Consider the following 72,089-nt stretch of genomic DNA (forward strand, 5'->3'; position numbering starts at 1 on the left):
GACTAGACTCATGCTTATGCAATTTGATGTTACATGTCTTAAAGAGAGTACTACTCACATCCTAAATGAAACCGGTCATGAATGTCACCAGTTTATAAAGCTCTAACCTCAGAATGTAATGTAGCTTGCCGACATAATGAATCAAGTCTATTCGTTCAGATAAGAAAGAAACAAAAACTCGTAGATTATGCACATAATCACGCCAACTAAATATCAAGAATATGCCAGGCTCAAGTAAGGGTTCAAAGTAGCGTCAATGTTCAAACATTCCGACTCAATTTAAACATGAAATTTTTGAAAATTTTTGAATTTTATGATTTTTATTTTTTTGAGTTAATTAAACAACAATGCATGCGGAAATAATAAACGTGGAAGCAAAATGCAAGAAAACATGCAGACACAGATATGGATGCATACCTCCCCAAACCAAACCGTACAATGCCCTCATTGTACCAAAAATAGGGAAAGAAATGCAACTAAAAGGAAAAGGAGAAGTGGAGTCGGAAAACTTACGAAACGTCATAAGGAGGGACCTCCCCAAACCGACCATGAACATGGGAGGTCAAAGAAAGTTAAGCAGTAGCTCCATAGACGTAAAACAGGAGCTGGGAGTCAAAACTACTCGATCGAGCACTTGGAACATCTCGATCGAGTGATCTGGCGCATGGAAGGACTCGATCGAGTAGAAAACCACTCGATCGAGTAGGCGTGGTTTTGATTCTGGTCGATCGAGGACAATATCACTCGATCGAGTGAAAGCTACCTCAAAAAGTGCTCGATCGAGCACAATATCATTCGATCGAGTACTTTGACCTGCAAGACACACATTTAAAGCAAGGAAAATACATGGGAAGAGCATAAAATAGCGTCTAAAGTTCAACGTAAAGCCAAAGAAAAATAAATAGTTCAACAAAAGTACAATAAAACAGTCCGGGCTGCCTCCCGGAGAGCGCTGGGTTAAGAGGTCCCGCACGACCTTTCTGGCATCAATTAACTGGCGCGTCAAGCTCGTCAAAGCGCAAGACTTCAACGCGATTGTCTGCTTCAGTCGCCTCGTGGTAATGCTTCACATATTGGCCATTCACCTTGAACCTGTGACCCTCGGAGTCTTCGAGCTCTACGGATCCAAATTTGGTAACAGCTGTCACCGTATAAGGACCACTCCACCTGGACTTCAGCTTGCCAGGAAATAATCTCAATCGGGCATTGAACAGCAGCACCTTTTGCCCAACATGAAACTCACGAGGTAAGATTCTCTTGTCATGCCATCTCTTCGTCTTTTCTTTGTAAATGCGCGAGCTGTCATAGGCATTAAGCCTAAACTCTTCCAATTCATCTAGCTGCAAAAGACGATTCTGACCACACAACTTAGGATCATAGTTAAGTTCACGAATTGCCCACCAAGCCTTACATTCCAATTCAACAGGTAAGTGACACGATTTCCCATAAACTAACCTATAAGGTGATGCACCAATTGGTGTCTTAAAGGCAGTTCTGTAAGCCCATAATGTGTCATCTAGCTTAAGACTCCAGTCTTTCCGTGATTTAGAAACTACCTTAGACAAGATCTCTTTCAACTCGCGATTAGAGACCTCTACCTGACCACTAGTTTGGGGATGATACCCCAAACCACACCGGTGTTGGACACCAACTCTAGACAGTATGGAAGTTAGTTTCTTTTCTTTAAAATGCATCCCCCCATCACTAATGACGACCCTAGGGACACCAAAACGGGGGAATATGATCTTTTTAAACATCTTTATCACGGTCTTAGCATCACAATAAGGTGAAGCAATTGCCTCAACCCATTTTGACACATAGTCCACAGCTACTAAGATGTACCTGTTACCTTTACTGGATGGGAACGGTCCATGGAAATCAATGCCCCAGACATTGAAAACCTCAACCTCTAGGATGCCGTTTTGTGGCATCTCATGTCTCTTTGAAATGTTCCCTGATCGTTGGCACGCATCACAAGCTGAAACAAAGGACTTAGCGTCAGCAAACAAAGAAGGCCAATAAAAACCAGACTGAAGTATCTTAGCCACGGTGCGCGATGGACCGTGGTGACCACCATATGAAGAGGAGTGGCAGCCCTCCAGGACTATTTTGGTCTCCCACTGCGGAATACACCGTCTGTAGAGACCGTCTGCACATTCCTTAAACAAGTAAGGATCATCCCAGAAGTACTGCTTAGCGTTATACAGAAAACGCTTCTTTTGCTGATAAGAAAGGTCAGGCGGCAGCTTGCCACTGACAACGAAGTTAGCTATATCTGCATACCAAGGTTCTTGGTTAACAATAGACGATATAACAGCAATTAAAGTATCGTCAGGAAAAGAATCATCAATGGGTAGAGAATCTTCCCCTTCTTGTCGCATCAGTCGCGACAAGTGATCAGCTACAACGTTCTCAGCTCCTTTCTTGTCCTTAATCTGCAAATCAAACTCCTGAAGGAGGAGTATCCATCTCAGTAGCCGTGGTTTGGCCTCCTTCTTAGCAAGGAGATGCCTCAAAGCTGCATGGTTAGTAAAAACAGTGACTTCTGACCCAACTAAATAAGTACGAAACTTCTCTAAGGCATAAACTACGGCTAACAGCTCCTTCTCAGTGGTAGTGTACTTCACTTGAGCCTCATCCAGAGTTCGGCTCGCATAGTAGATAGCATTCAAAGCTTTGTCCTTCCTTTGGCCTAGCACCGCTCCTAGTGCATAGTCACTCGCGTCACACATAATCTCAAACGGCAAGTCCCAGTTGGGAGGCTGTATGATCGGCGTAGAGACTAAAGCCTGCTTTAACCTGTTAAAAGCAGAAAGACAAGCGTCAGTAAACACAAAAGGGGCATCTTTAAGTAGCAACTGTGTAAGTGGTTTAGCAATTTTGGAGAAATCCTTGATAAACCGGCGATAAAAGCCGGCGTGACCAAGGAAGCTCCTCACCCCCTTAACATTAACAGGAGGTGGTAGTTGATGAATCACTTCCACCTTTGCTTTATCAACTTCTATTCCCCTATCAGAAACTAAGTGTCCTAAGACAACTCCCTCGTTGACCATAAAGTGGCACTTCTCCCAGTTCAGCACAAGATTAACCTCAATACAAATAACGCAACACTTTCTCAAGGTTAGACAGACAGTTAGAAAAATCACTTCCATATACACTGAAATCGTCCATAAAAACTTCCATGATAGACTCAATATACTCTGAAAATATCCCCATCATACACCTTTGGAAGGTGGCAGGGGCATTGCACAAACCAAAAGGCATTCTGCGATACGCAAAAACGCCCTTAGGACAGGTAAATGTAGTCTTAGCCTCGATCGTTCGGGTGGATAGGGATCCGAAAGAACCCGAATACCAGTCTAAATAACAGAAAAATTTATGAGAAGCTAACCTTTCTACCATTTGATCAATAAAAGGAAGGGGAAAGTGATCTTTCTTAGTGGCGGCATTCAATGTCTCGTAATCTATGCACATCCGCCAACCAGCATTTTACTCGAGTAGGTATTAATTCATTCTTCTCATTCTTAACTACAGTTGTCCCTCCTTTCTTCGGGACTACCTGTACTGGACTCACCCATTTAGAATTACCGACAGAATAAATAATACCCGCATCCAGCAGCCTTCATTACCTCGGCCATCACGACATCCTCGCATCTTCCGGGTTCACCGGCGCCGACCCTGTCTGCAAGGTTTGTGATCCTCCTCCAGCTCTATCCTGTGCATGCAAATATCGGGACTAATCCCCGTGATATCGTCCAGTGAATAGCCCATTGCTTTCCTGTTTTTCTTAAGTACAGCTAACAAAGAGGTCAGCTGATCATCACTAAGCTTGGTACTAACAATGACTGGATATTGCTCTGTATCATCTAAGAAAACATATTTAAGATGAGAAGGGAGAGGCTTACGCTCCGGTACCTTTACCTCAATGGAGCAAAGAGTGCTAATCATTTGTTCCACTTGCTCTCCCTCGTGCTCATCTAAATCATCAACAAGCAAATCCAACACAGCGTCATCGTCGTCTGGGCTATCTGCACACTCATCAAAAAGCATAAGAGCTTCTAGTGGGTCCTTCATAAAAGAACCCGACCAGAAGTCATAAACAGACTCGTCAATAATATCAACCGAATAGCAGGTGTCCTCTATCATTGGGCGAGCTAAAGTACTAGGCAGACTGAATGTGATAGCGTCATCCCCTACTGCAAGAGTCAAACGGCCTTGTCTGACATCAATAACGGCCCCAGCTGTACAAAGGAATGGTCTTCCTAAAATAATTTGGGTCCGGGTGTCCTCAGCTATATCCAAAACAATGAAATCTACTGGGATGTAAAGCTTGCCTATTTTCACGGGCACGTCTTCTAAGACACCTAAGGGCCTCCTAACAGATCTATCGGCCATCTGTAGGGTAATGTTAGTCACTTTAAAATGACTCATCTTCAGTTTCTTGCAGACAGGAAGGGGCATGACGCTAACACTGGCACCTAAATCGCAAAGGGCCTTATCAATAACCATGTTGCCTATAACACAAGTAATAGAAAAGCTGCCCGGGTCTTTTATTTTGGGCGGACTCTTATTCAAAAGTAAGTTACTGGACTCTTCCATGAGTGAAATCTTCTCAAATTCACTCAAATTTCTCTTACGCGTCAAAATGTCTTTCATAAACTTGGCGTAAGTGGGTACCTGAGTAACAAGTTTGGAAAAAGGGACAGTTACCTGGAGGTTCTTCACGACGTCCACAAACTTACCGTACTGTTGTTCGATCTTTGCGTCCTTCAGACGACTTGGGAAGGGCACCCTGGTAGCGATGAGTGGCCCCGCAACTTTTTCTTTACCCTTATCAATGCGTGACGTCTCCACAGCAGGGGAAGATGACACGGTGGCGGTATTAGATAGTAAATTAGGATCCCCGCCACTTAAAGTACTGGATCGAGTGCTTTTATCAATCGATCGACCAATTGCTTCCTCTGTTTCACTCGATCGACCATGTTTGTCACTCGATCGAGTGATTTCTTCAGCATAGTTACTCGATCGAGTAAGATTGTCACTCGATCGACCAACATTGACTTCTGCACCTCTCGATCGACTACTATTTTTACTCGATCGAGTGATAGGGTGAGTTAGACTGCTCGATCGAGTAGAAAAGTCACTCGATCGAGTGTTTACAAAGACACGCAAAGCAAGTATTTCCTCCAAAAACTCGTCTAAATCATCATCCGAGTTATCGTCAGCTATCAAAACCTCGTCTTCTTCATGAGTAAGGTCATTTTGAAAATTCATTGCACTGACTGGATCGCATATTGGAAGAAGCTTGGCTTGGTCTATCGCGAGTGTTAACTGCGCGACTTGTTCTTTCAATTCCGATATAACCGTTTCAGATTGCCGTGACATACTCATCATAATGGATTTTAATTCGGCAATTTCTTCACTTGCAGAAGGAAGGTTCGGTAGTGGAGTCGGCGTGGAGGGGGTAGAGACATTCTTTATTTCTTCATATAGCTGAGAGAAAGGAACTCCCTGCTTGTATTTCTGATAAGCTAGAACGCGCTCTATACTTTCCATGCACAAGATAGGATCGTGTCCCTCTATGCCACATCTACCACATGGCTCTGTATGCTCTGTAATCGTAGGCATCTTGGCAAGTAAACTTTCAAAGCAACAACTAACCTGCATAACTAATCAAAACTTTGCAGAAATGAGATCAGCCTCAAGGAGTAAATTCCTTGAGATAAGAGACAAACTTAATTAAAGCAACAAAATTGCGCCACCTCCCCGGCAACGGCGCCAAAATTTGACACGGCTGTCGCGTACCTGTCAAAAATACTAACTGGCTCTAACTAATATAGCTAGGGAAGTCGGGTCGAATCCACAGAGAGGTAGGAAATTGTCAGCTAAATCTAAGTTCGTCAGGGTAACCAAATGGGGGGTTTTAATTGTGATTGTCTAAATTAACAGGAATAAGGGAAAGAGAATAAAAGGAAGGAAATAAACAGATAGAGAAGAACAGCTAAGACAAACGGCTCACCATAATCATCCGGTCAAGTAATCTAGGTCTCAAGTCAATGCAAATACGGTCCAAGGGGTAGCGAACGTCACCTTTCGGTCCTTAATTCACCCTAAAGTGTAAACAGCTTAACTTTCGCCCTCACTCCAATACTCTATTGTTCGCCACTAGTCTACCTTTTCCAACCTTTCGGTCCAGGTCAAGGATCACTAAGAATTAAAGGTCTAATTGTGTCGACTCAATTAGGCAGTTACAATTAATTGTAGCATTTAACCAACAAAGACAGTACCGGCATTAACCTAATAAATCGATTACTCTCCCTTCATATTACGGATCCCCTATAGTCTTAGCATGAGAAAATTAGCTACTCATAACCAATGAATTAACGATAATGACAAATTGATAATTAAAGCTAGACATGGTGATGAAACTAATAAGGATTCAAATAAAACAACTATGATAGCAATTAAAGAGAAGAAGGGATTGAAGCAATAAATAAAATTAGGAATAAAAGTAGAATAATAATACCAATCGTGTTCCAAATCCGAGTAGCAAAGAGTAAAAGAAGGGCAAAATCCAAAGAACAGTAGCAAGAACTAGAGTAAAACCAACGTGTGAAGTGAAGAGAGAGAGGTAACGTAGTTCACTCCCTCAATCTTATACTAAAAATCCATCCTAAAATCTAATCTATGGACTAATTACAAAGGCCCATAAGATAATTAGGCGGAAATTAGCTAAAGCACAAGAAACCACTCGATCGAGCAGAAATAATCTACTCGTTCGAGCAAAATATCACCAAACCACTCGATCGAGTGGAAACAAATCACTCGATCGAGCAGTTCCTGTAAAAACTCCTCGATGTACTCCTTAAACTGCTCGATCGACCAATCTTGAGTATATAGAGCATTCGATCGAGTAGAAAACCACTCGATCGAGCTATATAGGCACGTTAAACTTGAAATGCTTCCCGAATCCAGCTCACGCGTCTTCCAAGTGTTAGATTTCCAAGCTCCAGCTCCTTATTCTCCATGATTGCGTACAATTGGGACAAATTAGGCTCGATTTAGCTCCTCTTCGGTTAATTCCTGCAAAATACATAAAACGAACCAAAGTAGAATATTCGGGGGTATTTGTAGCCAGATGCTACATAAAAAGTACAAAAATGCGTGTAAAAATGAGGTATAAACCTTATATAAAAGACACGCATCAGTGTCCATGCACGAAGTTATGGTTATGGCCACTGCCTGATCTTAAAATGTCTATCTAAAAGCATACGAGGTACCAGTTAACCTATTCTGAACCGCAAACTTCACTTGGGAAGAGGTGGCTCAATTATTGCTAATGCTATTATTGTGGATGGGCGATAGTTATGAGTAATTATTAGTTAATGTAGGAGACTCATGAGCAATCCTTCTAAGAATGTCAGCTTCGACCCTAGAGAAAAGTGATGATGTTCTTTGTAGCTCTGCCTCTTCTGAAAGCGTAACTTCCAGCCTCTAAAATTAAAGCAAGAATGCCTTCTTATCATTTCAGTATTTCTTGGGTCTAATGATATGCATCTATATAGACATTCTCATCGAGATTTTTGTAACAATCTCAGGAAAGCTATCAAGACATCGGGCCCTATTACTGCTATGAAAAGTCTCCCTCAACAGATTATCCCGGCCCAAGTTTTGTTGTTTCCCTCTTTTTTTATTTCTTTCTGAAATGTCACAACTTCTCCGTTTTTTTAGGTTGCCTCCTTACCATTCACATATTCATATATATGGACCTTAGAATTAATTAATTAATTAATTGCGTTATAATGGGTTAAGCTGTTTCAATGGGATTTGTGAATAAATATGGCTTATTTTGGAGCTCTTTAGGCTGGAATCTTTATAATTGGAGAGGTGAGTGGATTGGGTAGGCCACTGCTTGTGAAAGTTTAGTGATTGAGGGTAGTTTATGATGGACAATTGATTGGAGATATCCCAGGGCCCAGCCTCTTTTTGGAATACCTTTGTAATGGAAGGAGGGATTGATGTTTAGGACGTTATTTTACTTTTAGGTTTAACACAAATTCTTATTTAATTATGGTGAATAATTGCTTGCATTCTATATTATTCTGCCGTTATGTTGGACCTGACAATGTTCGGAATGTCATATTGGGTTATTCTTCAAGAAGTTTTCAGTTTTGGTCTAACACGAAATGTCAATGTATCATATCGCGTCAAACACGCTAGCAAAATGAAGTAGGTAAGTAACATAGATTGTAATAGTCTGAAAACCGCGGTACTTAAATTGATCCGTCTATTTCCTGAAGTTTCTATGCAGGTTTACAATGCCACTAAAATAATGAGAACGTTGCCAAGATTTTGGACAGTCCAACATTGCAGAATGAGAAAAAAGACAGTTGAAAGTTGTCGTTGGAGAGTGTTGAAAGGATATAATATCAGGTTCTTTACTACATTAATTAGGATGTCACTAAAAGATTTGCAAGTATGTCTATTAGCGACAAAATTGAACGATTCTTTACTAAGTACTATTAAGATTAGTTAGAATAAAGTCCATTTTTATACTTGACAATTTTTCAGTACTCCGTGCTATTTAACAATATTGGGGTATCAATGTATCATGTACAGACAAAATGAGGAAGCAAGACAATTATTATGGGATTGCGATATTTTATGAGGAAGTATTTGCGCCTAATCATCTACAGAAATCTAATTACTATAGTTCTAATTATTTTACACTAGACATCGTGTTTTCATGCATTTTCTCAGTTTTGTAATGACTACTATGCTCGGTCCACCATTTCTCATACATGATGGACCGTGGGCCTTCCTGTTGCTATAATTCCAACTTATTTCAGCTTAGCATTTCGCCAAATTGGGGCACCGCGCCCGATAGGGCGCGGTGCAACAACTAGTTATTACAAAAACTTAAACTAGGGGGGGGGGTTTCCTTAACACACAAGGTTTCTTCAAGGAGTCACTGGAGTAGTACGTTGGGGATGCCATATCTTTCCTTTTTTTCACCATTTGAGCCTTAGGAGAGTACCTGCAACAAGACACACTTACGCCACGAAGACGTAGAAATTTATGGGCGAGAGATCTACTTTTGGAGAAAGTAGATAAAATGTGTCTGGAGATTCGTCCCTTTGGCTATGATTCTTCTTAGAAATGGCCATTCTCGGGTACTTGCAAAGCATAGGTGTATAAAGGGCACATGATGGTTTCTCGAACGATTAAATCTTACACTTATTAGGACGAGCTGAAAAAAATGAAAGGTTGATGGTCATTAGAATCCTTCTCCACCGGAGAGCAAATAAAAGTAGCCTTATCATGCACCAGAGAGACATAGACGCTTGAATCATTATCAACACCCCTAATGTTATCATGAGGGGTATGAGTACCCGAAGGAGAAAAATTGTCATAAATTGAAGATGCACTTGAAGTCACGGCCTCAGTAGAGGATGCGTTCAAACTTCCGCTAGGAAAGGCAGATTTCACATTTATAATATCAGAAGCAGTTATGTCTTTCATTGCCCCCATCATCTTAGATTTCCACTTTTTAGGTCTTCTCATCCTCTTCTTCTTCTTCTTCTTCTTCTTACATCGTTCTCTTATATTGTCTCTCTCCTCAGTAACCTCGCTCTTAAGGATCCGAATTGTTAAGGTTGACAAATCACATTTACGGTAAAAGCTCACCTGTTTACCATCCAGCAACTTTTTATAAGATTGTGCGGGGATCCTTAGACGGGAATTACCACCTCCCTTTTTGGAGAACTCAAGAACTGACTTCTTAGCACAAATATTTTGAGCCTCCGTCACCTCCATATTTACATTCTCATTTTCCTTAATACTCGCATCACTATGATCATCCATCATCTCCGTGATCACGCTTTCACTATCTTTTATACCCACGTCCGATGCCAAGATATGGACAGGCTTCTTATTGTTCCCGTCCATGCCATCTTCAGTAGCAACCTCCAACACTCTTTTACCATTTTCCTTGATGATGAGGTGACCTTTTACCACATCTAATTCTCTTAACACATCCTTATTACTAGGTTCAACAGCTAAGGCCTTAACCAAATCCAATTCACCTAACTGAAACCTTTTCAACTTCATTTAAGCAACTGCCCTTCGAAAAAGTGCCTTAACATTACGAGGAAATGTGTCCAAAATCATGGAGCACATACCCGCAGCAGCTCTGTATTCCTCGAGTTTCAAGGCACAGGCAACCATATTAGAAAATTAAGGAAATAGCAAGGTCAGATAATGATTGGGTATCTTCATCTCCAATATTTCCCAAGCTCAAACTAAGCAGTTTACAAGCTTCATCATAACACGCTACGGCTATATCAAAGTCATTTTTCCTAAAAAAACCATTTCCCTTATCTTTAAGCTCCCTCACCTCATCTAAGGCTAACCCATCACTAACATGGGCACAAGCAAAAGCTTCAAGAAATTTATGGTGACCGGTAGAAAAAGATATAATTATAATACTAAGGAAGCGGATACAAGTACACCTCAAACCCGATTTTAAACATAAATCAGTGAAAAGAGAACAATAGTCTCTCACCACTTACCCCAAACCCCAGCACAAATCACAATTTAAAAACAGTACCACGACCAACTAATCACAAGACGAAGATAGCCAAACTCAGAAAACGAGAGCAAACCCCCAACACTGAACAAACACCCGGGACAACCAGATTTCAATTGAAAAAATTAACCCAGAAAACAAAGCGGACAAACGAATTAACCACACAAAAGAAAATCGATCGGAGAAGATGGTGATAAACTCAGCCACGGATTTACCAACCACAACAAGAAACGATCGACCAAAAGCGCGAAAAAACAAAATCAAACCTGAACCTTTAAGAAATAAATCGGATCAAAGACGGAAAAGCTCACCGGATAACGATGAGAAACAAGAATCGAAAGAGTTAGAGGTTTAAAGGAGCCTCACTGGCGACCTAAAAGGCGACCGGAATAGTCACCGGCGAGGTTGTGATTGATTTTCAGGGTTCTTTTTAATTTTGGGGTTTTTTTGCCTTTTTCTCTCTCTACCCCTTGTTCGTTACCGTCGTGTACCTCAAGTATTTTCATTTTACTTTTATTATACATTAAATTTGGTTCTAAAAAAAGACTGATTTTTTTCATATTCTTATTGCGGTTTTGATTTCATTTGGTGCACCCACAAAAATAACCCATTGTTGTAAGTCGCGGAGTTGAGATGATAACCATTAACCAATGACGACTTTCTGTTAATAATGTTCCATTACCAACTAAGATTGTCCTCTATAGTTTGATACATGATAACCATTGTATATTATTTCTTTATTTATATATTGTGAATTTTATATTTGACCTTTTTAAATTTTCTCTGTATGCATGTTATCAGAATTTTAGACCAAATAAATGGTAAATAATTTGCTAAACACTTGTATTTTTTTATCGCAATTGATTAACCAGTATTCAATATAGTTGTCAGTTAAACTCTCTTCTCCTTCACTAAACACGACTATATGTCATTTGGACAATAAGTTGCGTAATTATTGGAGGAAATCTCACGAAATATGAAAAGTAGCTAAATGAGTTAGCAATGGAGAATTTTTTATGGTAATATCACTAATATGTATGAGTAGAAACATTTAATGTTTATTACATACAATAGACCATCTTGCCAATGAGAAAAATGACTATTTTGCCTGAATAGCCACATAGCCTGAACTCAAACATATTCTCAACTATATATAGAGCATTTCATTCATTCGAGATTATTTATAGGGGGTGGAATAAGTAAGAAATTGAATCGACTAAATGACTCATAAATAAAGAATTTAAGAAAATAATGTATTAGAAGGGACACCTTTGATAACCGCTTCATTTGAGAGAAATGCGAAAGGAATGGCACTCGAAAAGCCATGTTGTGGTCAATTAATGTTGATAAACAACTCTATTTTTGCCAATTAATGGGATTTTACAATCCCTACATTTAAAGTGACAACCAAAACGAGGCCTTATATATGTTATTTTGGCAATAACTTTGATCGTTTTCATTTTTTCCCCCTTTGGAGACTCTCGATGTAAATATCTTGGGATATTTTGGGATATCTTGATGTAAATTAGGGTCCTTGTGCTTTAATGATTAGCTATGTTTGATGTGAATATCGCACGTCACTATGTGATTTCATATTGGTAATGAGCCGAGTTTGTATTTTTTGGCACAATGCTTTTATAAAGATTTTCAAGTTGTTTAATAAAAAACCAAATATTGGTTTACGTTTTATTTCCTTCTTTAGGTCTCTCTTAAGGCGGTTATATCGATTTTAAATGTAAAACAGCCAAAATACTACCACATCTAGGTGGATGGGATAAAAAATTGTCATTCCTTACTTTTCATTCATCCTTCTGTATGATAAGTTTTATTGTTTAAGAATTTGTGTATTTTCTTTATCTTGTGTTCTAATTATGATGTTGGGGCTGGTTTTGTGAATTTGAAGGTTAATGTTGCACATTTAATGGGATGACGGATTTGACACAAATCTTGGAATTAAGTAGCTTAGTAACTTATCCCGCAATTAGCAATGACCAATAAGATGTTTTAAGATCAGCGTGATGCAAATCTTGGAATTAAGTAGCTATACGCCTATACCCTAATTGTCATTTCTTCTTTTACTATCGTTTTTCTGGTACTATATGTGTCTTAGAGGGAATCAATTATATATGGATGGCTAATGAATATTGATATTGTTGGAGTTAGTGTCCCCGACAATAATGCGATCACAATTGTCGATCATGATGATCACATGTTTAAATCTCATATTTAAGAATGCATGAGGGAAAGTAATATTTTACAGTCAACTGGTCCACACATATCGGTAATGATTGTCTGACTAGAGTTTGACATTACGTCGTGCGACGGTGGTGATCAGTTGATAACCCTGAGGTCATACCTATAGGGTAATACTCTTAATTGATCATTTAATTAATCGTATGCCGATACGAGTTAATTAAATTGCTTAAAATTGACGGATGATTTAATGAGTAAAATTAACGTGTCTCATTGTAATTCGATTAGATGAGATAAGGTCTAAGTAATCGAATTGTTTTATTACTTAGATTGAATTATTGTTACGAAACAATTGAAATAGAATGAATAATTTATTATAAATACAAGTTGTTGTAAATTTATAATTTGATAAACCATTTTGGTACATGTAATTAAGAATTATTAGTTAATTTTGTGTGTGACATATTTTATTAATATGTTGATTTTTAATATGTTAAAAATACATTACATTGTAGCATGTCATGTAACATGTAACATGTGACAAAAATTAACAAATGACAAAATAAAATAGACTACCGATTTTATCCAAGTGTACCGAAATGTTGGAGGGGTTTATGGTTTATATTGTGTTTTATTTTAAATAAGAACATAATGATTAAACCTAATACCTAGCCTTGCATATCTAGTCTATTCTTGAGAAGAACAAGACCATGCATTGGCCTAAAAAACCACCCCTTACCACCCGGTTTTTTTGAAGGGAAAACAAAAAGGTTTTCTCTTATTTTTACACTACATACATTGATATTCTTGTAGTGTATTATTCATTCAACTACTCTCTACATTTTGTGAAACATTTTAGAGAAAGAAAACTCATAAAAATCCTCTCCTCTTAACCGAAATAAGAAGAGAACAAAATTAATATTTTGTGTCAAGTTTATGTAAGATTTTAATTAATACTAGTTCATATTAATTATAATTATTAAGGGTATTACTTTGGGTATAATTCCTTAGGAGAGATTCTACACTTGAATCTTGTTCTTCCATTTTGGAAAGCTCAAGAACTAGTAAGAAGGTGAACTTACTAGTACCCATTTATCCGAAATTATCAATGTAAGAATTGATTTTTCTCCTTATACTTGTAATCGTTTTGCATGCATAAGACCCGTTTGAATTTTATGACTAAATTAAATTATCATACTATGAATATGTAAACATATGAGATTAATGAATCCCAACAAGTGGTATCAAAGCACATGGTTGTTGCATGCAAAATCGGGTTTGTTTTTTCGAGTTAATTAGTTAACATATAAAACTTGTTATTTAGGATTTATGAAGATAAATCATGAAATAATTTTGCATGTTAAAAGTTTCTGGTCCTAAATGGATTTTAGGTCATATGAGACGATTTATGGATTTTATTGTTCATTTTATATATTATTGGCATTAAAATGTGATTTTTATGAGGAAAATGTCATTTTTGGACGAAAAATAGCTAAACTTCGAATTTTTAAGTGATTTTTGGATATGTTTTCACATATATTATCTACTGGTTGCATGTTAAATTTCATAAAAAACTAAGTTATTTTGCATAAAATATGGAGTTTATAAGTTTAAATCGAATTTAAAGGGTTTATTAGGTTAATATGAGTTATATTTCGAATCTGGACATGAAAATGTTATATGTTGTCACATGCATTTTTACTCAGTGTATCTAAAAATCTTAGATGAATTGAACTTCTTATGCATGATTTATGAATTTTTGAGTAAAAATTTAATAAATAGTCACTTAAATTAGCCTATAATGCTAAAACATATTTCATTACTAAAGAAAAACGTCATATGTTACATTTTATCCCACATTTCAGATCTAAAAGTCAAAAGTTGATTAAAATTAATTTTCTCATATTTTAATGGTCATATTTGATAAAACTGATAAGCCGCAACGATGTTTTTCTCAAAAAATTTCGAAATTTTTAACCTAAGTTTTGAACATTATGAGTGTCATGGTATTTTTCCAGAATATTCATGAGTTTGAATTTAAAATTTTCAAATTATTTGAAATTTTTTATAATTTAAATTTGGAGTTTATAGTATAATATTGTATTTTTGGGTCCATAATGAACAATATTGAGAAATCAAGTTGAATTATTGTCAAAATGTTAGTGAAGACTAAGTTTTGAGTCCTAATATGGTTAGGGTAATTAACTTGAACATAAATATGAATTTATGTAATTTTTGTGATTTTAACAAGTTTATAATCACGCAAATTTATAAAAACCGATAAAATATACGATATTGGCTCTTAAAGGCGATTTAGCATAAAATTAAGCATGTTCATACATATTATAATGCTGCATTTTATTTATGATTGTCATATTTTGATTTATATAATTTTTGAATTATATAATTTTACTTAGTATGACCTTAGTTTTTAATTGGTATTACCCAAAATGTATGGGAATATCGATTCGGTTGTAATTATTGTGATCTCGTATCACCGTTTTGTAATTTAATAGATTTTAATTTTTATTACAAATGTATAATAGGAAATTATGTAATTCTATTTATTTTTTGTAATTTTCCGGAGTTTCAATGAAGACGGTGTTACCTCGAGATGCGTGCCAAGACCGAAGTTCAAGGGACCAAAGGAGTTGGTTTCCGAATTTGTAATAGTTTATTAGATTTACTATTTTAGGAAGGCCATATTAGGAATTTATATTTATGCTTTGCATTTTATTTATATGTTTGCATGCATCGCTAAATCGCCATAACTATACATGCATTTTATTTAATCGAGTCATCGACCGTGTCAATTATAATTATCGTAGTTCACCGCTTTAGTTCACTTAAAACGTGATAGATAATAAATTGACATGACCTCTCACTAAATTAATAATTGAGAAATAGCCTTACCAAATAGTAGAACCCATGAAGTACCAATTTCATAAGGGAGTTGAGCCGGCTTTACCGTAATACAAACCTTGTTACATTGGCGAAGTGGAGTAGTAAAATGTTATTACATCGAAATTTGGATTGAGCTCAACGGAAGTATTCGTGACCGTAGTCGCATGTGTTCCGGGCTAAAGATAAATATTAAAGTAGAGTTCTAAAAGTAGAATCGATTAAAGAGTTAATCCACCGAGTTATATTAATAAGGTATGAATCGGCTCATCGTGCCCGAATTGATATGAATTTGGATCTCGGAATCATTTATAATAGTTGGGTAGAGGTCACTATATAAATGTTTAAAAATTTGTTTAAAATGTTTGCAAATTTTATCAAATGACAAATGTTAACATTTCCTTCACCTCCATATTTGTAGTTTATATATCGCAATGGATCCTTCTAAAGCTACTACACCTATTACCATTGAGTCTTGTCATAACTTATTTGACGATATTTGCTCCAACCACAATCTCGATACTACTAGAGAGCTTCATTTTGGTATCGGTTCCGATGGAAACCTTAATTTCATTACTTCCACCATACCTCCTACTAAGATTAGATCTTTTGTGAATGTGTCTCGGGAAGACCATCTCGCTAAATCTATGAAATCCTTATCTTTGGAAGAAAGGGATGCCAAATCTAGTGGGAGTCCTAGCAAGAAAGCTCTTGCAACTAAAGGAAAATGGTTCAAAAGGAAGGGAAAGAAAGGTAGAAGATTCAAAAATGGGAACAAGATGGCTAGTGGGACTACCAAAGGAGCCAAAGTTGATGATGAATGCCATTATTGTCATGGCATTGGACATTGGATGAGGAATTGCCCCATATATTTGGGAAATATTAGGGACGGATTTGTTATTCCACTCGGTAAAATTCCTTTTGAAATTTATGTTATTGATGTAAATTTTACTTCCACCACAACGTGGGTATTAGAAACCTGTTGCGGCTCTCACCTTTGTAATCATTTACAGGGGCTAAGAAACGAGGAAAGGCTAAGCAAGGGCGATGTTGATCTCCGTCTTGGGAATAGAGCTAGGGTAGCGGCTACATCCAAGGGAACTTATGTGCTTGCTTTAGTAAATGGATTTGAGTTGCATTTGCATAATTGTTTTTATGTACCTTCTCTTTCTAAGAACATTATTTCAATTGCTATGTTAGACATAGAGGGTTTTAATTTTGCCATTAAAAGCAATTGTTGTATTATTTCAAGAAATGACTTGGTCATAGGCCGAGGCTCTTCTATAAATGGCATTTATGTTCTAGAAACTTCTAATCCAAGTAAAGACATCTATAATATACAATCAAAGAAACTCAAATTAAGTGATCCAAATGAATCGTACATTTGGCATTGTCGATTGGGACATATCAATGAGAATCATATTAAAAGATTAGTTTCCACTAATGTTATTAAACCATTCGATTTTCAATCATATGGTATGTGCGAATATTGTCTCCCAGGAAAAATGACTCGTAATCCTTTTAGTGGTAAAGGGACTCGAGCTAGTGAACTATTGGGACTTATACACACCGATGTATGTGGACCAATGACCATCACCGCTACGGGAAACTATGATTGCTTCATAACCTTCACCGATGATTTAAGTAGATATGGGTATATCTACTTAAAGAAGTATAAGAGTGAAGCTTTTGAGAAATTTAAAGAATTTCAAAATGAAGTAGAAAACAAATTGAACAAAAGGATAAAAACACTACGATCCAATCGTGGTGGAGAGTATCTTAGTAATGAATTTGATTCACACTTGAAAGGTTGTGGCATTGTGTCACAGCTCACTTCACCCGGTACACCACAACTTAATGGTGTTGCCGAAAGGAGAAATCGAACCCTACTAGATATGGTTCGATCCATGATGAGTCAAACCGAGTTACTCGACTCGTTTTGGGGATTTGCAATCCAGACCGCAATCAAATCATTGAATAAAAGTCCAACAAAGGCAACCGAAAAGACTCCATATGAGATGTGGACAGAAAGGGTTCCTAATATATCCTATATGAAGATTTGGGGATGTAATGCTTACGTCAAGGCAAAGACCGACAACAAGCTTGCCCCACGATCCGAAAAATGCATCTTTGTAGGTTACCCCATTACCTCCTGAGGATATTACTTCTACAAGCCTCAAGAAAACAAAGTGTTTGTGTCTAGTGAGGCTGTCTTCTTAGAAAGAGAGTTTATTTATAAGAGACAGAGTGGGAGAAATTTCGAACTTAATGAAGTTCAAGAGCCACAAACCGAAGTAGAGACGCAAGAAGACGTTCCTTCGTCGTCTAATCCCGTTGTTATTCCTCAACCGAGGAGGCCGGGTCCAGTTTCTCGCCATCCTGATAGATATGTTGGATTTATCGAAGAGGATGGGACCCTCGATGTGTTACTTTTAGAAAGTGACGAACCCGCCACTTACAAAGCTGCAATCTCTAGTCCAAATTCAGCTTTATGGCTTGAGGCCATGAAATCCGAAATGAGTTCTATGCATGAAAATCAAGTCTGGAACTTTGTGGATTTGCCTTTAGGGGCAAAACCTCTTCAGTGTAAATGGATCTTCAAAATAAAGAATGGCATAGAAGGACATGATGATGTCTACAAGGCTAGGCTAGTGGCAAAAGGTTTTACTCAAGTTCATGGTCTTCACTATGACAAAACCTTTGCCCTCGTGGCTATGCTAAGATCAATTCGGATATTGTTAGCAATCGCCGCATTTCATGATTATGAAATATGGCAAATGGATGTCAAGACCGCTTTTCTAAATGGACATTTAGAAGAAGAGGTGTACATGATACAACCTGAAGGTTTTGTGGATCCTAAAAATCCTAACAAAGTATGCAAGCTTAAGAGATCCATTTATGGTCTTAAGCAAGCATCGAGAAGTTGGAACCATCGATTTAATCATGTTATAAAATAAAATGGTTTTACTCGAAGCATTGAGGAACCATGCTTATACATGAAGTTCAGTGGGAGCAATGTTGTGTTTCTAATATTGTATGTGGATGACATACTACTCATTAGAAATGACATTCCGATGTTGTCTTCTATTAAGGAGTGGTTGGGTAACCACTTCCAAATGAAGGATTTAGGAGAAGCACAACGCATATTAGGTATCCGGATCTATAGAGATAGACCCAAAAGGATATTGGCATTAAGTCAAGAATCTTATGTTGATAAGATTCTTCGACGCTTCAGCATGGACCAATCCAAAAGAGGCTTGGTACCTATGGTTAGTGGGACCATATTGAGCAAGTCTCAATCACCCACCGAACTCAAAGATATTGAACGCATGAAGTTGATCCCTTATGCTTCCGCCATTGGATCAATCATGTATGCCATGATATGCACTCGTCCAGATGTCTCGTATGCTTTGAGCATGACGAGTAGATATCAAGGAAATCCTAGTGAGAGTCACTGGATTGCCGTTAAGATAATCCTTAAATACTTGCGAAGGACTAAGGATTATGTCTTAATGTTTGGAGGTGACTCCGAGCTCTGTGTTAAGAGTTACACGGACTCCAGTTTTCAAACAGACAGAGATGACATGAAATCACAAGCTGGATTTGTTTTCATGGTCAATGGTGGTGCCTTTAGCTGGAGAAGCTTCAAGGAAGCTGTGACTGCGGATTCTACAACGGAGGCTGAGTACATAGCACCATCAGAAGCTGAAAAGGAAGCTATGTGGATCAAGCAATTCTTGGAAGGGCTAAAAGTAGTGCCTACAACCAATGATCCCATTACTCTCTATTGTGACAACAATGGGACTATCTTCCAAGCTAAAGAGCTCAAGTCTAGTAATAGATCTAGACATGTATTTAGAAAATTCCATGTAATTAGAGATTTCATTGAAAGGAAGTAAACTGCGATTGTTAAGGTAGGGACGGATGATAACATTGCTAATCCGCTCACCAAGCCTTTATCGCAGGCTAAGCATGATCGACATGTTGCGTCCATGGGACTTAAACGCATGCCAGTTTTATGTTAGATTTTGATATGAAATAAAAGGAGTTGTTTTATTTGTTCATATGCATAATCACATTTGTCTTTTGTTTTTCCATTACTTTGTCATATTCAAATGGGTTGTTGTAACACCCCCATTTATTTAGGAGCCTTTAGCTAGACATTCCCAAATAAATAGGACTGTTACCATCTCGTTTTCCCGAGGTAGTGAATAACAAAGTCCAACTCACCAAAGTACTTTAAATTAAAGCTTAATGATTACATGTTTATTACAACTTAACCAACTAAAACTTATTATAAAATACAATACATCTCGCAGCGGAAATAAATAAAGTGATGTAATTGTTCTAGGTGATCTAGACTTCAACTATGGTCCAAGTCGAGCTCTCATCCCAATGCTCCCGAGTAAGCTAATCTTTAGTACCTGTCAAATCTGCTCCCCATAAAACGATTCACCGCAGGTGTTCACGAATACAACGTCAACCGCGAGGTTGAATAGGAATAAATACTAACAAAAAAAACATACGATAACAATCCAATTTCCTTTTTTTATCATTGCACAACCCCCTGACAACGTGCTCCTCCCTTTTACTTAGCACACTTCAGCCGAGCTATACTCGTTACACTAATCATCCCGCCAATCCCTGGCCGGGGCAGCCTCAACCCGAAGGTGAGTAAACACACACTACATTACCAAAAGGTAATGTCTGCCTCAACATATAGTTGAGTAATATCCACCAGATGGCCCGCAGACCAACTGGGCCTCGCCTCGAGTAAACACGATAAAATATCGTCTGCCAGAATAAATCTGAAATACGTCACCCGAAGGCTCTTACCATGACGTCTGCCAATATAACCGCAATAATAATCTACATCACCACGAAGGGATGTCTGCCAGTATTAAACTGAATAACCAATGCAATAACAGTAATTCCATCATAACTAATCCAACCAACATATACAATATAATTCTCCCTTCCAACAATTTCAATAATATCAACCAACACAATTCTCATATGATCAATTCACTTTAATATAAATCATCCAACAAACATTATCGAGTAAAAGTTGAGTATGATTTATCCCTACCTGGCAAGCAATTGCAATTACGCAGCTCAAGCAATCCAATAAATAAAGCAATCTGATTATAATTCTTCACAATCGTCTCATAACATAAAATATTATAATTCAATTATTTATTTGTTTTTTTTTGGTTAAATGTGAGCTTTTGTATTAATAAAAAAGATATTACAAGCTAAAGCATTCATGTGTTAGTCTTAGGAAAACCAACACCATTACATGAGACAAAGATTTAACTTGGCTAACCAAGCTCTATTCTTTAACTTGGCTAACCAATTATTTATTTATTATTCCATTTATTATATTAATTATTCAATTATATTCCAATTATATTCATTATATTAATTAATTCCCATGTAAATTATTATTACGTAAATACCCGTCTTAATAATTAAACAAGTCAACCCACAAACCAATAACCAAAACACGACAACCCAACCTACCAGTGACAAACCACGTGAAAACAAACCCACATACACACTTATTACACACGACAAAACCGCATCCAACACCTATCCTTTAACCACCTATCACTCCACCCCTAGCCACCGTCACTAACACCCAACCTGCCACGCCCTAGCCTGCACCACGGCCAATCCCGACAACCACCCAACACCGGTTAAAACTCCCCCTGCAACTCGCACTTACACGCCATAAACAACCGCCGAAAACCCGACACACAACAACTCAACTCAACCAATTCACCATCCTACCGCCACCGTGACCACCATCGTGGTCTCTCTTGACCCACGGTGGTCCCACCACCTATTACAGCCACGCATGACAGGCCCATGACAACAGAAATGACACACAACTCGATAAAGCAACACATACTCGTTTAACCACCGCACCCGACACCTCACCGTACCAACCACCACCTGAAACCACCCCAACACTACCACCAGGACCGACTAACCGCCCCAAAGCCAACCACCGAGATCCGATCTCAATACAGTCACGATATAAGGTATAAACCCGATTCTAATTATAATATAACCAACACGCACTCTTTCGTAATTCCGGCCATACACCACACGAACCACCAATTCCGACCACTACTACACCACCAAGTTGGTTGCCTCACAGCCTAGGTCGCAACACACCCAAACCCAGGTCAAGTCAGGTCCGTTTATGGGTCCAAATTGGGTCGAAATCCACTGCTCCCCTGTTTTAAACCCGCCTACACAGCCCTCGAAAACCCTTCTGCCACCTCCACCCTACGCCTTCCCTGACACCACCACCATACCCAATCCAACCCTTGTAATCCCACGTACCACTTTCCAAAGTTTGGTCTGATTCCGTCAAGGTTTGGGTCAGTTTCTAAGTGTCTTAAGATCGTCTCACATTCAACTTAATAAAAAAATAAAAAGCGAGATTAGAAGTTGTTACCTTGAATTAATTATCGCTTGCTAATTCCGTCACCAATACTTTATTATTATTATTATTATTATTTTTTTGGGTAAAATGTGATAGGATATATATAAGCTCAAAAATAGGTACACACAAGTTTAGGACTTAGTACATGCACTAAGTCACAATAACCAAACCAACACTGAAGCTATATAAAATAAGCATTAAGTACAAAGACAACACGACATCTTGATGAACAGATTCACAACTAATGTCATAGACCCCATTTCCTCAACCAGATGCTATCATTTCTACTAGGAGTCCTTTCCATCTTTACTTTTATCCTTCGACATACCTCATCTTTGATAATTCCAGCCAGTTTCTGAGGTCTTAAGAGAACATAATGTATACGGGCAACATTCCTTTGAGTCCATATATGGTAATAGAGTGCATTCCATAGCAGGTAATGAACTTGCTGTTTTAGACAGTCTTTTGCAGTTTGCAGTCGTCCAATCATACTGACATGTATGTTGAACCCACACCATTGCTCCAACAATTACAGAACTTGTTTACTATAAGGGCAGTCAAAGAACAGATGTGATTGAGTCTCAGTTTCCCTGTCACAGATGATGCACCTGTCATCAGTGCAGCATCCAAGCATGAACAATTTCTCTTTCATATTGAGTCCCTTATGCACACTGATCCAAGTAATGACAGCATGTTTAGGGATGTTCCAACTGCTCCATATCATTGGAGTCCAATGCTGTTGGGGTTGCTTATGTCTAAGCCAATCATAGCCACTTCTAACAGTATACCCTTTAGTATTAGGTGTCCATGTATTAGCTACATACCCATTCTTCATCATCTATTTTACTTTACAGATACTTTTCCAAGCCCACGCAGCATCAGGAGGAGGAGAATAAGTGCGCCAGTCTTTATCCTTGATATAGAGCTGGTGAACCCACTTAATCCATAATCTGTCTGATTTTGTGTAAACCCAATCAACCAGTTTGGCAATGGTAGCATAATTCCAGGTAAGAGCTCTTTTGATACCAAGGCCACCCTCATTTTTAGGAAGAGTAACAGTGTCCCAGGCAACAAGGGGGACCTTGTGATACTCAGAGCTACCATCCCAAAGAAAGTTTCTACAAATGGCTTCTATTCTCTTGATCTCACTCTTGGGAATCAGAAAAATCCCTGCCCAGTAAGAATATAGAGTATTAAGCACAGCATTGATAAGAGTTATCCTACCTGCATAAGATAACTTCCTGGCACCTAAGCTTCTTATTCTGGCCACCATTCTTTCAGTTAGGATATTGCATTCTTTTTTTGTTAACCTCCCTGCTTGAATGGGCATTCCCAAATATCTGAAAGGCATTGTCCCTTCCTCAAACCCTGCAAACTGATGGATGTCTTCTTTAACCTGCTGAGCTACCCCATTATAGTAAACTTCTGACTTTGAGTTGTTCATTGTGAGTCCAGAAGCTTTTGAGAATGAAGAGAAAGCCCTTAGGAGTAAAACAATGGATTGAGTATCACCCTTACAAAACATAAGCAGGTCATCTGCAAAAATCAAATGATTCAATTTTGTGGCTTTGCATAGAGGATGGAAATGGAAGGGCCATCTAGAAGTGGCATACTTGATCATTCTGGTTAAGTACTCCATGCACATAGTAAAAATGAGGGGGGATATTGGATCCCCTTGCCTAAGTCCCCTATTTCCTTGGAAATAGCCAAATTGGTTCCCATTAAGACATAGGGAGAAAGAGGTAGTCCTTACACAAACCATGACCCTTTGAATGAAGGTTTCAGGAAATTGGAGTCCTTTGAATAACTGCTCAACAAAGTCCCATTCAACAGTATCATATGCTTTTTGTAAATCAATCTTGAAGAGGCATCTTGGGGACACAGCTTTCCTATTGTACATTTTCACAAGGTCTTGACAAATTAGGAAATTCTCAATGATGGACCTACCTTTTATGAATGCACCTTGGTTCTCACTAATAAGGTCAGGTAACACCTGAGCTAGTCTATTACAGAGCAATTTGGAAATCACCTAATATATCATATTACAACAGGCTATTGGCCTGAACTGTTTGACTGAGCTAGGTCTATCATATTTAGGGATAAGAGTTATATTTGTAGCATTTACTTGTTTCAATAATTGCCCTGTGGAAAAGAAATCCTTAATAGCTGCACATACCTCACCTCCAACTATATCCCAGCTATCTTTGAAGAATGCACTAGTATATCCATTTGGTCCAGGGGATTTGTCAACTGGTATAGAGAAGAAGACAGATTTAATCTCCTCATCTGAAACTGCAGCACCGAGAATTGCAGAATGAGCCTGATTACAGTACAGTCCCTCAGCCAATACCTGGTTCCTCACCCTCTCTGTGGGCTTTTGAGTGCCCAACAAAGTTTGATAATAGTCCAGGAAAGCATTCTGAGTGCTCTGACTATCAGTGCAGGTCCTGCCATATTGATCATCAATTTGTGTAACCTTATTCAGACTGTTTCTCTTCTTAATTGAGGTATGAAAATATGCTGTATTACTGTCCCCAGCTTCTAGCCACTGCAATTTAGCTTTTTGTTTCAGGAAGCTATTCTTGGCCTCTAACAATTCCCTCACCTTATTAGCAGTTGCAATCTCTTTGGTAATGAGACCAGCATTCTGAGGATCCTACACCAGCTGGTTTTGGATGGCCAGCAGTTCAGACTCAGCAATACTAGCATTAGTTTCTATATCAGCAAAGCAATCCCTATTTAGGCTCTTTAAGGGAAGTTTTAGGGCCTTCAATTTTTTCACCACAGAAAACATTTTATGTCCTTCATAATGCTTATCCCATTCCTCTTGGACCCTAACCAGAAACGAAGGTGATTTGCTCCACATATTGAAATATTTAAAATTAGCCCTCTTCTTATCCCCAACTACAATATTGTTCACTGTGCTTGGGCAGTGATTAAACAAGCCTTCAGGATGAAAGTGTGCCCTCATATCAGAATACCCATTGAGCCATTCCTGATTGATCAGAAATCTATCCAACCTGCTGTAGACCCTAGTAGAGGGTTCTTGCTTGTTGTTCCAGGTATAGTAAGCCCCAGTAGCAGCTATGTCAGTCATGCCACATTCATCTAAACATTCAATAAACTCATCCATATCACTTTGTTTAGTATTGCCTCCCAACCTCTCCATAGGATTAATCACAGTATTAAAATCTCCTGCAATAGCCCAAGGACCCTGGCATCTTCCTGCAATAACTCCCAAATTACTCCATAACTCTCTTCTATCAGTCCCATCATTGAAAGCATAGACTAAGGTTACCCAAAAAGATTGTTGTGATATTCTTGATGTAACCCTAGTGTGAATGAACTGAGCATCATACTGATCAACCAACACATCAAATAAATTAGGTCTCCACATGATCCACACCCTGCCTCCTTTATGACAATGACTATTAGTTTGACACACCATCCATCAAGCATAGTAGAACTAACATTGTGAACATTTCTACCATTTATTTTGGTCTCAAGCAAGCCAAATAGACCAATATCTTTATTATAGAGAAACCATTTAACTGTGTTCTGTTTATGTACACTATTTAAACCTCTCACATTCCAAAAACCAATATTATTCATTTAAACTAGGGGATTTAGAGTTACCCTATTGGCCAATACCAACCTTAGGAGTGACTTCCCCCTCAATAACTTCTTTATATGAAGGAACCTTAGGGCTCCCTGCTAATGGAGTTGCAATGGCTCTGCTGTTTATTACTGGAATGTTAGGAGTGGCTGGTCTGTGTTCCTGTCTAGTACTCTTTCCTTGCACTGGAATACTAGGTTTTTGCACAGGCCTCCACTCCTTCTGAACTGGCTTCTGCTTCTGCATTACAGGGGATTTCCTGCACGTCTGATGCTCATGCCCTATGCCCTTGCATTTACTACAGATTGAAGGCTTCCACTCATACTCCACTTTAAGGCAAACTACCTTTCCACCTTCATCTAAGAATCTCACTTTATCTGGGAATTTTTGCCCTACATTGAGCTCCACCATCACACGAGCAAAGCGCAATCTGGTTTTCTCATTGGTGGCCTGGTCTGCTTCCTGAAATTTACCAACAAGTCCAGCAACAGTTGGGAGGCATTTGCCCCAAAATCTCAGGGGCAATTCATGGATTCTGACCCAAGCTGGCACAGTTTTGACATCTTCTTTTAACAGTTCAACCTCAGCATTCCAAGGTCTGACTATCAAGGGCTTATTATCAAACATAAAGTATCCTGCATTCAGAACCTCTTCTCTATCCTTCTGCCCTTTAAAATAAACCAAAAAGATTCCATTGGGTAGAAAAGATACCTTATCAACATTGAGCTTGTGCCATATCCTGTGTATGAAACCTTGAAGGACTTCCCATGGCGGATTAGCACCAAGCACAAAACAGTATACAACATTGTTCCAAAATCTATCTCCTCTTCAGTATCTTCTTTGGTAAACTGAACTAGTGTATCTTTATTATCCTCTTCTTCCTCAACCACTACACTCTTTCTTCCCCGTTTGGTGATCCAAATAGTATTCTCAGGAGTGTCATCATTTAATAAGTCACCAACGTCCTCCGTCAAGTCATCAACATCTTCCACATCCTCTACGACAACCCCCTCTTCAAGAGTATCATCGTCAAATTTGAGACCAGGTACGCCATTGACTTCTTGCATGGATTTTGTCTTTGTCACGTCCTCTTCATCAGGACCTTTTTTCTTATCATTCTTATTACTTTCCGTTCTTTTCCCTGCTAATTTCATCTTCTGAAGCCTACTGGAGTGCTTATGCTTCGTTTTGTTCGAAGAATTACGTGCCATTAGGGAGAAATCAAGCAGAAAATTGAGCAAGAAGAAGGCTGCGTAGGGTTTCTGAGCTCAACAATACTTTATTAATCTCCCTCTCTCTCTCTTTATGTAAATTTTCAGAATTGAAAAGTAAGATAGGATGGTAGATTGCTCCCGTTTTATAGGGTAGGTTTAGGCTTGTCCGTATTATTTTAGGAAACCGTCTTTAAGGTGGTAATTATTATTATTATTATTATTATTATTATTATTATTATTATTATTATTATTATTATTATTATTATTATTATTATTATTATTATTATTATTATTATTATTATTATTATTATTATTATTATTATTATTATTATTATTATTATTATTATTATTATTATTATTATTATTATTATTATTATTATTATTATTATTATTATTATTATTATTATTATTATTATTATTATTATTATTATTATTATTATTATTATCTTATTCGATCCCGACAATTACTCTTGTTACTTACACCATATACACGATCGGCCCAAGCTCCATAGTACATGGTCCAACTCCAATTCCGTCTTGCTTCGTATTTATTTACTTAATTACCGTCTCATAACAAATATTATTATTATTATAAATACAATTATTATTATTATTATTATTATTATTATTATTATTATTATTATTATTATTATTATTATTATTATTATTATTATTATTATTATTATTATTATTATTATTATTATTACTATTGTTATTATTATTATTACTATTGTTATTATTGTTATTATCGTTGTAACACCCGCGAATTTCCACTCTTAACATTTAAAATTTATTAAACCGTTTGATTTCTTTATTTTATATTTTTGAATTGTTCAATTTAATTCATTTTATTTCAAACATGATTTCTATAAAAGTAATATATATAAAACTCATTTATACAAAAATACGTATTATTAAATTGTATTTTTAAGACATAATTTATATAAGAATATATGTATACATATTTTGGTCGGGTAATAATAATGACAGTAATAGTAATAAATTCCGTCTAACTTTAGACCGTCACATTTCAATGGAAAATCTTATCTAAACACGGATCAATCGAAAAGTGACAACCCGCTCACCAACCCTCTTATACACTACCTCTAAATATCCCCTTTATATATTATTCTAATTCAATTATTATTATTATTATTATTATTCTAATATTATTATTATTATTATTATTAATTATTGTTGTTGTTGATCTTTTAGCCGTGTCCCTACCCAACCCCTGCATACTCCTTTTTCTTCTTCATTTTCCTGCGAGAAACAAACAACAACAACCACAAATATACTCAGTCCTCAACCTCCATTTTTACGCCTCCTTCAATCCAAGATCCCTCCTCCATTTCTCAACCAAACTTCACCATTTTTATACCATTGGCTTCCTCTCTTCTTCCTCCTCATTTCTAGGTAAGAAAGTCTTAATCTTGTTGAATTTTCGAATTGGGCTTCTTATGACAACTCGGTCTTGGTGACTCATGTGATTCGTTTTCCTTCTTTTAAGCTGAAGACTGAAGATAGGGCCGCGTTATGGACGTTTTTACTTGGGAATTCGAAGAGTCAAGGTAACGTTGATAGGTTACTCGACAAAAATGTCGATATTCCATCTTGAGTGTCGTGTTATGTGTCTTTGTTTTGATAAAGTTCCGTTCTTTACACCTTCCCTCATTTGTATGCTCGATTTTTATCTCGCCATTGCTGTCTTTATGCTCGGATTCACTAGTTGTGTTCATGAAGATTTTGTGTCGAGGTTCCGTCTTAAAGTAACGTTTAAATCGGGCTGTTTTACATGAATTTCGAGCTGGGTTAAGTTGAATTTGGTGAGTGTTATTCAGGTTTAGCTGCGTATTACTTCCGTCTCAATCCTACTTTGTATCCCGCCTGAAAACTGAGCCGTGTGGGCTGTTGATTTCATATTGAAACCGTGACAGGAGGGAGTCCGTGAGACTGTGTTGGGACGGGTTTGTATGAGTGGGCTTTAGCGGGTGTTTGTGGCTGTTCTTGGCTGATTTTGGGAGCGAGAGGGTGGCTGTTTGTGGTCTGAACAGGGGGTTTTGTGAGCTCTGTATTGGGGCATTTTGGTCCAGGGTCTGGGACTGATTTTGATGGACTGAGCAGGCGGTTATTTGCTGATGGGCGACTGTTTTATGGGTTGCTTATGGGTTAATAAAAACGTGTGCTTTTACCTTATCATTTCATGTTAGGGTCGTATTTTGGCTAGGTCGTATTCTATGTGTTAAACCCGTCTTTTGGTTGGTGTTGGCCTCGTTTTGGGGGACTATGCTGGGGTCGTATGGCCTGGTTGTGCATGGGCTACGGCCTGTTTCAGCATGGATTAAGGAATGGTTTAGCATGGCTGCAATTTAGGGTAGTGATGGTGGCTGTTTGGTTCGGTGCAGGGGACTGTTGCTAGTCTGCAAAGGTTGTACTGTGGCCTGGTTTTGGCGAGTCTGGTGGTCTGGGCAGTGGCCTGGCGGGGGGCACGTGTTGTGTCCGTGTATGGTTAGCTGTAGGGCTATGTGTGGGTGTTACTAATTAGCTCCTTGAGTCGTAGTTATGGATGGTTTTGGCGCAAGTTGGTCATTATAATGATTTAAATCTCGTCTCATGCTTTATGTAACTTAACTCGTTAAATATGTTCATTCACATATTCTTCTCACATTAATCATAAAAGTGGAATTTATTATTTATTCGAGTCAAAATTTGATGAAATGTCTTATTTACCTATAATATGAATTTTTAATCCGTCCCTTCTCATTTATTTATCGTATCTCAAATACGGGTGAATTATTCTACTTGTTTAATTAAATTGGGTCATTTGTAATAATGCTTGTTTTGCTTGTTATAAATGGTTTATTTCCCATTTATTTACATTTTCATTCAAGTGACAAATATTGAAGAAATGAGTCACTTATTCATATTCATGATTATGATTTGGCATGAAATGTCTTATTTAGATTATCATCGGCTCATTTCATTAGTAGTCTCTTTCCAAGTTGATTCGCATCGCTTGGTTGGGTCGCGTAGTAGTCTCTTTCCAAGTTGATTCGTATCGCTTGGTTGAGTCGTATTCTTGATAATGCCTTTATGCTATACAGTATTGCTTGACTTATCTTTACGCCTCTTTCGGACTGTTCTGCCGATTGTGGGTTTAGCTCATATTTTTCCGCCTCTTTCGGACTGTTCTGCCGATTGTGGGTTCTCGACTTCCGTTCTGTCGATCGAGTCTTGGATGCGGACTGTTCTGCCGCATGTCGAATCGGGGACCGTTCGCCCGAGAGTCGGCGATTTAGACTAGGACTGAGTCTTGGGAGTACCATTGTCGTCCTACCAGGGGAATTATATTTTGATATATGAGTAGTAAAGGTCTTGCTTGGTTATAGATATTGGTATTTGTCTTTCAAGGTAAGAATTGTGCCTTGTGTTGTTTGTCTTGGTCCTATCGGATACTAGGGGTGAGCTACAAGCCCTCTAGTTGCGATATGATCGTCGGGATTGATGTTCTCATCCGTTCTTATGGTGAGATGCAAGCCATAAGTATGAATGTGACATTAGTAGCCACGTCCCGTGCAATGTTTGCTAAGTGGTTTTCCAAATAATGGCTACGGTTTCCATTCGTGTAATTTGTATTGGTTGATCCCTTACTTAACTGCTTCACATGATTCGGATTCTAATCTCATATCTATATTGTATTCCTTTGAAATGCGTGCTTTTGTATAAATGACCATATTCCTGTCTTTCATATTATTTAATTGTTTCACATGATCAGTTGAATCTTTATTATGCTAAGGTTGGCCTATCTTGTTCCATCTCAATTATTTGCCATGTTTACATATAAACTTGATATTCTTATCTTTTGTATGTATCTTATATGACTTACCTGTTTTAGTTCCTTGTTATGTTCGTTTTGACATTTTGTGGCTGGGAGAACCTTGAGTTACTCCCCACCGATTGTATGCGTTCATGTTTACATGAATGACAGGTATTAGTGATGCATTCATGGGGTGAAGACATGTGTGAGCTAGCGAGCACTTCGGCCTAGTAGTTGGTTTATTAGGATTGTTTAGACCTACCTTTTATTGTATTGTCATTCGAGGGATATATTTTCCCTCACCACGACTATCACGTTTGTATAATTTAAACTTTCTTTCCGCATTCTTTATTTATGTTTTAGATTTTGGTGAACCCGCGCTTTAAATTTTTAAAAGTTTCAAAAATTTCCTATTTTCCGCTTGAATTTAGAAGTTTTATCTTCTGCGTTAACGCGGGGTGTCACAATCGTATTACTATTATTATTACATCATAATAATCATTCACTATTACCATATAAATTATCGTATATTATTATTACCCAATTACCATTACGACCCATTACTCTATTATTCTATTATTTATTATATCATTCCGTCTTATTCACAATTATTAATTATAACCGTCATAATCAATTATTCAAATTACATAAATTAGTTATATAAACTTCACTAAACTACGGGGTATTACAGTCTTACCCCCTTAAAATAAACTTTGTCCCGAAGTTCACCCACAACTACTACCACAACACTTATAAACATCCTCATAACTAAGCACCATCCAACACAATTATACATTTTACGATTATCAATCATGCCAAATCTTATCACAAGATATCACAACAATAACTTAAAACACTCGTAGTATTACATTCCTTCCCCCTAAGAATAAACTTCGTCCTCGAAGTTCGGAATATCAACAACAGGAACAACTAAATCATTGTTGTAACGCCATAAAACATGAAACACACATTGTTATATAAAACAACTATATTTCCAACACGAATTAATGGTTAAATGAATACAAAATATTTGATTTACTTCCAAATAGCAAAATCACAACTTATAATATACTCAAACTAACTTTATTTAAACTTAACTATTTTACTTAACTACCGACGAATACATTGGCAGAATAAATAATAATTTCTAACAAAATACACATAATTAATTAATTAATCTTTTCTTAATAATGATATCTAACTTGAACATGGATGCAATTATTGTAAACGTATATAGGCTTAGGGCAACACATCCCGCATATCACTAGACATGGTAACCTACTTCACACAATTCAAAAATATCAAGAAACAAAATTTTCATTTATTCAAGACCAAGGAAACATGTCACCACTTCTAAAAATCATAAATAACTAATAACACAATTACTTCTTGATAACCTTTACTTTTTAGAAAATACAACGAGTTAACAATGCATGAGAGAAAGAATCAAGTCAAAAACTCATATGGTTAATTTATAATGCATTTTATAAACTACTTGGTCAAAAAAGAGATTTCACAGCAACTTGTCAGAAACTTAGGTCAAATTTTCAAAATCACCATAAATTGTCAAAAATTTAAATTGCGATGTGGCTTATAAATTTGGAAACTTACATGAGTCTATTAAACAGTAGAATTGGAATTATAACAAATAATTATGTAGTTTTTAAATGGCAAATGTTACAAAAACATGGCGCGAAAACACAACTGTACAGGAATATTCTGACCACTGTCCACCAAAATATTTATTTCTCTTAAACCCTATATTATTTGAACGCGAGACCAGAGGCATATAAAAGCTAACTCACAAGGGTATCACATATAAAATTTCCGTACAAGGATTTTAGACAAGCAGTAGATAGTAGCAAAAACAATAAAGGGAAAAATTTCAAGAAATCCATCAAAATCGCATTCTTCACAATTTCACGCAATTCCTTTAACACTCACCTATTAATCATACCCACACCTCCCACATACATGCCAACATACTTTCCCATATCAACATTCTTATAACAATATGTAAAAGAAATCATATCACATCCCTTCTCTATAAAAGCAATGTTACGTCCCCGTAACCGCAATCATAAACAAAACAATAGGCAAGCAAGACAACAAAACTTCCGAGGCAAAATAACCAATGTTCCTTTTAAATTACCCCAACTCTCAAGTATTATCTCAAGGTTCCCGATTCGAAACTGAGAGGGCCATGGTACGAATTAAGGCGCGCTTCTTAACCGCACTAAGAGGGGCTCCTAACAGTTTTTACCCGGGGTTCATTTTATTTAGACACATCCTAAGTTCATTATTATTCATTGGTTAAGCCTGAGGATCGTTTTGCTCTGATACCACTTTGTAACACCCCCATTTATTTAGGAGCCTTTAGCTAGACATTCCCAAATAAATAGGACTGTTACCATCTCGGTTTCCTGAGGTAGTGAATAACAAAGTCCAACTCACCAAAGTACTTTAAATTAAAGCTTAATGATTACATGTTTATTACAACTTAACCAACTAAAACTTAATATAAAATACAATACATCTCGCATCGGAAATAAATAAAGTGATGTAATTGTTCTAGGTGATCTAGACTTCAACTATGGTCCAAGTCGAGCTCTCATCCCAATGCTCTCGAGTAAGCTAATCTTTAGTACCTGTCAAATCTGCTCCCCATAAAACGGTTCACCGCAGGTGTTCACGAATACACAGTCAACCGCGAGGTTGAGTAGGAATAAATACTAACAACAAAAACATACGATAACAATCCAACTTCCTTTTTTTTATCATTGCACAACCCCCTGACAACGTGCTCCTCCCTTTTACTAAGCACACTTCAGCCGAGCTATACTCGTTACACTAATCATCCCGCCAATCCCTGGCCGGGGCAGCCTCAATCCGAAGGTGAGTAAACACACACTACATTACCAAAAGGTAATGTTTGCCTCAACATATAGTTGAGTAATATCCACCAGATGGCCTGCAGACCAATCTGGGGCCTGCCTCGAGTAAACACATACAATATCTTCTGCCAGAATAAATCTAAAATACGTCACCCGAAGGCTCTTACCATGACGTCTGCCAATATAACCGCAATAATAATCTACATCACCACGAAGGGATATCTGCCAGTAGTAAACTGAATAACCAATGCAATAACAGAAATTCCATCATAACTAATCCAACCAACATATACAATATAACTCTCCCTTCCAACAATTTCAATGATATCAACCAACACAATTCTCATATGATCAATTCACTTTAATATAAATCATCCAACAAACATTATCGAGTAAAAGTTGAGTAGGATTTATCCCTACCTGGAAAGCAATTCTAATTACGCAGCTCAAGCAATCCAATAAATAAAGCAATCTGATTATAATTCTTCACAATCGTCACCTAACATAAAATATTATAATTCAATTATTTATTTGTTATTCCATTTATTATATTAATTATTCAATTATATTCCAATTATATTAATTATATTAATTAATTCCCGTGTAAATTATTATTACGTAAAAACCCGTCTTAATAATTAAACAAGTCAACCCACAAACCAATAACCAAAACACGACAACCCAACCTACCAGTGACAAACCACGTGAAAACAAACCCACATACACACTTATTACACACGACAAAACCGCATCCAACACCTATCCTCTAACCACCTATCACGCCACCCCTAGCCACCGTCACTAACACCCAACCTGCCACGCCCTAGCCTGCACCACGGCCAATCCCGACAACCACCCAACACCGGTTAAAACTCCCCCTGCAACTCGCACTTACACGCCCTAAAAAACCGCCGAAAACCCGACACACAACAACTCAACTCAACCGATTCACCATCCTACCGCCACCGTGACCACCACCGTGGTCTCTCTTGACCCACGGTGGTCCCACCACCTATTACAGCCACGCACGACAGGCCCATGACAACAAAAACGACACACAACTCGATAAAGCAACACATACCCGTTTAACCACCACACCCGACACCTCACCGTACCAACCACCACCTGAAACCACCCCAACACTACCACCAGGACCAACTAACCACCCCAAAGCCAACCACTGAGGTCCGGTCTCAATACAGTCACGGTATAGGGTATAAACCCGATTCTATTTATAATACAACCAACACGCACTCTTTCGTAATTCCGGCCATACACCACACGAACCACCAATTCCGACTACTACTACACCACCAAGTTGGTCGCCTCACAGCCTAGGTCGCAACCCACCCAAACCCAGGTCAAGTCAGGTCCGTTTATGGGTCCAAATTGGGTCGGAGTCCACTGCTCCCCTGTTTTAAACCCGCCTACACAGCCCTCGAAAACCCTTCTGTCACCGCCACCCTACGCCTTCCCTGACACCACCACCATACCCAATCCAACCCTTGCAATCCCACGTACCACTTCCCATAGTTTGGTCTTATTCCGTCAAGGTATCGGTCAGTTTCTAAGCGTCTTAAGATCGTCTCACATTCAACTTAATAAGAAAATAAAAAGCGAGATTAGAAGTTGTTACCTTGAATTAATTATCGCTTGCTAATTCCGTCACCAATACTTTATTAATCTCCCTCTCTCTCTCTCTCTTTATGTAAATTTTCAGAATTGAAAAGTAAGATAGGATGGTAGATTGCTCCCCTTTTATAGGGTAGGTTTAGGCTTGTCCGTATTATTTTAGGAAACCGTCTTTAAGGTGGTAATTATTATTTTTATTATTATCTTATTCGATCCCGACAATTACTCTTGTTAATTACACCATATACACGATCGGCCCAAGCTCCATAGTACATGGTCCAACTCCAATTCCGTCTTGCTTCGTTATTTTATTTACTTAATTACCGTCTCATAGCAAATGTTATTATTATAAATACAATTACTATTACTATTATTATTATTATTATTATTATTATTATTATTATTATTATTATTATTATTATTATTATTATTATTATTATTATTATTATTATTATTATTATTATTATTATTATTATTATTATTATTATTATTATTATTATTATTATTATTATTATTATTATTATTATTATTATTATTATTATTATTATTATTATTATTATTATTATTATTATTATTATTATTATTATTATTATTATTATTATTATTATTATTATTATTATTATTATTATTATTATTATTATTATTATTATTACTATTGTTATTATTGTTATTATCGTATTACTATTATTATTACATCATAATAATCATTCACTATTACCATATAAATTATCGTATATTATTATTACCCAATTACCATTACGACCCATTACTCTATTATTCTATTATTTATTATATAATTCCGTCTTATTCACAATTATTAATTATAACCGTCATAATCAATTATTCGAATTATATAAATTAGTTATATAAACTTCACTAAACTACGGGGTATTACAGTCTTACCCCCTTAAATAAACTTCGTCCCGAAGTTCGCCCACAACTACTACCACAACACTTATAAACATCCTCATAACTAAGCACCATCCAACACAATTATACATTTTACGATTATCAATCATACCAAATCTCATCACAAGATATCACAACAATAACTTAAAACACTCGTAGTATTACAGTTGTGGAGACAGGATTGAACCCCATTAAAGTGAACTAAATTGACATAGTAATCGCCCGTAGTCACTTGTATGAGGTGACGTCCCGAAGTGACTAGAGTGTGATGCGATTGATAGCAAGTTCAAGTGCCATAGAGTTATATGAGATGACTAGTCGATCACATAAGCAGACTGTTAGGAACACTTTATCGGGCCTAATGACCGCTTATAGAGTTCATGCAAATTTATATAGCCTGGTCGTGGCAAGAGCTACTATAGTATTCTAATGAGTCGATTCTTTTAACTAAAGACTGTTCGCCCAAGGTGGCACAGTTTCAGAGTAACTTTGATTTATGTTCCTACGACCTTCGTAAATGGGGTTAAAGGGCTTATTTTGGGTTACATTGAGCTGTGGCTAGTCAAAGGGAATAGTGCGATAGGAATTGTCCACCCCTTTGTCAGGATTAAAACAATGTCTCAGGGCCACTCGAGGAGTAATGAACTGGAAATGCGTGGCCACGCTCGGAAGGTATCTATGGTAGATAATTCCGGTCAATCAGTTATTCTCCAGATCAAGAAAACCACTCTCGATATGATCACTTGCAAGTACGACCCGAAAGACACCTTGCATTGAGTGGGAGATAGTAATAGGACAAGAGAATTGGTGATGCACACTTGTCGAGGACAAGTGGGAGATTGTTGGAGTTAGTGTCCTCGACAATAATGCGATCACAATTGTCGATCATGATGATCACATGTTTAAATCTCATATTTAATCATGAGGGAAAGTAATATTTTACAGTCAACTGGTCCACACATATCGGTAATGATTGGCTGACTAGAGTTTGACATTACTGTCGTGCGACGGTGGTGATCAGTTGATACCCTGAGGTCATACCTATAGGGTAATACTCTTAATTGATCATTTAATTAATTGTATGCCGATACGAGTTAATTAAACTGCTTAAAATTGACGGATGATTTTATGAGTAAAATTAACTTGTCTCATTGTAATTCGATTAGATGAGATACGGTCTAAGTAATTGAATTGTTTTATTACTTAGATTGACTTATTGTTACGAAACAATTGAAATAGAATGAATAATTTATTATAAATACAAGTTGTTGTAAATTTATAATTTGATAAACCGTTTTAGTACATGTAGTTAAGAATTAGTAGTTAATTTTGTGTGTGACATATTTTATTAATATGTTAAAAATACATTACATTGTAACATGTCATGTAACATGTAACATGTGATAAAAATTAACAAATGACAAAATAAAATGGACTACCCATTTTATCCAAGTGTACCGAAATGTTGGAGGGGTTTATGGTTTATATTGTGTTTTATTTTAAATAAGAACATAATGATTAAACCTAATACCTAGCCTTGCATATCTAGTCTATTCTTGAGAAGAACAAGACCATGCATTGACCTAAAAAACCACCCCCTTGAAGGAAAAGTAGATCTATATACTTACATATTCATATATGTTTTAATTTAATTTGTCATAAAATTAATTAGTGATCTTATGCATGCAAACATCAATAAAAGAAGATAAGAAAACATTTTCTCACCATATGAAATTCGGTCATATTGGGCACCAACAAGATCTCCTTCTTGTTAGTTCTTGAGCTTTCCATTAATGGATGAACATTCTTGACTTCAAATTAGAAGCCCTCCAATTAGTTGCGCCCAAGACAATCCCTTAAACCCACAAATAAACATGTACTAGATGTTTGTAATGTAGTTTACCTTAAAATCTATTACTAATACTCATATACTACTTTTAGTATTATTAGTGTTTGACATAAACAAATTAGATTCACAAAAGATGAATTTTGTGAAGAACAAGAGAGAGAAGGGAGGTTTTTCATAAAAAGTAAGAATGAATTAATTAGAGAAAATTCTCTCTAATTATCTCTACAAAAACCGGTTGGTGCATGGCCTTGGGTAGTCAAATTAATCTTCCCAATTTGCTTTTGTTCTTCACAAGAAAAGCTAGCTAGTAGTAGGTGTCATTATGATGTCTATTTTATTATTTAAATAACAAAAACCATCAAAACCCACTTACTACATATAAAACCGGTTTTCCATGTAATATGGAGTCCATTTTATTTTTGTCAATTGTACAATTGTATGTCATGTGACATGTGACATATCTTATTTCATGTTTTAATTTAAAATGCATATTTAACAAATTAAATATCATTTACAAATTAAATAAATCATATTTAACAAATTAACTAGTAATATAAAATTACTTTCTCATAAAATGGTCATTTAATTACTAGTTAGTATAATTCACAATATCTTGTAATTATAACTAACTTATCATTCTCATCTCGCGTGTTTCGCAAACACCGATTAATATTAGTAATATAACTTCTTAAATTACTAAATAAAATCTCATTTAATCACATTATAATAAGATGTCACTTTTCTCTCTTATGATAATAATTTGTTCAATTTTAAGGAATTAATTAATCTGTATCGATATACAATTAATTAACCTTTTCAATTAAGGGAATCGTCCTTTAGGTGTGACCTCAAGGATCAATCGATCACCACCGCCGCACGACAAGTAATGTCAAACTCTAGCCAACCAATCATTACCGATATGTGTGGACCAGTTGACTATATATATTATGTATCATCCCTTCCGTATTCTTGTAATGAGATTTAATAATGATAATTAAATCATGTGATCGCACTATTGTTGAGGACACATTTCCCAACAATCTCCCACTTGTCCTCGACAAGTGTGCGTCACCAATTCTCCTGTCCTATTACTATCTCCCACTCAATGCAAGGTGTCTTTCAGGTCGTACTTGCAAGTGATCATATCGAGAGTGGTTTCCTCGATCTGGAGAATAACTGATTGACCGGATTTATCTATCATAGATACCTTCCGAGCGTGGCCACGCATTTCCAGTTCATTACTCCTCGAGTGGCCCTGAGATATTGTTTTAACCCTGACAAGGGGGTGGACAATTCCTATCGCACTTATTCCCTTCGACTAGCCACAGCCATCATAACCCAAAATATGCCCATTTGACCCCATTTACGAAGGTCGTAGTAACACAAATCAAAGTTAATTTGAAACTGTGCCATCTTAGGCGAACAGTCTTTAGTCAAAAGAATCGTCTCATTTGAATACTATAGTAGCTCTCGTCACGACCAGGCTATATAAATTTGCCAGAACTCTATAAGCGGTCACTGCCCGACAAAGTGTTCCTAATAGTCTGCCTATGTGATCGACTAGTCATCTCACATGACTCTATGGCACTTGAACTTGCCATCAATCGCATCACACTCTAGTCACTTCGAGACGTCACCTCATACAAGTGACTATGGGCGAATACCATGCTAATCCGTGTTCACTTTAACGGGGTTCAATTGTCTCTACAACCCGTTTGGATGTAACAAGGTATAATAAAAGAGTTTTAAGGTAAAACTCGAACGACAAATGCGATTATCACATATGAATAGTCAATGCCTGATTACTATTTTATGTTCTATAATCCAATTTGATCTTGTACGTAGTTGTTCATTTCAATTCAATTGAAATGACATGACTCATCATGTTTAGCCTTTGAGAAGGCTTTGGTTAGTAGGTTTTATCAATTTCTTGTACCTTACTCAACCTTACTACATACTCGTTTTCCTTTGTAATGTATACATTTGCATTACAAAACTTTCTGAGTACGTGTCGAGATCCAATCAAGACATAGGCCCTTTAGCCTAAGAATAGCTCCCACTGTTTTCACAGTGTGCGGGACTCATCCTCCTTGCACATCTCATGATTGCAAGTGTACTAAATTTCCGTTATAAATATCTCTCATTGTTCTTTATTGCCTAGAACGATTCTAGAAAATCTACTTCTTATTTAACATTGCCACAATGGTATCTTAACCATCCTAATGTGTTTTGATTATGGTTTTGTCGGAAACCATGCGCAATCTCAATTGTCAATTGTCATTTGTGTAACACCCTTACACAAAATTGCATCATAAACACTTTGCTTTACTTCCTTAATGCTTCTGCAAGCAATTAAGGGTAATCTTTATGACTTACTTGGTAAAGATTACTTAAATTCGATTTTGAAACAATTCATCATACTCAAAGTATATGAAGTGCTATACATCATTTCCTATTTAATTGATTCGGCAGCGGAAGCAAATGGAATTAATCAAATATGTTCAATTTAATTGAACTAGTCATGAATCTTATCAACATAAGACTTCTTATTGACGCTAATATCACGTGGATTTATCTGCATAAATCTAGATATTAAAGATGTATTATATTACTCCAAAAGTCTTAAATCATTCTCGATGATCAATATGTCATTCACATATAAGACTAATTAAAATTTTCCGCAACTCCCACTAAACTTCATGTATAAACACAACTTCTCGACTTATTGAGAAATGTTTTATCACATGATAAAAAATGTTGATTCCAACTCATTGATGTCCTACTTAAGACCCTCTCTTAAGTTTCACATTATCTTAGGATTGCAGGAATCTACAAAACTCATGACATGTATTGAATACATTCCTTCTATTGAAGAAGTCGGTTTTAGATTCACTCGTTATGTATTTCATAATAATGAAAAGCAATCCCTAAGAAGATCCAAATAGACTTAAGCATTTCAATTAGTGCAAAACCCTTTGCAACCAATATTGCTTTGAAATCTCTCTTTATTAGTGTAAAACCCTTTGTTACTAATCAAGCCCTTTTGTCTCGGATTTTCATGGCTCTAAGCCTTGTATTGAGTTGTGACTTAAACACTCTTATGTAAGTCATATGTTCATTACTTTCTAGAAGTAATCAACTTGAATCAAACAATTTCTTTTGTAAGTTATAAGCTCTTTACTTTCTTAAAAGTAGCATGAATTCATCATTTTTAACAAGTGACGAATTTAACCTCCTAGGTTTTGAAGAAACAATGTCTTACACAAAACGTCTCATGTAGCCAAGAAAGACCAGTTTCTTGCGACATGACATTCTCTGTGGCATTCTTTGTGGCTCTTGAATAATTTCTCCCACTATGTCTTCTAGAAATAAACTTGTATTTTAGAAAGACAACTTCACGAGCCGCAAACCCGTCGTACTCGTGATAATTGAAAGGGAAAAATGAGCATTTGTTTCTTGTGAAAACTTACAAATATGGCACATTACCATTTCACATCTCATATGATTCGATTTAGTGGAAAAATAATCTAGACAAAATGATAAAATCCCCAAAAGGATCAAGTAACTCAAAGTAACTTGATCGAAGTCCAAACCTTATCGAATAGCGTTTGAATTCTTATCCAATCATACATTATCCCATAATGCGTGTTAAGAGAGATTAATTTATGATGCTATATCACAATTCATTTGGCTTATATCAAAGTCTTCACTTTGATAATCCCAACACGACTAAATCGTGATTCCTTGAACTCTTTGAAATTCTTCAAAGATTTCTCTATTTACCTTATTAAGTGAACACATTAGCGTCAACTTAAATCGTTGGTAAAAGAAAATGATTAACTTATTTTGGATCGATGATTTACAACCTCGATCTCCTTTTCAACCAAAAGGCACGAGACATCTTGCTTTGAATACAAGATACGCATATACCATTAACAATCTAATGGTTTCAAGAGTACTCGATAACTCTTTGCGTTCATCATTCCAAAATTTAAGGTTTAATCTTGGTTTACCAATTTGAGTCTTGCATCATCTTCATGATATATCATTCTAGTTTGGTTTAGAATATAATCACCTTGATAATGGGCTAGCCATACATCAAATCGTGGTGTATAGGGTCACAAAAGTGAAAACCTCTTTTGTATCTTAACAAGTTTATATTCTTATTTAGAGTTTATGCACTTAATAGTCATAATTAAGTACAACTTTAAATCCAAAAACTAGATTGAGTACACAATTACTCTATCTCTCGACATTATTGTTGCTAGTCGTCATATTCTAATCATCTTATGTGTCGAATACAATGATGAAAACCTCCACTGGTTTCTAATATTGACGAAGTGGTACTAGCAAAATTTATGTTTAATCAAATAAACATTTAAAGAAGAAGGTCCCATTAGATGTCCCACAACTAACTTGTTGATTCTTCAATAATTTGGGGTAGTTTCCTTTCTTGTGTCCAACATTTAAGACAATGGAAACTTTATTGGTCGGGATTGATAGGTTTAGTATCGTCATTTCTCAATAACTTTACTTTTAACATTACCTTGTATCAATTCCATTATTATCTTTAATTCTTGAACCTCGTCCTCATCTTAACGGTTTAAGAGAATGCTCCCACTCATTTCAATGAGTCTTTGCTTTGAGAAGCAAAATTGAATTCATGAAGATTACTCTTCATTTGTTCGTTTTAGTCTTAAAACTTTCATTGAAGTGGTTGCGTTATTTTGGTCAATTTTGATTTCCAACAAATCTAGTTACCAAAATTAGAAACAATCCATTGTAAGTAGATGTGTTAGTCAAGAATCAAAAACCTGTTTGATAATGAATAACTTTAATCTATACTCTTTACAAGAGATCCTTAGCAATGGTTCATTTGAGGTTTTAGAAGAAAATTCAAATTTTTGTCTTTAGTTACGATGTTTTAATGGAGATTTGAATAAAAAATCGAAATGATATCGTATATGATTGTGGTAAAGAAATAGAACAATATAATAACGGAATAGTGGAAAACTTAACATTTATCGTTTTATTAATACTTGTAAATAACAAGTAAAGCATTTACATAGTGACCTCTATCCAACTATGATAAATGATTCCAAGATCCAAATTCATATTAACTTGGGCACGGTGTGGTCGATAAAACCCTTATCAATATAACTCGGTGGATTAACGCTTTAATCGATTCTACTTTTAGAACTCTTGGTCGATAATATTACATTAACATTTATCTTTAGCCCAAAACACATTCAACAAGGGGACGGTGTGGCCGATAAAACCCTTATCGAAAAACTTTTGTTGAGTTCAATCCAAATTTCGAATAAATGTGTCCATGATCCAAACCCACATTAACTTGGGCACGGTGTGGCCGATGAAACCCTCATCAACATGAATTCAGTGGATAGACATTTATCACCCACTTCCCCTACGTAACAAGGTTTGTACCCCGGTGTGGCCGAGTGCAATCCCTCACGAAATAGGTTTTCATGGTTTCTACTATTTGGTAAGGCTATGTCTCAATTAATTGTTTTAGCGAGAGGTCATGTCAATTTATTATCTATCACGTTTTAAGTGAACTAAAGCGGTGAACTACGATAATTCTAAATGACACGGTCGATAAACTCGATGAAGATGATGATGCATGTTTTAGTTATGGCGATTTAGCGATGCATGTGACATATAAATAAAATGCAAACATAAAATAAATCCTAGTATGGCCTTCCTAAGATAGAAAAACTATATAACTATTACATAATCGGAAACCAACTCCATTGGTCCCTTGAACTTCGGTTGTGGCACGCATCTCGAGGTAACACCGTCTTTATGTATCGTCATTCTTGAAGAAATCCGTCTTTGGGAACTCCGAGATAAATTAAAATTACATAACAAATTACATAATTTTCTATTATACATTTGTAACTAAAATAAAATTAAATCTATTAAATTACAAAACGGTGATACGAGATCACAATAAATTACAACCGAATCGATATTCCCATACATTTCGGGTAATACCAATTAAAAACTAAGGCCATACTAAGTAAAAATTACATAATTCAAAATTACATAAATCAAATTATGACAATCATAAAGAAAATGCAGCATTATAATATGTATGAACATGCTCAATTTTATGCTAAATCGCCTTTAAGTAGCTAATATCGTATATTACTCGTTTTTTACGGATTTGCGTGATTCAACATTTTAAAATCACAAAAATTACATAAATTCATACTTATGCATAAGTTAATTACCCTAACCATTTAGGACTCAAAATTTAGTCTTCACTAATTATTTGACCATAATTAACTCATATTACTAAAATTGTTCATTAATGGACCAAAAATTATAAAAATAAGCTATAAACTTCAAATAAATCACAAAATTTCAAATAAATTCAAAATTTGAAATTTAAACTCAAGAACATTCTAGAAAAATACCATGACACTCATAATGTTCAAAAAACTTAGGTTAAAAATTTCGAAATTTTTCCGGAAAAACAATGTTGCGGTTTATCGGTTTTAACTAAATAATCATAAAAACATGTGAAAAATTATTTTCATCAACTTTTCAATTTTAGATCTGATAATGACAATAAAAAGCAACATATGATATTTTTCTTTAGTCATAGCGTATGTTTTATTAATATTTCACTAATAAAGTCACTATTCATGCCATTTTTCTTCAAAAATCCATAAATCATGCAAAAAGACTTCACTATAGCCCATTATTTTACACACATCTTGTAAAATTGCATGTGACATCATACTAAATTTCTATGACCAGATTCGATATTTATCTCATATTAACCTATTTTTCACCTAAAAATGATTTTAATAATGAAAAATCCATTTTTCGAGAATAAGAAGTTCAAAAATTATGAAAATTTACAGGTTATCTCAAAATAATATAGGTGACAATATATCCAAAAATCACTGGAAAATTCGAAGTTTAGCTAATTTCAGTCCGAAAATGACATTTTTACTCATAAAATCATATTTAAATGCCATTATTGTATAATATGAACAATAAAAATCCGTAAACTAACCAAAATATCCTAAAAACATTTTAGGACCAGAAATTTTAACATGTATAAATTAATTTCGTGATATATCATAATAACACAAATTATTCAAGTTTTATATGTTATTCTTATAACTCGGAAAAACTTTTAACCGATTTGCATGCAAACAACCATGGCTCTTGATACCGATTGAAGGAAAAGTAGATCTATATACTTACATATTCATATATGTTTTAATTTAATTTGTCATAAAATTAATTAGTGATCTTATGCATGCAAACATCAATAAAAGAAGATAAGAAAACATTTTCTCACCATATGAAATTCGGTCATATTGGGCACCAACAAGATCTCCTTCTTGTTAGTTCTTGAGCTTTCCATTAATGGATGAACATTCTTGACTTCAAATTAGAAGCCCTCCAATTAGTTGCACCCAAGACAATCCCTTAAACCCACAAATAAACATGTACTAGATGTTTGTAATGTAGTTTACCTTAAAATCTATTACTAATATTCATATACTACTTTTAGTATTATTAGTGTTTGATTTAAACAAATTAGATTCACAAAAAAATGAATTTTGTGAAGAACAAGAGAGAGAAGGGAGGTTTTTCATAAAAAGTAAGAATGAATTAATTAGAGAAAATTCTCTCTAATTATCTCTACAAAAACCGGTTGGTGCATGGCCTTGGGTAGTCAAATTAATCTTCCCAATTTGCTTTTGTTCTACACAAGAAAAGCTAGCTAGTAGTAGGTGTCATCATGATGTCTATTTTATTATTTAAATAACAAAAACCATCAAAACCCACTTACTACATATAAAACCGGTTTTCATGTAATATGTGTAGATACCTCGTTTCTGCACCCCTCGCAAACCACCCGGTGATGATTGGGCCGCATGTTTGGTACGCGGAACGATTTGTGACAGTTCGTAAGATTATCGTCAAGTGATTGCTCAAATATTGATGTCTACCTCTTAAATGTCATCTACGCGCCGATACGGTCGTTTTGGCAGTAATTAGAGTACATTTGGAGTCCGGGTCAAAAACCGTCTTCATTTCCTAAAACCGTCAAATCCCGAGTCAAAGCAATGTGCTTGTCTACCTAAGGTTAGGATGTCATAAAATGTTGAGATTATATCTCATTTTGAGTCTCAAGTCACTTCATTAGGCTAAACTAAAAGTTTACATTACAAAATGTGCATTTCATTTAGCTAAAATGATTACCCGACCTTTAGGCCCATTTTACGAGGTCATAACGGATTTTTTGGGTCAGGCCTATTTCACAGAAAGTTCTAGATCTTTCTCTTAGCTTTCCAACGCCGCCGAAATCACCTTAATCCGAGTCTTGTAGAGAAAGTTATGCCTAAAATACGACAGGCTGTCAAACGCGTTTTCTACGCGCAGAGAAACCTACCCGGGAAAGGACGCGCAGTCTTGCGCCTCTTCCAAGGGACGCAAAGAATCGCCTGCGCCTTTTCCCAGGACTTTCTTTTTGTCCAAGTTTCCGTGTTTTAACCTAAGTCGGTTATTTCCGGATCTTTCCTTCCGTATCCTAGTCTTACCATAATTCCGCCGTGTGATTAGTATAAATAGGAGCCTTCGTTCCTCATATTTCTCACGCGAGTGTCCGCCCTTCTCTTCTCCCTTTGCATTCTAGACTTCGTTCTTACTAATTGGCGCCTACGTGCTTGGACTTCCGACCACGTAAGCTCGGATCTTTCCGGGTACCAGCCTCTCCGTTGCATGACCGACCAATTTGACCACTACACTCAATCAATCTAATTAATCAACTTGTTAAATCGTTTTCCTCTTAAGAGGGCACTCTTTCCTTGCATTCGCATCGAGCATCACTAATCGATCTTCTTAGTTCTTCTCGTTCCGTCAACATGTAAGTCTGAGGGTGTAATCTCTCCTTTTATTTATTGCACTTTTATTTATTGTATTTTTTTGATTATCGTATCATCATGTAAGATTTATGTCGAAAACACCATTAAAACCGATTTCTAAAACCGTCTTTCAAACTCTTTCTTACGGATTTTCAGTAGACTGACAGTCGAGAAAAGACGCAGCAACTGCTGCGCCTCTTCGAAGGAGCGCAGCACCTGCTGCGCCTCTTCGTGAGGCTGCCGCAGTTCCTGCTTCTTTTCTTCTTCCTCCGTCCTCTGTAATTCGTACCAAAATTGTTTCTTTCGTTTTGTTCTTTAATTCTTCATCACGGAAATTTATAATTCATATGTACAATTCATCATTCATTAGCATGTTTTAATCGTCAAGTCCGACTTAAATCCCTTATAATTCATATTCGAGGGTTTTCGTCATTAAATTCAAGTTCCGGATTTTAGAGATTCAATTCGTTCATATTGAGTTTCTGGGATTCGTTGTTGATAAATTTGCATCTGTTTATTTATTGTTCATCACTAATTCGTCATGAATTCATCATGTTTAGTCTAATTCGTTTAGTTAGTTAGTTTAATTATTCATTCATTAACATCGACCCTTCACATGATTAATTCGTTTAAATCCGTCTCATCCATGTTTTTCTTTGTTTTATGACCTCAATCATATGTTAACTAACCTTTGTTAAATCACTTTCATCCGAGTCAAATATCTAATCAATCATTAAAATTACCAATTAATATTAACGATTTGCGATTAAAGCTTCACGCCGAACTCACTCACCCTTGGAAGCAGACGCAAAGAATCGCTGCGCGCCTCTTCAGGGCGCGATCTGCTTGCGCTGTTCAGTTGAATTCTCGCCTCGAACTCCTTTTTCGCCTTGACGTAATTAATTAGGCTACGTATTAATTAACTAATATCCGTATTATCACGCTAATTCCTGTTCGTATTTATTTGTTTTATTTTCTTTGTTTCTTTTTCTCAAATCATCCGTTTTAGCGGTATTTTCGACATAAATCAGTAGATCCATTGTAATTAATGTAATTTTCTTTATTGTAATTTATATTTATTATTGTATTTTGTATCATTTGTATGTTTCTCACATGTAAATGAACCTTAAATCCCAACTTCGACCCAATTGTTTGCTAAATTAATTGTTCACCGACTTAGTCTAATTCTCACATGTTAGGATTAATCTATGGATGTTGCATTGCATGCATATAGCCGACGATATATCAAGTACAAATAACTTCCCTAATCATTAGTAGAGGCCGCTATCGAGGCGGGCGGGATTAGGTGTTCGATCAAAAGAGCTTCCTAATACGTACCCTCACCCCTTACTCCAGATCTCCGTGAGCACCCGTGTTCATTGGCATCCACGAGAGTCATTCTAGACATAGAATGCTAAGGGTAACGATTGCTTAGTGTTCATGTCACTACTTTGTGTCTTGACATGACACGAGGTATTCGAACGGTTCCAATTTCCCATAAAAATTGGTGGCGACTCCATACAAAATGCAAACGCTTGTTTCGTTCTCACCAAGCGCCCCCCGTGGGCGGCCCGCTGTCCACAGTTTGGCGACTCCGCTGGGGATATACACTTACGTGTAGCTAGGGTGAAACTCGAACAAGGTTAGGGAATAAATTTGTATAAGACAATTGTTGGTTTTCATAACTCGGTCTTCCTAGACCGTTTAATTCGGCCTTCCTAGGCCCAACCCAACCCATTCGACCAATCGTCCCGTCTAAACGGTCCTAATTCTTATTTGGGCCTAAGGATGGATAGCGATCGACGTCATCCATACCATGATGCTTACTCTTGTTTGTATCAAGGGCCTTCACTACTTGAGGAAATGGACTAGGAATCGGCCTTACTCTTGTTTGGCACGAGCCTCTCCACAGACTTCGGGTTTGATGGTTCGGTATGGCAACCCACCCTTTAAACCAAAACCCTTTTTAAATGCACTCAGCATCCCGTTATAATGCTTGTATAAATGTTTGTACCTTACGTGATCACCATTTCTAAACAAAATCATGACAATCTTTCAAAAATCAAAACCCCTTTTCTTAATCAAAATTTCGAAATAGGCCTTCAAATAGCGCAAGATGAGTCAAAATTCTGTCCGTTTGTCGAGTCAAACTTCGAGCCTCAAACCCATTTCAAAAAAAAAAACGTTTTTTTTAAAAAAAAAAAAAAAAAAAAAAAAAAAAAAAAAAAAAAACGAAAAAAGAGTCCGAAAAAAAAAAAAGAAAAAAAAGGTTTTAATCAAAGTATTTTCAAACAATGTAAATGTAAATATGTAAATTCAATTGGGCTAAGTTAGAGTCAAAGTTCAAACCGACTATGTCCTAGTCCGAACTCTGTCAAGTTATAAACCCGTCTTCCTTTACGTTTTGGGTCTTTTCAAATTCAAGTCAAGTCCTAAGGCGTCACGCCGTCATTTTGGACCCCCTACCCCAATTCAGTTAGGATCTAAACGCTCGAGTCACACGTTCCGAGGCTCAACACACGAGTCTCAATGGGCCTCATATTCGAGTCTAAACTACAACAGTCTTCTTAACACTTATAAGCAAACCTCGAGTCCAGAATCAACGCGTGTCTTCAATCCCGTCAATAAAGTCAATCATATAAATGTCACTCTGTCAAAGTCAACACTCGAGTCTAAAATTAAAGTCAAGCACCGTGGATTCAAACACGAGAAGTCGCTCACGACATTTCATGAATTCACGAGTCAACTCTAGATTTGTCATCTTGTCCCTTCCTTTGTTGGTTGCCTTAGTATGCGTGATCCCATGTCGAATCGAGTTGTAATGCGCGACATTTCTGTCAAGTAGGAATCCAGCAAGTTCTGTCAATCAGCGAGGTCACGAAGCGGTTCAAGCCACAATCACCGTATCTCTCCAAGATGTTTATGCCATGGTCCTACGAGTGCAAGATACAGTGGAAAATTTGAGCATTCGCGTCTTCACCCTCGAGAATGGAATGGTGGAAAAGAACATGCCAACTAGGGAAACCTCTAGTCTAGGTCGTCCAAAGCTTACCTCTTGCAATAACCATCGTCCTAGAAAGCCAAAAACAGCTGAAAGGAAACATGGGAGGCATCAAAGGGTGCTTACTGATTTAGGCATGTCTTATGCCGATGCTTTGAAGAGACTCTCTGCCCAAGGCAAGCTACATCCAATAGGTCCGACTCCGGATCCACCTTTAGAAAAGCAGGTGAACCTTTGGAAGGGCAACAAATATTGCCTATATCACCAAGGTAGAGGTCATGATATTGAAGAGTGTTTTCTCTTGAAACACACCATCCAAGATATGATCGAAGAGGGCAAGCTTCCTAAGCCACCTTCTGTCACGCAATCTAAGAAGACCGACCCTCTTGGGTCAAATATCATTAAACATGATGAAGAACCATCTCTAGATTGTTCTCATCTCCTCAATCATCATGACGATGAAGAGATCAATATCCTCGAAGACGAAGATATCCAAAATGGAATGCTCATGCTTTCCATTACCTTCAACAATAAATTTTCCAAAATAGAGGGAGCTATTGATAGCCTAAACTCTCGACTTTCCAAAATGGAGAATCAATTTGCTGAAATGGGTAAGAAGCTTGATATCCAGACAAACCCTCAACTTGACAGTCCTAAGGAGAAAGCAACAAATGGACAATCCATTCTTAGTTCTTCTCATCCGGGAATCAAAATCAATAAAGGCATCCTCATGAATCCTTCATCAAAGAAACCTAACAACCCTCCAAGGTCATTTACAAAGGCTTCCGAAAATAAGGGCACACCTCCTAGGAAATTTACCAACATTGGTATTACATACACGGATGCCCTTCATAGACTCATGGAACAACGAATGTTGAAGCCTATAGGACCTACACCCGAACCAGAAAGGAAATCCAAGTTCTGGGACGAGAACTCATACTGCGAGTACCATAGAGGCAAAGGGCATGATACAGAGAAATGTTACAAATTAAAACATGTCATTCAAGATATGATCGAAAACGGGAAGTTATCCCTCTCAACTTTTAACCCAAAAGGTAGCTTAGGCAATCCTCATGGATATACCAATTATCAAGAAACTCTTCTTGACTGTTATCCTTCCAACGTTCCCAATGATGAGGATGAGGTGCTCAAATGGGTGGATGCTCAAAGTCAGATGCCAAAGCCAGTTGCTGGAAGAGAAAATGTTCAAGCGTGGGCCGATGATTACTAGTCTAGTTCTAGGATCGCGTCAAAGTCCGGGTCCGAGTCCGAGTCTTAGGCTTTCTATCTCATATTTGTTCTAGTATCTTTCTTCGTGTCCATTTACATTCCTAGTGACAACCTGGGGGCTGTCCCACGAGTCACATGCCTTCTCATATCTATGTTAAATACATTAATTATTCATTCCAATAAAAGTACACTTTTCAATCCACATATTCTATCATATCTCCTCCTCTACCCTTTTCCTGTGACAACAAGAATTGGTTTGAGACATTTTTTAAAATGACAACAACAACACATGACAGTCAATGTGAGTGCACTTCTATGATGTTCCATTCTAAGTTGTAGAGGATCCGAAACTCCGTGTTCTTTTCTTTACCTATTCCATGTCTGGCAATAGAAACCCCACAATATAACCCTAGTCTAGGACGAGCATATCTCAAGAGATTCTAGGACGAATCCAGACCATCTCCCTTGTTGACAATCCATGACGGAAGGCAAGCCCATTCCCCACAATAAACAACCCATGTTACTAAAGACCAACCCGTTTCACACCAAAGGTGCTAGTCTGACCCAAATCCATGGTAACAAGCAAATCCAAGACGATACGAGCCATGATCAAAGACAAAGGCTCAATCAAGAGGAATGACCAAGATCAATATCCAAGACAAAAGAGTCAAAATAACGAGGCTCAATCGAGCAAGTCAAGTCAATATCCAAAGTTAAAGTAATCCTTCAAAACCTGATCAAAAATCTGAGCAAAAGCCGAAATATATTTTAGACCAAGAATCCAAATCTGAATCAAGAACAAGCCTGGAATCAAATACTAAACGAAATACTGCTGAAGTCTATATAAAATCAAGACACCAATCAAGATGGTCGCTAGCACCCTCACTTAGCCTTTCACACATCACACCCTAAGTCCTTCTCGAGACCGTTATATGGAGATAGTTAGGAATTTTGAGAATCCTCTCAAGCTCGTCAAGTATACCCATCCTTTAGGGCCAAGACATGGAAACTTGAACCCACGTCATTTTAACCCACCCTTATGTGCTCAGGCTACATCAAGCCAAGAGACTCCATTTCCAAGCCACATTACAAGCCATAATCCCATAAAGCCTTAACTCCACAAAATCAAGCTCCAGAGATTTGTTTCATCAAGGCCTCTTATTACCGAGCTTCACATTCCAAACATCCAATCCAGTTTTACCTTGACCCATACACGGAGTCTTCAATACCTTGCTAGCTAGAATGGGACAAACCCATATCATCCTTAGGGTCCACTAAGTGTGCTCACATGACAAGGAAATTTTTACAAAATTAGTTATACTTCTTTGGTCTATGATCAGAGGGAGTTATCTCAAATCAGTTCTTCGAGTCACCAAAAGAATATACCCTTGTGACCCCTGCACTTTAAGGCCCTAACAACATAGCTTAGGCACACACCTGAACTACGATCTGGTTTGATTTCACCTTTTCAGGTGGATACGTAGGCAGTCCTTTCTTACACAAAAAGTCAAGAAGGATACAACCACAACACCCAAACAAAATTAACCAAACCTCAGAACTACGATCTGGTTTGATTTCACTTCACGTGAATACGTAGGCAGTCCTCAGGGACACAACCATCCCAACCATCAACTTTCAACTTCAATTATCAATCATCCCAATTAACAACTTTCAACCTCAATTATCAACCTTCCAACCTCAATTAACATCCCTTCCACAAACAACACCTCTATACTGGGGGCTCCTTTTGTCGCCCAATCTCCTTTTTACCAAATTCCAGAGTCATCTTCTCATCCTGGGGGCTTCTCTTCCAAGATGCCACCCTTCCTTTATTCCTCTAAGTCTGGCTAGTACTCGGTCCGGACAATGACAAAGGTCTTAGATCAATTCTCCAAGTCATCGTGCCTCAAGAGGGGTCTCTTTTACAGCAAACGGTGGTGAAAGAAGTTCTAGTAGACAGATGGTCTATGGCTCATGCCTTGCCTTCATATGCATTCATCATTCTTGCAATTCTTATACCTTTGGAACTGATACGCATTGTCACCCCCACTTGGCTAGGAGTTGCGCATGCTTAAGCAAAGTCTGTCAAAGTCATCCCTGTGTCGCGTCAAATCTAAGTTAGTATCGCGTCAGTCAAACCTAAGTCTACATTTCACTTCGCGTCCTAGTAGGTCTGTGTCATGTCAAGTCTTATGTCTAAAGCCCATTTGAATATGCATATACGCATTACAAACGAAAATTTCTTTGAACAAGTTTTAAACGACTTTTAGAAAGAAACGACTTGTGTGTCTCCTCATTCGACGTCCGTGCGATAATTGCTTACGTGCATATATTAGATTGCATTCTTGTGTGGCTACTAACCATGCAGGTAGGTATCAGAAGCAGTATTTTGCAGTATTGCTCAAATCCTTATATCCATCAGCAGCAGTATTTTGCAGTATTGCTCAAATCCTTATATCCATCAGCAGCAGTATTTTGCAGTATTGCTCAAATCCTTTTCTCCAATAACAAGTATTTTTAAAAAGATTGCTCACTCAAGATTTCCCCCATGGCGATCAAGATGTTCCTAATCGTCAATATATTCCCCAACAAGAGTTCGCTTGAGACCGACGCAAGCAGATTCAACCTCAAGTTTTTGCCAGAGTTCGCTTGAGACCGACGCAAGCAGATTCCCCAGCAGTTTCTGCCGACGTCCTGCTACCCTCGACATTATTGTTTCCACGCGGAGTTCGGCGAAGGTGTCGTTCTCCAGAAGTTCCCAAACCAGAGCCCCCTTCCTTAGGTTCGTAAACCCAAAGTTAGGATTCTTACCTCCTAGATTCTTAGATCCCAAAATGGCCTCCTTTAGGTTCATAAACCTTTAATCTCCCACACCAACGACCTTAGGTTCATAAACCCATAAATCCTTTTGAAGTTCCCATACCATAGGAAGCTCGGATGCATGTGTCCAAAACAACAATTAGTAACCCAGTAGTTCCTAAACTTAACCCTAGGATCCCAATTCCTATTAAGTTCACAAGCCTTTAAGTTCCCATACCAGCCGCCCTTTTTAGGTTCATATACCCAGGTTCGCACACCTAGCTTCTTTTAGGTTCCCAAACTCCCTAGAGTTCATACACTTCTACCTTTTAGGATCATATTCCTTTAGGATCACCCTTTAGGATCACCCTTTAGGATCATATTCCTTTAGGATCATCACTTCCTTAGAGTTCCTACACCTAAACCTTGGTTACCCCTTAAGTTGAACTTACTTTTAGGCCTCCTTCCCGTCAATGCTTTCCTTTAAGGTCCCACACCCTAGCACAATCCTTATATATCCTTTAGGTCTTACCCTTAGCTCCTACGCTCAACCTTAGCTCCTACGCAACTCCGGAAGCATCTCGAGAAAGAAGTCTCAGGTATGGTCTCTTCTTATGGCTGGCGAGCCTCCTTACGTGGTCTAATGGACTTTAAACGACCCTCCCCGGAAGTCGACAGACTCTAAAATGTTCCCGACGACAGGTCCTTGGCTCAGACCCCTTGAGCCGCCTCGCGTCGCCATAGTCGTCAGGTTGTAATCTTCGATTGACCTGATGACTATACTTTGACTTTCGCCTTGTCCAAGCCTCAGTCAAAGTGGGGGCTCTGTAGATACCTCGTTTCTGCACCCCTCGCAAACCACCCGGTGATGATTGGGCCGCATGTTTGGTACGCGGAACGATTTGTGACAGTTCGTAAGATTATCGTCAAGTGATTGCTCAAATATTGATGTCTACCTCTTAAATGTCATCTACGCGCCGATACGGTCGTTTTGGCAGTAATTAGAGTACATTTGGAGTCCGGGTCAAAAACCGTCTTCATTTCCTAAAACCGTCAAATCCCGAGTCAAAGCAATGTGCTTGTCTACCTAAGGTTAGGATGTCATAAAATGTTGAGATTATATCTCATTTTGAGTCTCAAGTCACTTCATTAGGCTAAACTAAAAGTTTACATTACAAAATGTGCATTTCATTTAGCTAAAATGATTACCCGACCTTTAGGCCCATTTTACGAGGTCATAACGGATTTTTTGGGTCAGGCCTATTTCACAGAAAGTTCTAGATCTTTCTCTTAGCTTTCCAACGCCGCCGAAATCACCTTAATCCGAGTCTTGTAGAGAAAGTTATGCCTAAAATACGACAGGCTGTCAAACGCGTTTTCTACGCGCGAGAAACCTACCGGGAAAGGACGCGGCCCAGTCTTGCGCCTCTTCCAAGGGACGCAGCAACTGCTGCGCCTTTTCCCAGGACTTTCTTTTTGTCCAAGTTTCCGTGTTTTAACCTAAGTCGGTTATTTCCGGATCTTTCCTTCCGTATCCTAGTCTTACCATAATTCCGCCGTGTGATTAGTATAAATAGGAGCCTTCGTTCCTCATATTTCTCACGCGAGTGTCCGCCCTTCTCTTCTCCCTTTGCATTCTAGACTTCGTTCTTACTAATTGGCGCCTACGTGCTTGGACTTCCGACCACGTAAGCTCGGATCTTCCGGTACCGGACCTCTCCGTTGCATGACCGACCAATTTGACCACTACACTCAATCAATCTAATTAATCAACTTGTTAAATCGTTTTCCTCTTAAGAGGGCACTCTTTCCTTGCATTCGCATCGAGCATCACTAATCGATCTTCTTAGTTCTTCTCGTTCCGTCAACATGTAAGTCTGAGGGTGTAATCTCTCCTTTTATTTATTGCACTTTTATTTATTGTATTTTTTTGATTATCGTATCATCATGTAAGATTTATGTCGAAAACACCATTAAAACCGATTTCTAAAACCGTCTTTCAAACTCTTTCTTACGGATTTTTGAGATCGACGATCGAAAAAAGACGCAAAGAATCGCTTGCGCCTCTTCGAAGGAGCGCAGCACTGCCGCGCCTCTTCGTGAGGCCGCCGCATTCTCGCTTTTTTTCTTCTTCCTCCGTCCTCTGTAATTCGTACCAAAATTGTTTCTTTCGTTTTGTTCTTTAATTCTTCATCACGGAAATTTATAATTCATATGTACAATTCATCATTCATTAGCATGTTTTAATCGTCAAGTCCGACTTAAATCCCTTATAATTCATATTCGAGGGTTTTCGTCATTAAATTCAAGTTCCGGATTTTAGAGATTCAATTCGTTCATATTGAGTTTCTGGGATTCGTTGTTGATAAATTTGCATCTGTTTATTTATTGTTCATCACTAATTCGTCATGAATTCATCATGTTTAGTCTAATTCGTTTAGTTAGTTAGTTTAATTATTCATTCATTAACATCGACCCTTCACATGATTAATTCGTTTAAATCCGTCTCATCCATGTTTTACTGTTTTATGACCTCAATCATATGTTAACTAACCTGTTAAATCACTTTCATCCGAGTCAAATATCTAATCAATCATTAAAATTACCAATTAATATTAACGATTTGCAGTTCCGGCTTCACAGCCAGAACTCACCCTTGGAACAGACGCAAAGAATCTGCCTGCGCCTCTTCCAGGGCGATCTCTCTTGCGCTGTTCGAGTTGAATTCTGCCTCTGAACTCCTTTTCTGCCTTGACGTAATTAATTAGGCTACGTATTAATTAACTAATATCCGTATTATCACGCTAATTCCTGTTCGTATTTATTTGTTTTATTTTCTTTGTTTCTTTTTCTCAAATCATCCGTTTTAGCGGTATTTTCGACATAAATCAGTAGATCCATTGTAATTAATGTAATTTTCTTTATTGTAATTTATATTTATTATTGTATTTTGTATCATTTGTATGTTTCTCACATGTAAATGAACCTTAAATCCCAACTTCGACCCAATTGTTTGCTAAATTAATTGTTCACCGACTTAGTCTAATTCTCACATGTTAGGATTAATCTATGGATGTTGCATTGCATGCATATAGCCGACGATATATCAAGTACAAATAACTTCCCTAATCATTAGTAGAGGCCGCTATCGAGGCGGGCGGGATTAGGTGTTCGATCAAAAGAGCTTCCTAATACGTACCCTCACCCCTTACTCCAGATCTCCGTGAGCACCCGTGTTCATTGGCATCCACGAGAGTCATTCTAGACATAGAATGCTAAGGGTAACGATTGCTTAGTGTTCATGTCACTACTTTGTGTCTTGACATGACACGAGGTATTCGAACGGTTCCAATTTCCCATAAAAATTGGTGGCGACTCCATACAAAATGCAAACGCTTGTTTCGTTCTCACCAAGCGCCCCCCGTGGGCGGCCCGCTGTCCACAATATGGAGTCCATTTTATTTTTGTCATTTGTACAATTGTATGTCATGTGACATGTGACATGTCTTATGTCATGTTTTAATTTAAAATGCATATTTAACAAATTCAATATCATTTACAAATTAAATAAATCATATTTAAAAAATTGACTAGTAATATAAAATTACTTTCTCATAAAATGGTCATTTAATTACTAGTTAGTATAATTCACAATATCTTGTAATTATAACTAACTTATCATTCTCATCTCGCGTGTTTCGCAAACACCGATTAATATTAGTAATATAACTTCTTAAATTACTAAATAAAATCTCATTTAATCACATTATAATAAGATGTCACTTTTCTCTCTTATGATAATAATTTGTTCAATTTTAAGGAATTAATTAATCTGTATCGGTATACAATTAATTAACCTTTTCAATTAAGGGAATCGTCCTTTAGGTGTGACCTCAAGGGATCAACTGATCACCACCGTCGCACGACAGTAATGTCAAACTCTAGCCAGCCAATCATTACCGATATGTGTGGACCAGTTGACTATATATATTATGTATCATCCCTTCCGTATTCTTGTAATGAGATTTAATAATGATAATTAAATCATGTGATCGCACTATTGTTGAGGACACATTTCCCAACACCCCTACCACCCGGTTTTTTGAAGAGAAAATAAAAGGATTTTCTCTTATTTTTTACACTACATACATTGATATTCTTGTAGTGTATTATTCATTCAACTACTCTCTACATTTTGTGAAACATTTTAGAGAAAGAAAACTCATAAAAATCCTCTCCTCTTAACCGAAATAAGAAGAGAACAAAATTAATATTTTGTGTCAAGTTTATGTAAGATTTTAATTAATACTAGTTCATATTAATTATAATTATTAAGGGTATTACTTTGGGTATAATTCCTTAGAAGAGATTCTCCACTTGAATCTTGTTCTTCCATTTTGGAAAGCTCAAGAACTAGTAAGAAGGTGAACTTACTAGTGCCCACTTATCCGAAATAGGTAGTTTGTTCGATGAGCACTTAATCGGCATATCTTGGAAGGCAAAGTGAAAGATCTAGCATCATTGGTGAGCCACCCATAGTTGGTGTCAAGAAAGTTATGCTTGACCCACTTGTACTTGTTAATCATGGCGTCCATGTCAATGAGATGACCCCCTTTGATCGCCACATAGGTGTTATCCTTGTTGAAATTTGCGTCAAAGTGCTTGGCCAAAAGAGTAACTAGACCTCCATTTATGATAAAAGCGGTGCCTTCCTTACCACAATCAACATTGAGCCATCTTTCCACCAAAAGCCTTAGAGCATTGTAAGGCTTAGTGAATTCCCTTCCAACATTTAAGGCCGACTCAAGTAGAATACAATCGAGCTTTGTAAAGTGGTTAATGTCTTTTCTTGCAATTATAGTATTCCCGATGACCTTGTGCCACACTCTAATGCCCGGATGGTGGACTAATAGAGCGTGACAAGCATGAAAGCTCACAAATTTCTTCCCGGAAATTGCCTCCCAAAGAGGAGCGGGGTCATACTTTTCGGGCATCTTTTGATAATAAGGTGTATCACTAAGACCTAATGCTTTAATCAAAACATCAAAGGTGATGCGCCTATTCACATTGGCAAGGCGAAACTCGATGTATGTTCTAGTCTCTACCTTAGTCACTTTCAATGAACTTAAGAATTCCAAGGTAAGGGAGGGGTATGTCAATTCTCTTATAGTAAACAATTTTCCCAACCCCTTGGCTTCAAAGAAGGCTTTTGTTTGTTCAAGGACACCCAATTTGTTCAAGGCATCTTCACATATGAATTTGGTGGGTAGAATGGCTTTCTTAGCATACTTGGCAAATGTATCCCTATGGGAGTTAGAAATGAAAATTACCTCCGGATAGTTGGGTAATTGAGCAATTTCCGGAGTTGTTGATGTTGTTGTTGCTTCCAAGGGAGGATCTTGTTGTTGTTGAACTTCCATGTTTGCACTAACAACCACCATAGCCATTGAAGCTTTCTTTGCTTGAAGGCATTGTTGCCTTTTTGAGAGTGCCTTTGCCTTGAGTGCCTTTGTTGCTCCTTTTGTTCTTGCCATTGATGATTATACCAAGAAAAGATTGAAAATCTTCAATTTCCAATTATACCCAAATCGATTTTAAGATGAAAGGATTTGCCTTTGTATTTCAAAAATCGACTCAAAGGTTGAAGATTTTGGTGCTTGGATTGATTATTATTGTAAAAGGAGTGATTAATTGTTGTTGTAAGGAAGTTTGAACTTGATTTTGTTGAATTTGCTTGAGGAAATCTTGTTTTTGGTGATGGAGAGGATGAGGGTTTTGGGGTTTGGGGTTTATGGGTAGTGTTTGAATGTATGAATGAATGAATGAATGTGGGAAGGGGTATTTAAAATACCCGAAATTTTCAAAACTGCAGGGGGGAAGACGAGCGGATTCCTGTCGGGACGCTCGGATTCTGCTCAATTTGGGTTCAGGAAATCTCGCCTAAAGACGAGCGTCTTTCAGTGAAGACGAGCGGATTTCTGCAATTCAGGACGAGCGGATTCCCTTAAAGACGAGCGGATTCTGTTACAACGAATTTTCTCAATCTGCAATGGCAAAAAGACGAGCGTCTTCTTGCAAAGACGAGCATATTCTTTCAGACGAGCGTCTTGTCAGCTGGGACGCTCGGATTCTCTAACAGACCAAAATTTTCAATTTTGCAGCTCATTTGGACGGACGGATTCTCCCACAGACGCTCGGATTTCCATAAGACGAGCGGATTACCCATAAGGATGCTCGGATTCCTCCTGGTTTACCCGGATTCAGTTCCATCCGTGCACTTGCATATCCCGTGTCATTTTCATTCTTCAAATCCCGTGTTCTTCATTATAGGGGCACTACAAAGGCATGAGTAGCCTAGGCAATTGCTATCCCCACACTAAGCTAAAGCACTACACATCAATAAAATCATTAGTCCCTCCCTCACTTCTCTCAAAAATGATAAATATCTTGATCAAGGCATAAAAATCCAAAAATGACAAAAATGCAATGTAAGACTTAAAATGCAAGTTAGGGAGTTAGAAATATTAACAAATTGTGGTTTGGAGAGGACTCCACCAAACTCTCATCCTTAGTGAGATGTCATGGGGGCATGTCCAAGGTGTTGTTGATGTTACTCAACACCTTGAAAAAGTAGTCAAAAGCTTGTTCGTTATCATGATAAAGATCTTCAATAGATCTTTGCATTTGTTGTCCTTCATGTTGGTCTTGATCGATAGCATTACCAATGTAGGGATTGAAAATCCCTTCAAACTCATCGTCCCAAAGACCACAAACTTCATCTACTTGGTCACTAAAGATCTCTTGAGTTGATAGAGACAACTCTCCCACTTTCTTGTTTTGGCCAATGAGGCCATCTTCTTCATTGCTTAACTTTGGCGAGCTTTTCAAGCTCTCTTTGTTACAATTTCCTTGCTCTTTGAATGGAGCATCATCGAATTTCTTCTTCCATTGGAGTTCCGACTTCTTCCTATCATCCTTCCGGCTATAATGATCAACCATAAAACATGGTTCATGCAAACGGGGAGCTCTCATGGTCTTGTCAAGATTGAAAGTTATGCTTTCATCTCCCACTTCTAGAGTGAGCTCTCCATGCTTCACATCTATCACCGCACCCGCGGTGTGCAAGAAAGGTCTACCTAGAATGATTGGAATATTGGAGTCTTCTTCCATGTCAACAATGACAAAGTCCACCGAGATGAAAAATTTCCCAACTCTTACGGGAACATCTTCCCATATCCACAATGGTGTCTTCGTCGATCTATCGGCCATTTGGAGTGTGATATTAGTGCATTTAAGCTCTCCCATCCCTAACCTTTTACTCACCGAATACGGCATAACACTCACACTAGCCCCTAGATCACATAAGGCTTTGTTGATCGTGGTGTCGCCAATGGTACACGGTATTGAGAAGCTTCCCGGATCTTTAAGTTTTGGAGGTGAACTCCCTTGAAGTATTGCACTACTCACCTTAGTGAAGGCGATAGTCTCAAGCTTCCGGATCGACTTCTTCTTCGTAAGGATGTCTTTCATGTATTTTGCATAGGTCGTCACGTGATTGATTAATTCCGTGAAGGGAATCGAGACTTCCAAATTCTTCACAATCTCCATAAATTTTCCAAGTTGGTCATCAAATTTGGGCTTGGCTTGACGACTTGGAAAAGGAAGTCTAATCACAATGGACTCTTTCTCCTTCGCATTGTCTTCATTTTTCTTTGAAACTTCTTCTTTTGATGGTTCTCCATCCTTGGAGTTTAGCACAACTTCTTCTTTATCACTAGCTCCCACAACTTCATCCTCAACTTACTTCTTCGGTGCTTCATACCTCGTACCACTCCTCAAGTGAATGACACTAACCGTTTCATGTCTTGGGGGATTACTTTGAGGTGGTAATTGCCCCTTTTGTCTTTGTGAGATTGAGGATGCTAGTTGAGTCAATTGGGTTTCCAACATTTTGGTGTAGGCTAGGATGTTGTTGATGGTGATTTTCTTTGCTTGACTATCCTTTTGCATTTGAGTGAAAAACTCTTGTTGATTCTTTTGCATTTGGAGGACCACTTTTTGAACATCAAAACCTTGGTCATTTTGTTGATTGTATGGGGTTTGATTTTGGTAACCTTGGTTTTGGTTGTAAAAGGGTCTTTGATTTTGGTTTCTCATGGGAGGTGGGGTGTATGTTGGTTGAGGGTTTTGAACATTTTGGCTTTTGTATGAGAGATTTAGGTGGAATTTGGTGTTTTCATTGTAATAATTTGAATAAGGGGTACCACTCTTGTATGCTTGAAAAGCATTCACTTGTTCATTTGTTCCGTTACATTCACTTTGGTCATGTCCCAAAGTTCCACAATTCTCACATATCCCACTTGGGATTGATGAAGATGCCGTCATGGCATTAACATGGTGCTTTGGTGATTTTGAGGCTTCTTCAAGTCTAGCCATAGCTTTTTCGAACTTCAAATTGATGGTATCAATGTGAGCACTAAGTTGAGCACCCCATTGAGTAATAGAGTCCACTTCATGCTTTCCTCCTCTAGTAGCCTTGCGAGGTCTACTATATTGTGAATTATGGACCGCCATTTCCTCAATCTTGTTCCAAGTTTGATTGTCGTCAACTTCGGTGAACATACCATTTGATCCCATGTTGAGAATGTTTCTTGCGTCTTCATAAAGACCATTCCAAAATTGTTGTACCAAGAACCACTCGCTAAGTCCATGATGAGGACATGAGCGACAAATTCCTTTGAATCGCTCCCAAGCTTCATACAAAGATTCTTCATCCCTTTGCTTAAAGCCCGTAATTTGAGCTCTTAGCATGTTAGTCTTTTCCGGTGGATAGAACTTTTTGTAGAAAGCTAGAGCCAATTTCTTCCAAGAATCAATTCCGAGAGTAGCCTTATCAAGGCCTTTTAACCATTGTTTTGCGGTGCCAATTAGAGAAAAAGGAAATAAGACCCGTCGAATTTGGTCTTGAGTTACACCGGTTTGAGAAATCGCATCACAATAGTCACAAAAAGTTTCCATGTGAGAGTGAGGGTCTTCACTAGGCATCCCCCCAAATTGGCTTCTTTCGACTAATTGGATAAATGCGGATTTGGCAATAAAATTTCCGGTTAAGTGTTGTGGTGTGGGAGTACCATTGGGTAGGTTCTCCTCGGTTGGTACGGAATGTGATGAAAATTTAGGCATTGTGGGTTGATTTTGTGTTGGATTTTGTATTGGGTTCTCCTCACCTTCTCTTGCAAAAGGGTTGACGAACTCAATAGTGTTTGGTTGAATATGTACAACCTCACCAATACCTCTCAAAGTTCTCCTAGCAAGTCTTCTATTGTTTGTCACCAATACGTTGTGATCTTCTAGACATGCAAAATATCAAACAACTTGAAAATAATTAGAACAAACCTTGAGGAGTTTTACTTTCCCAAGGAAAAGAAAGACACAACTAATAACAATTTAAGAAAATCTAAATCAAGCTAACACCGTCCCCGACAACGGCGCCATTTTTGGTCGGACTCCCTTAGGAGGGTTTAGTTTTCGGTAGTTGTCGTTATGAGCACCTAGACCAAAACACAATTTATAACTCCACAAACAACTCTACAATTAGTAAAGAGGCAAGTAAAGGTCGGATCCCAAGGGACGGGAATTGAGATGAGATTTTCAATTGCAACTAGCGGTGTCTAGGGGTGTCACAATTTGGGGTTTGAAGTAGAAGATCACTAAACTAAAATAGCAATGAAAGTAAATAAGCAAGATGATTAAAAAGGGATGTAAACAATTGGTAAAAGGCACTAGGGTGTCATGGGGTCATAGGGGATTCATGGGAATTGATCATACAAACATATTCTCAAATCATAAGCAAGCAATTATTGTTGTGATGGATCGAGTTAGTTTATATCTTTCAATCCTAGGAAAGTTTGGGTCCCGGAGTTGAATCGATTAGATTGTACAACACCTACAAGTCGACTTAATCTTCCCTACTCAACTATATGCATGGTCTAATGAGACTCGAGTTGGTTTATGTCTTACAAGTCTCATTGAAAAGATAGGTGATGGGTAAAAAATGCAAGGATTCATAGGCTTGCATTTCATCAAACATAACATGTGCATAAGTTGAGATCACAACAAGCAAGCAAATAAACTATGAAAACATATTAATTTAAGCATGAATCATCCCTCATGTTGGTTTCCCCTAATTACCCATTAACCCTAGCTAAGGAAACTACTCACTCATTATCATGTTGAACATGCTAGGAAGGTTGTCAATCATACCAACAAAGTAAAACATGATGAATAAAAGAAGATAATTAACAATAATTAAAAAGGAATTAAGAGAATTATACCTACTAATGATTCCAATAATAAAGCAAAGGATAATAGAGGTACTTGATGATTAATTGGAAGGTTTTCAATCTCCCAATAATAACCCAAATAATCTTCAATTACCCAAAATGAAAGATGAACAAAAGAGAGATTAAGGAAATGAGATTTGTATTAAAACTTGATTAAATGTTGATTACAAGATTAAAGAGAGATTTGATTGATATAAACTACACTAGAGATTGCTAAGAAGAACATGATAATCTAATTAGCCTAATGGGGTATTTATAGTGGAGATTAGGTACATAAATTAGGGTTTACTAAGGGCTTAAATGACGATTAGATCCTTGAGGAATCGCCGGCCTCAAGAGAGACTCCGGTCTCCTTTTCGCCGGTCTTTGAAAAATATGCGCATCCTTCATTGAACAAGTAGAAGACGGATTTAGCTGTCACACAATTCGAGCGTCCAGAGCACGGGAAGGGCGGATTGTCTTCTTGTTGGACGAGCGGATTTGTGGGGTGGACGGGCGGATTGTGGTGGTTCTGGACGAGCGTCCAGCTGAGGAAGACGCTCGGATTGTTCCTCTTGGACGGGCGGATTGTGGGCAATCCGCTCGGATTCTCTTACAGCTTCTTCCTTTCTTCTTTTCTTCCTTTCTCTTCATAAAATCCTTGAGGATTTCCTCGGGGATGCAAGGATCTTTTCTCATCATTGCCCATCTAATATAGTATGTACAAAGGCCTTCTAGTCTTGTCTTCTCTTTGATGCTTGGTCATTGAATTCAATCAATTTTAGCTTCATTTTGCCATGAAAATGCAAGGTTTGCACTCTTTTCCTACCAAGGGATCAAAACCTTAAAGAATATGCAAAACAAAGGACTAAAGACAATAAATGACCCAAATATGCACTAAAAAGCATGGGAACAAGGCTAATTCGGGGGCTAAATATGCTCAAATTATGGTCACATCACTACCGCAAGGACTCGGGAGATTTCCCGGAGTCGCAATTTGGCACTCACTAACTCGAGCCGGTCACGGGGAGAATTGTGTTGAGAGTTGTGTCGTATATGTGCATGTATGTTAAGGCTCATGGTTGGAACATGTGGTGATAAGGAATGTGTATATGGATTCGTAAAAGTATGTTGAGAACTGAAACGAAGTAGAAGGAATAAATATGTGAAATTTAGTGAAACGGTTTTAGCATGTGAGTGATTGACATGATTACATGCTTATTATGTGGCAATCGACTTCCTGTTGATATATGATTGTAAGTTGGAGTAGAAAGCATTATAAGGGAATACTGTGTATCGTTTGTAGCTCGTTTAGCATGACTCGGCCGAGCAGGGCAGGTACTCGACCGAGTATGGGGTACTCGGCCGAGTAACCAGGCACTCGACTGAGTGTTGTTTGGTAGTAAGCAGCAGTTGCTACTGGATGTGTTTACTCGACCGAGTAGAGCATACTCGGCCGAGTGTTGTTTATACTCGACCGAGTATGCGTTTTGTGAATTTGAGGTCGGCTACTGGAGTCGACTACTCGACTGAGTATCGAAGATACTCGACCGAGTAGTCTTTACTCGACCGAGTATTGTCCGGTACTCGGCCGAGTGCTTCTTTGGCAAAAGATTTTTGCATTTTGAGCCGTAGACTTTTGTGCTTACGTTTGTTGTCTCTTATCAGCTCAAATTGCCGCCTAAAAGAACTGCCGCGTAAATTCAAGCTTCTGAGATGACCATTGATGAGATTGCTCGTATGATTGAGCAACAAGATGCTCTTCTTGAGGCTCTTAAGAATGTGGGAAAGGGGACGAAGAAGCCGGTGGATGCTACTCAACTTAGCATCATCATTGCCCGCTTCAACCCTCTCACATATGAGGATGTTGGGGAACCAAAGCTGCTTGAGAAATGGCACCGTGAGATGGAAAGTCTCATGGAAGTGATCAAGTGTCCTGATGACATGATCATTGAGCAGGTAGTATACTACCTGAGAGGTGAATCCGCCGTGTGGTGGCAAAACGTCAAGGAGGATGCTAGAGCTTACTACCAGGCTGAGGGTCTGGGGGCCATTCCTTGGTCAGGAATGAAGAGCGCTATGAGAGAGCAGTTTGTGCCGGAGCATATCTGACACAAGATGAGGTCTGAGTTCAATTCCTTCACCATGACAGAGGAGATGACAGTCACTGAGTACTATCACCAGTTCCTAGAGTTATCTCGCTATGTTGAGGATATGCAGTTGGGACAAAGGGGTTTGGCTCTCCATTTTGAGAGGGGTTTATCTGCCAAGATCGTGAGCCGTCTGCCAGCTGGGGTTGCCACTGACCTCAAGGAAGTGTATCTGAGAGATAGTCAAGCTGAGAGGATGGTAGATCTCTCAAAAGAGATTAATGAAAGGGCTGCTGCCGAGAAAAGGAAGGCTGATAGTGGAAACAACAATCAGTCGGGCAACAAGAGGGGTAACTTCAATCACGCCAAGGCTTTTTCTGGTGGAGCTGGTTTCTCTGGGGGATCTCGTGGTTGGGGAAAGGCTGGGAGTCGGAGTTTGATGTCAACTCCAACCTTACATGCTTCAACAGTGGTGGTGTAGGCCACAAGAGGCGGGAGTGCACAAGTGTCAAGACCGGCGCAGGTTCGGGAGCTTACCAAGGGAATTTCTCTCAGGGGCCGACTCAGAGCTTTGCTAGCAACCAACCGGGTGGATCATGGGGCAACACAGGTGGACAGAGCAACAAGGGCAGTTATAACCGCAGTGGTGGTGGATCTTATCAGCATCAGAACAACAATGCCACCTAGGATTCGGCAGCCGAGCCGAGCACCTCCAATGCTTCGGTCCAAGGGGGAGGGCAGAAAAACAATGGGAAGCTCTTCATGATGGACAAGCAGGAAGCACAGAATGATGCACATGTAGTCACAGGTACCTTTCTTGTTCATAATGTACCGTCTTTTGTTTTGTTTGATTCGGAGGCAACATTGGTCGGTCCGCTTTGAGCTTAGATTTCGGTTACTTGTCGTTAGGAGCACCTAGACCAAAACAATATTTATAACTTCACAAACAACTCTACTATTAGTAAAGAGGCAAGTAAAGGTCGGATCCCAAGGGACGGGTATTGATGTAGGATTTTCGATTGCAAGTAGCGGTGTCTAGGGGTATCACAATTTGGGTTGAGTTAAGAAGATCACTAAACTAAATAACAATTAAAGTAAACAAGCAAGATGACTAAAATGAGATGTAAACAACTGATTAAAAGCACTAGGGTGTCATGGGGTCATAGGGGATTCATGGGAATTGATCATATAAACATATTCTCAAATTATAAGCAAGCAATTATTGTTGTGATAGGATCGAGTTGGTTTATATCTTACAATCCTAGGAAGGTTTGGGTCCCAGAGCCGAATCGATTAGATTGTACAACACCTACAAGTCGACTTAATCCTCCCTACTCAACTATATGCATGGTCTAATGAGGCTCAAGTTGGTTTATGTCTTACAAGTCTCATTGAAAAGGTAAGTGATGCGTAAAAAATGCAAGGATTCATAGGCTCGCATTTCATCAAACATAACATGTGCATAAGTTGAGATCACAACAAGCAAGTAAATAAATTATGAAAACACATTAAATTAAGCATGAATCATCCCCCATGTTGGTTTCCCCTAATTACCAATTAACCCTAGTTAAGGAAACTACTCACTCATTATCAAGTTTAACATGTTAACAAGGTTGTCAATCATATTAACAAAGCAAAACATGAAGAATAAATGAAGATGATTAACAATAATTAAAAAGGGATTAAGAGAGTTATACCTAATGATGATTCCAAAATAATAATGCAAAGAATAAAAGAAGTACTTGATGATTGATGGAAGGTTGTCAATCTCCCAATAAACCCAAATAATCTTCAATTACCAAAAATAAAAGATGAACAAAAGAGAAATTAAGGAAATGAGATTTGTATTAATATTTGATTAGAAGTTGATTACAAGATTAAGGAGAGATTAGAATGATATAAACTACACTAAAGATTGATAAGAAGAACATGATAACCTAATTAGACTAATGGGGTATTTATAGTGGGGATTAGGTGCACAAATTAGGGTTACTAAGGGCTTAAATGACGATTAAGTCCTTGAGGAATCACTCCTCTCAAGAAACGATGCGGGTCTCCTTTTAGCTAGTCTTCCAAAAATATGCGCATCTTCTATGGAGGGAAGAAGAGGACGTGTCCCTCTAGAGCACAATCCGAGCGTCCAAGGGTCGGGACGGGAGGATTGGGGAGGTGCTGGACGGGCGTCTGGGCGGCTTGGACGAGCGTCCTGGGAGGCTGCTGGACGGACGTCCCGAGTGGTGGGACGAGCGGATCCTGGCTCAGCTTCCTTTTCTTCTTTCTTTCTTCCAACAATCCTCCGGGATTTTGTCGGGGATGCAAGGATCTTCTTCATCATTGCCCATCTACTACATTATATACAAAGGCCTTCTAGTCTTGTCTTTTCTTTGATGCCTGGTCATTAGATTCGATCAATTTAGCTCTATTTTGCCATGAAAATGCAAGGTTTGCACTCCTCTCCTACCAAGGAAACAAAACCTCAAAGAATATGCAAAACAAAGGACTAAAGACAATAAATGACCCAAATATGAACTAAAAAGCATAGGAACGAGGCTAATTCGGGGACTAAATATGCTCAGATATTGATCACATCAAACATATTATTTTGTGTCTAGGAGTCATGCCTTGTCTATGGGTTTGGGGAAGTTTGAGATTGTAAAGGATGACGTGTTCATACCTTCTGGGGAGTCTGTGTCGTGTCTCAAGTTGTATAAGGGAGTGTCTATGGTAGTTGGAGGGGTAGATTTACCGGTAGACCTGTTAGAGTTTCCTATGGATGGGTTTCAGGTGATTGTCGGGATGGATTGGCTGGGTAAGTATGATGCCAAGATAGATTGTCGACAAAAGAAAGTGTCTTTAAGGGGTCCAAAGGGTGTTAGAGTGTCCTATAGAGGGTTTGTGGTAGAACCTAAGCGTAAGTTCGTAGCTGTGATGACTTTAAAGTCATATCTGAGGAAGAAGTGCCCTTTTATTCTTTGTCATGTGAGAGATGGCCGAGTAGAGTCACAATCAGCTGCTGAGATACCTGTGGTGGGAGAGTTTGATGATGTCTTTCCTGAAGAGATACCGAGTTTGCCGCCAAAGAGGGATGTTGATTTCAGTGTGGAGCTTAAACCCGGAACATGTCCTATATCTAAAGCACCTTACCGTATGGCACCTAAAGAGTTAGCTGAGTTGAAGAAACAGTTACATGAGTTGTTAGACAAGGGTTATATCCGGCCAAGTGTGTCATCTTGGGGAGCTCCAGTTTTGTTTGTGAAAAAGAAAGATGGGAGCATGAGGTTATGCATCGACTATAGGGAGCTTAACCGTGTCACGGTGAAGAATAAGTATCCTCTGCCCAGGATTGATGACTTGTTTGACCAACTGAGTGGAGCATGTGTATTTTCCAAGATTGATTTGAGGTCAGGTTATCACCAGTTGAGGATAGCAGATGAGGATATTCCAAAGACAACATTCCGATCTCTATATGGTCATTATGAGTATGTGGTGATGCCTTTTTGGGTTGACCAATGCACCAACAGCTTTCATGGATTTGATGAACCGAATCTTTACACCGTTCTTGGATTGGTTTGTTGTTGTTTTCATCGACGACATCTTAGTCTATTCTAAGACTAAGGAAGAACATGAGGAGCACTTGAGGATGGTTTTGCAGACTCTGAGAGAGAATCAACTCTATGCCAAGCTATCTAAGTGCGAGTTCTGGTTGGAGGAGGTGGCTTTCCTAGGTCATGTGATATCTAAGAAAGGGGTGTCTGTGGATCCTAGCAAGATTGAGGCCGTGACCAAGTGGGAATCACCGAAGAATATTGCCGAGATTCGGAGTTTCTTAGGCCTTGCTGGCTATTACATGAGGTTTGTGAAAAACTTCTCTACTATAGCGTGCCCTATGACTGCCTTGATGAGGAAAGAGACCCGATTTGTTTGGGATGAGAGTTGTGAGACGGCGTTTCAGACCTTAAAGGAACGTTTGACCACAGCTCCTATTCTAGCTTTGCCAGAGGGATGTAAGAACTTTGAGGTATACATCGATGCTTCAAAGAATGGTCTGGGTTGTGTTTTGATGCAGGCAGGGAAGGTTATAGCTTATGCTTCGAGGCAGCTAAAGCCATATGAGGAGAATTACCCTACTCATGATCTGGAACTGGGTGCAGTTGTTTTTGCTCTTAAGATTTGGAGGCACTACCTTTATGGAGCAACCTTTAAGGTGTTTTCTGATCATAAGAGCCTAAAGTATATCTACACTCAGAAGGAGCTTAACATGCGACAGAGACGGTGGATGGAGTTGATCGGAGATTATGATATGGAGATCATCTATCACGAGGGTAAGGCTAATGTTATTGCAGATGCTTTGAGTAGGAAGAGCGTTCATTCGCTTTGTACGACCATGTCTCTGCTGAAGCTGAGGGATGAGATGTCTCGGATGGGGATCTTTATGATAAGAAAGGGGGATACCATCGGGGATTTGACGATCGAGCCAGACTTATATAAGAACATCAAGAGTAAGCAAGAGCTTGATCCTAAGATTCAAGAATGGAAGTCAAGAGTGGAGAGTGGGACAGTTTCCAGGTTTTCTATCCATACAGATGGGAGTGTCCATTTTGATGGGAGATGGTGTTGTTGGAAATCTATATCTCATGACTTAACATATTCTTATATGTTACAAATTAATTTAGTCATAAAATTAATTACTAATCTTATGCATGCAAACTTAATAACAAAAGATGAGTAAATCGTTTTCTTACCAACAAATTTCGGTTTTATGGGCACCAACAAGATCTCCTTCTTGTTAGTTCTTGAGCTGCAATGAAAATAAGGATGATCCTCCAAAAATCCCAAAGTAGATATTCTCCTCTTGATTGCACCCAAGATTATCCCTTAACCCCACTAAATAATATTAGCTAGATATTAGTTTAGTAGTTTACCTTAAAATTGATTACTAACACTCATATATTACATTAATAATTTTAGTAATCTTCTATGAACAATTTGGATCAATATTTCTCACGTCTTGATGAAAGAGAAATAAATATTAGTAAGAGAGTATGCATGAGAAATGAATGGTAGTGTAAGAATAAGAAAAGGAGGAACCAACACAACTCCAAATAAGAGTAGTGTGGCCGACCAACTAGAGGCCAAAAGAGCATCTATTCTTTTCTTTTTCTCTTATCAAAATATAGGTGTGTAAGAAAGTGGTGTAGGTCGTAAGGCTAGTAAGGAGTAGCCATGATTACATCTTATTTTATCTCTTAAAATAAAACAACCACAATCCACCAAACTTCCACCATTTTGGTCCACTTATATAAAATGGACTACCATTTTATTTTGTCAATTTGTCATTTGTCACACAATATGTCACATGTAGTATGTTACATGTTATTAATTAAGTTGATGCATATTTATCACATACATATCATTTCATGAATTAATTAAATTACGTACAACAAATTGACCAGTGATACTTGATCACATAAATAAAATGGGTCATAAAATTATAATTCACAACATCTTGTAATTATAATTAACCATTCATTCTTATCTTTATTGTTTCTCAAACAATGAACAATTTTAGTAACAAAGCATTTTATTACTAAAATAAATCTTATTTAATCCCATTACAATAAGATAATATTCCCTCTTCACAAATCGAATTGTTCAATTTTAAGGA

The 72,089-nt window shown here is 37.8% G+C and overlaps 1 long non-coding RNA gene and 1 other non-coding gene across 2 annotated transcripts; both read left to right on the plus strand.

Annotated features, from left to right (window-relative positions):
- The first annotated feature begins 28,228 nt into the window (after nt 1-28,228).
- Nucleotides 28,229-31,160, plus strand: LOC141646182 (uncharacterized). The gene is made up of 3 exons (XR_012545409.1): nt 28,229-28,385; nt 28,480-28,540; nt 30,958-31,160. It is a non-coding gene; the product is annotated as an uncharacterized LOC141646182 (long non-coding RNA).
- A 31,556-nt stretch (nt 31,161-62,716) lies between these two features.
- LOC141650607 (small nucleolar RNA R71) lies at nt 62,717-62,823 on the plus strand. Its single transcript, XR_012546630.1, has one exon. It is a non-coding gene; the product is annotated as a small nucleolar RNA R71 (small nucleolar RNA).
- The last annotated feature ends 9,266 nt before the right edge of the window (nt 62,824-72,089 follow it).

This window comes from Silene latifolia, chromosome 3, assembly GCF_048544455.1.
Source record: "Silene latifolia isolate original U9 population chromosome 3, ASM4854445v1, whole genome shotgun sequence".
Lineage (NCBI taxonomy): Eukaryota > Viridiplantae > Streptophyta > Magnoliopsida > Caryophyllales > Caryophyllaceae > Silene > Silene latifolia.